The 72089-nt window shown below is 43.4% G+C and overlaps 2 protein-coding genes across 2 annotated transcripts in view; one reads left to right on the forward strand and one right to left on the reverse strand.

Annotated features, from left to right (window-relative positions):
• Window positions 1-7575: 7575 nt before the first annotated feature.
• LOC115130842 (palmitoyltransferase ZDHHC9-like) lies at window positions 7576-54578 on the forward strand. The gene is made up of 9 exons (XM_065019798.1): window positions 7576-8428; window positions 27580-27740; window positions 43687-43845; window positions 45271-45408; window positions 46070-46116; window positions 46590-46694; window positions 51014-51117; window positions 52720-52816; window positions 53310-54578. Exons 1-9 carry the CDS (start codon window positions 8265-8267, stop codon window positions 53532-53534), a joined length of 1200 nt encoding a protein of 399 aa, XP_064875870.1. The 5' UTR covers window positions 7576-8264; the 3' UTR covers window positions 53535-54578.
• A 15583-nt stretch (window positions 54579-70161) lies between these two features.
• The window catches only part of LOC115130843 (SAM and SH3 domain-containing protein 3-like), a 14997-nt gene continuing 13069 nt past the window's right edge, over window positions 70162-72089 (reverse strand). The window contains exons 6-8 of the mRNA XM_029662361.2: window positions 71711-71929; window positions 71295-71439; window positions 70162-70501 (exon numbers count right to left, since the gene is read on the reverse strand). Of these exons, the coding sequence (XP_029518221.1) occupies window positions 70257-70501; window positions 71295-71439; window positions 71711-71929 (609 nt within the window). The 3' untranslated portion in view covers window positions 70162-70256. The remainder of the gene's footprint in view (window positions 70502-71294; window positions 71440-71710; window positions 71930-72089) is intronic.

Consider the following 72089-nt stretch of genomic DNA (forward strand, 5'->3'; position numbering starts at 1 on the left):
GGTGGGATTTGAAATGGTCGGTGTTCTGTTTATTAACTTGGCTTTCGAAGAGTGTCTCCCCCTTTGAAGAGGGGGGATGACCGCAGCAGCTTTCCAATCTTTGGGGATCTCAGACGATACAAAAGAGAGGATGAATAGGCTAGTAAGAGGGGAGGCCCTCTGCAATCTTCCTCTGCTTTTCAGAAATGCATTTAATCAAAATAAGATCATTCTGAGTCACTCTGACTCCACTTTTCCAAACGCATACTTCACCATTTTCAACACCTCAAGCGGGTGTCCCACATTTGCATCCTTACTCAACAAACGAATCCCAACAAGAAGCGATTCAGTATCATTCACACACTTATCCTCCACTCCAATTTTAGTGGAGGATACGTCCTCTGCCCTCTATCTCTCCCCTGTCCTCCGTGACCCAGAAATCTGTAGGTGGTCGAGTGGTCGAGGAGAGTATGGCCTTTTCTCAACTGGATTTGCTCAACTCCTGCGTACTCTCCCCTCCGTTATCTCCTAACCAACTTTTTGAAAAAGGTCAAAAGTAATCGATGAGAGAAGATGAGGAGAGGGGAAGTGGATTAAAATGTGCTTGTCTGAAATTAGGCCTTTTCTCATCTGGGCAAAAGCATGTCCTCCGTCCTCTCTCCTCTGTCCTCCATGACCCGGAAACTGGTGGTCGAGTGGTCGAGGAGTGTGTCAATTCGTTAATAGGTAAACGAAAGACGGTCTCCCCTCTGCCACACCCCCTTTGAATCAGATGTTGTATTGTCAGTTAAGAAAAGCACGCACACATTTAAAAACAATATGCTACTTATCCTTTCATCGATAAAATGTCTTGCACAACTAACTTAATTAAAAAAATATATATATTTTACACATTTATTTTGGGATCCACCCCTGTAAAGGTTACCATATGCTTCCCGGTCGAAACAGTTTGCACATATATTTATGACAAAAATGTGTGAAGTTTTGGTTTGTCTTGTGTTTGGCAACGTTCTGCAGTTTTTATTCCGGCTGTTTGCGCACAGGACATCATTTTATTGAGACTTGTCGAAGTTCAGTAGCCGAAGTCTACGCCCCTTCATTGTGATTGGTCAACAGTAGGGATTCTTCAATTAAGTGTTTGTTGTCATTCAACAACAGACAACTAGTTTTCATGCACAGCTAGATGTAAAATAAGGCCTCCTCTGCAAAAACTTCACAAATAATTACACATTTCTTGAGTTGTCTGAGATTAATATAGACTATTTTGAGGAAGTGTACTTATCATGGCGCCTTATCATGTTAGTTTTTTTGCTTTGTTTGTAACTTGTTTGTAACTTATTCTGTACATAATGTTGCTGCTACCGTCTCTAATGACCGAAAATTGCTTCTGGGCATCAGAACAGCGATTACTCACCACAAACTGGCAGAAGCTTTTGTTTCCTTTAACAAATCTTACGAGCCCGACATGAAGGACATACTGCTTTCCCAGGAACAGGCCCAAATCCCCGTCATTTGCGTGAAGAGAAGACGGAGAAAAAGAGGACGGAGGTCGGGCTGCATTCTGAGAATTCGAAGGCGATCCCCACCCACTGCCTTCCGTTATACTATCTAACATGCAATCATTGGACAATAAAATCAACGAGCAACGAGGAAGATTAAACTACCAACTGGACATTAAAAACGGCAATATCTTATGCTTCACGGAGTCGTGGCTGAACGACAACATTAACCAACATACATCTGACTTATATGCTGCATCGGCAGGATAGAACAGTGGCGTCTGATAAGACAAGGGGGGTGGAATATGTATATTTGTAAACAACAGCTGGTGCACGATATCTAAGGAAGTCTCGAGATTTTCTCCCCTGAGGTAGAGTATCTCATGATAAGCTGTAGACCACACTAACTACCTAGAGAGTTTTCATCTGCATTTTTTTGTAGCTGTCTACATACCACCACAGACCGATGCTGGCACTAAGACCGCACTCAATGAGCTGTATTCCGCCATAAGCAAACAGGAAAATGTTCATCCAGAGGCGGCACTCCTAGTGGCCAGGGACTTTAATGCAAGGAAACTTAAATCTGTTTTACTACATTTCTATCAGCATGTTAAATGTGCAACCGGAGGGAAAAAAACTCTAGACCATCTTTACTCCACACACAGAGACGCCTACAAAGTTCTCCCTTGCCGGAAGCACAGTGACTCGGTCAATGAAAAAGTGCATCGATGATGTCGTCCCCACAGTGACCGTACGTACATACCTCAACCAGAGGCCATGGATTACAGGCAACATCCTGACTGAGCTATAGGCTAGAGCTGCCACTTTCAAGGAGCGGGACTCTAACCTGGAAGCTTATAAGAAATCCCGATATGCCCTCCGATGAACCATCAAACAGGCAAAGCGTCAATACAGGACTAAGATCGAATCCGAATCGTACTACACCGGCTTCGACACTCGTCGGATGTGGCAAGGCTTGCAAACCATTACAGACGACAAAGGGAAGCACAGCCGAGAGCTGCCCAGTGACACAAGCCTACCAGATGAGCTAAAGTACCTCTATGCTCGCTTTGAGGCAAATAACACTGAAACATGCATGAGAGCACCATCTGTTCCGGAAGACTGTGTGATCACGCTCTCCGCAGACTATGTGAGTAAGACCTTTAAATAGGTCAACATTCCCAAGGTCGCAGGGCCAGACGGATTACTAGGACGTGTACTGCAAGTATGCGATGACTAACTGGCTAGTGCCTTCACTGACATTTTCAACCTCTCCCTGTCCGAGTCTGTAACACCATCACATTTTAAGCAGACCACCATAGTCCCTGTGCCCAAGATCACTAAGGTAACCTGCCTAAATGACTACCGACCCGTAGCACTCATGTCTGTAACCATGACGTGCTTTGGAAGGCTTCCGTTATACTATCTAACATGCATGGTCATGGCTCACATCAACACCATTATCCCAGAAAACCTAGACCCACTCCAATTTGCATTCCGCCCAAACAGATCAACAGATGATGCAAACTCTATTGCACTCCACACGGCCCTTTCCCGCCTGGACATTAGGAACACCTACATGAGAATGCTATTCATTGACTACAGCTCAAAATTCAACACCATAGTGCCTTCAAAGCTCATCAATTAGCTAAGGACCCTGGGACTAAACACCTCCCTCTGCAACCGGATACTGGACTTCCTGATGCCCCGCCCCCAGGGGGTAAGGGTAGGCAACAACACATCCACCACACTGATCCTCAACACAGGGACACCTCAGGGGTGCGTGCTCCCTGTTCACTCATGACTGCACGGCCAGGCACGACTCCATCACCATCATTAAGTTTGCCACAACAGTGGTAGACCTGATCACCGACAATGACGAGAAAGCCTATAGAGAGGAGGTCAGAGACCTGGTCGTGTGGTCCTGGACAACAACCTCTCCCTCAACGTGATCAAGACAAAGGAGATGATTGTGGACTACAGGAAAAGGAGGATCTAGTACACCCCCATTCTCATCGACAGGGCTATAGTGGAGCAGGTTGAGAGCTTCAAGTTCCTTGGTGTCCACATCACCAACAAACTAACATGGTCCAAGCACACCAAGACAGTCGTGAAGAGGGCATGACAAAACCTATTCCCCCGCAGGATACTAAAAATATTTGACATGGGTCCTCAGATCCTCAAAAGGTTCTACAGCTGCACCATCGAGAGCATCCTGGCTGGTTGCATCACTGCCTGGTATGCCAACTGCTCGGCCTCCGACCGCAAGGCACTACAGGGGGTTGTGCGTACGGCCCAGTACATCACTGGGGCCAAGCTTCCTGCCATCCAGGACCTCTATTCCAGGCGGTGTCAGAGGAAGGCCCTAGAAATTGTCAAAGACTCCAGCCACCTTAGTCATTGACTGTGCTCTCTGCTACCGCACGGCAAGCGATACCGGAGCCCCAAGTCTAGGTCCAAGAGGCTTCTAAACAGCTTCTACCCCAAAGCCATAAGACTCTTGAACATCTAATCAAATGGCTACCCAGATTATTTGCATTGCCCCCACCCCCTCTTTTACACCGCTGCTACTCTCTCTTGTTATCATCTATGCATAGTCACTCTAATAACTCTACCTACATGTGCATATTACCTCAATTACCTCAACGAACCGGTGCCCCCGCACATTGACTCTGTACCGTTACCCGCTGTATATAGTCTCACTATTGTTATTTTATTGCTGCTCTTTAATTACTTGTTCCTTTTATTTCTTATTCTTAATCAGATTTTTTAAACTGCATTGTTGGTTATAGGGGCTTGTAAGTTAACATTTCACTGTAAGGTCTACACCTTTTGTATTTGGCGCATGTGACTAATACAATTTGAATAGATTTGATTTGTTGCTATGCCGTTTCAAGAGGCACAAACAGTTATATTGCTGTATTTTGGAGAAGAAGCTTCTCATTTCATTTGAGCGCATTTTCTGCCACAATCACTCTTCTCGCTGCCTCTCTTCGATTACCTTTGACCTTTTTCAAAAGGAGGCAAGAGAGGAGGGAGGAGAGGATGCAGTTAAGCAAAACTTATTGAGAAAAGAACTGAGTTGTTTGTTTTCTGAATTGTCATGATTATATCTAACCACTAGGTGGAGGCACCTGACACAGCCACACAATACTCGACGCTTTTAGACAAATTACCACCACTCAGAGTTCGAAACGGGAAAGGGTGAAAGGTTCTACCTGGAACTTAAAAGGGCTCTCCTACAGGGACAGTCGAATAACCTGTTGGTTCTAGGTAGTCTAAAGTGTAGCCTTTGATGACATCATTGTTGTTACAAGGCTCTACCCAATTAAGCATTATTACAGCCTGCTGTATCTGGTCTCAGCTATTAACTGATTAGAAACTCAGAAATTATGTAAGTCTATAAATGGTTATCAACCCCTGTCCCTGGGACTCTTTATTAGAGACATAGAGATAACAGATGATCAAACAATGAGACAATTCTTATATTTCCAGTTAAATAAAAGAACATTGGAACATCAAACATTTGCCGAGGATGTCAGGGACATGAATGCTATCAGTTGTTGACAGTCGTTATGAATTCACGAGACTTTGTTAATGGCTACATCCTGCTCTGCATCTCTTCTGTGTGTGGGCAATAACTTACGTAAGTGTCATTGATGTGGAAAAGTGAGCAAACAGGGGAACAAACATGGGCAATTGAATGTCTGTCTTTAGAACATCTGGTTTTATGATGGAGGTTTATATAACTGGAAGGATATCTTGGCATTCTATGTGATTCTGCATGTTCAAATTACAGGTTAAGGGATTCACCATGAAAATCATGTGCAACGCTATCAATAATCAACATTTATCATTGATATAGTTTTTTTTGGTGCGAATTGTCATTCAGTTATCAGAAATACAATTATTTAACATACAAAGAACCTACATGGCATAACCTACAGTATTCCAGAGTATGTTTTATATAAATCAAATTGTTTCGTTTTTCAATGAATATTCATCCCTGATTTTACCTCACTGTTTAGAGAGGGTAAAGCATTCTAAAAGCCTACATCCTGACATCCCAAGTGACATTATGATTCAGAAAACAACTGTGAATTATGATATCGAATTAAACAATAAACTCAAGTTTAAAACTACTCATCGATGGTAGCCTCTGACAAGTCATAAATTGTCTGATTGAAATCGACAGAATTCCTGGTGGTGATGATGTAGACAGAATGGTTCCCGCTCTGCTTGTTTACTACCTCCTGTCCAGCCCTTCCAGAGGATCTGCCAAACCCCCTCCCTTCTCTGACTCCTCTAGTTCCTTTACGACCCTCTCCTCCTCACTGGAGGTCCTGCTGATGCTCTTTAAGCATGGGTTATGCCCTGCACAGTGGATCTCCTTATGTTCTGATAGAATTTGCTAATTTGCCTAAATTGTGAAAATGGGTACTTTAAACCAATACTGGTCGATACTAATTTCCCCCTATTTGATGACATGTAATACGATTTTTCCATAGACTAATTCTATTATGAAGGATATAGATTTTCTACCGATGCTTTTCTGTTCAGGAGTAGGCTAACATCTGTGTGCTTTGTTCTCTATGGAGAATGCATATTACAGACACAATTATGTTCTTTGTTGTTTTTTTTATTGACAATGATAATAGAGACTCTAGCCTAGAGTAGAACACAATAGAATAGAACACAACAGAATAGAACACGGTCAACTAAAACACAATAGAATAGATCACAGTAGAGTAGAACACAATAGAATAGAACATAGTAAAATAAAACACAGAATATAACACAATAGAATAGAACACAACAGAATAGAACACAGTCAACTAAAACACAATAGAATAGATCACAGTAGAATAGAACACAATAGAATAGAACACAGTAAAATAAAACACAGAATATAACACAATAGAATAGAACACAACAGAATAGAACACAGTCAACTAAAACACAATAGAATAGATCACAGTAGAATAGAACACAATAGAATAGAACACAGTAAAATAAAACACAGAATATAACACAATAGAATAGAACACAACAGAATAGAACGCGGTCAACTAAAACACAATAGAATAGATCACAGTAGAATAGAACACAGTAAAATAAAACACAGAATATAACATAATAGAATAGAACACAACAGAATAGAACACGGTCAACTAAAACACAATAGAATAGATCACAGTAGAATAGAACACAGTAGAACAGAACACACTCTAAAAGGCCACTCTAAAATGTGCAGTTTTGTCACAACACACAATGTTACAGATGTCTCAAGTTTTGAAGGAGCGTGCAATTGGCATGCTGACTGCAGGAATGTCCACCATAGCTGTTGCCAGAGAATGTAATGTTCATTTCTCTATCATAAGTCGACTCCAACATTGTTTTAGAGAATTTGGCAGTATATCCAACTGGCCTTACAACCGCAGACCACGTGTACGGCATAGCGTCAGCGACGGTTTTGCTGATGTCAACGTTGTGAACAGAGTGCCCCATGGTGGCGGTGGGATTATGGTATGGGCAGGCATAAACTACGGACAACGAATCCAATTGCATTTTATCATGACAATTTGATTGCACAGAGATACTGTGACAAGATCCTGAGGCCCATTGTTGTGCCAATCATCCGCCGCCATCACCTCATGTTTCAGCATTATAATGCACGGCCCCATGTCGCAAGGATCGGTACACATTTCCTGGAAGCTAAAAATGTCCCAGTTCTTCCATGGCCTGCATACTCTCCAGACATGTCACCCATTGAGCATGTATGGGATGGTCTGGATCGACGCGTACAACCTTTTTTTAAGGTATCTGTGACAAACAGATGCATATCTGTATTCCCAGCCATGTGAAATCCATAGATTACGGACTCATTTATTTATTTAAATTGACTGATTTCCTTATATGAACTGTAACTCAGTCAAATCTTTGAAATGATTGTGTTAATATTTTTGATTGGTAGCGTAATATCCCAATGTTTCAAATAGAGAACTCCATCTCCTTTGTTCCTTGCTTTCTGTACTGCCCCTTTAAAATAAGACATTTTAATCTAGGCGTGTTTCCTGCACCCATTGATTAGAAACGAGACAAACTCGCATCGCGTCTTGCGGGAAATCAAAACCAACACACCTTATTTAGGCAACGATTATTTATGATATAGAACTATTGTTTTTTAAAAATGTGTTATTATGTCTTACTGAATAGACTAATATCAACATAAACCAAGCGATGACTGTCATGTGCGCGCATGTATTATCAGTTTTATGGATGTCACTCGGTCAAGGTCCACGCTCCTGATGCGAGTAGCAAGACTGGATTTCTTTCCTTTGGGCCAAAAAGATCTGACTCAAACAAATTCCGTTATTAAAGGGGAGAATTTAAGATACTGATTACTGTTCTACTCTAGAATGGAAGCCCTCTGGCACTGGAAGGAGGTGGACGCACTGAAACGAGGAGAACTTTGATTGCCGAAAATATGGATAGATGCATGGATTTGTTAAAATGAATGACACGAACGACATGTGCTTCACAATCATGTCATTTCAGAACAACTAACGTGGAGTGTTCACAGGAATACGCATATTTGTGAGCTGAATCGCCCGTATAAACGGTGAAGGGAAAAAAAAACATCTCACGGATATTTCCTGTCACAGGAAATGTACTTTACCGTATAATTTTCGTTTTGAAAGTCAAGTAAATATTGTAATTTACATACAGTGGCCTATAAACATTATATGTCACTATAGCTTACTGAGTCGATCGAAAACTGTCAGTATGTCGGCGGTAATGATGACACGGAAGGTACGAAAATGGGAAAAGCTCCCAGGGAAAAACACGTTCTGCTGTGATGGACGCGTAATGATGGCCCGGCAGAAAGGCGTCTTCTATCTAACCTTATTTCTCATCGTTGGCACCTGCTCCTTGTTCTTCGCATTCGAGTAAGTAGATCTGTTTATCCATTGTTTATTTGGGCGATGATCAAACAACCAAGCAAGCTGTCGAAATAATTCGGCCGTGTTTTCTCAATAAATTCTGAACAAATCAATGTCCCATGACGTTTCCTTAGGTGTGTAAAATGTTTTCTAGAATGAGGTACTTTTAGGGCCGCAAGTCCGATGAAACTAATAACATGTAGTAGGCCTACAAATAGCCTTTATTTACCCTGTACTAAGCTATATGCATTAAGTGATGAGGCATATAAAATATTGGAGAAAAAAAATTCTCCCCACAAAAATCGTTGGCTGAGTGGTATCAGACAGAAACCATTATTGATTAATATCTAGTCTTGCATATTTAATTCCCTTACTGTCCGGTGAAAGGGGCCCTTGCTAAACATTAAGCATTGCCTTTCAGAACATAATAATAAAACATCAACCTAGCTTTACAGCCTGGTCTCAGACGATGCAACATAGAAAGTGTAAATCCGTAACACTCAAATTAGTATTATATGTTTAGGAGGGCTACATATGACAGAAGTTGATTGTGGTGGATGAAAATCTAGGTAACAAAGGTTGCGTGTTTGAATCTCATCATGGACAACTTTAGCATTTTAGCTAAATAGCAATTTTTCAACTACTTGCTACTTTGCAACTACTAGCATGTTAGCTAACCCTTCCCCTAACTGTAACCATTTTAACCTGCACCTGTATTGGACTTGGCAGGTGGAGCTAGCTGGCCAGGTGTTTTACAACTGAGGTTTCAGAGTGAAACTGTAGCCCCCCAGAAACAGACTGGCCAAAGAGCAGTTCGGGCAATGCCTTGTCAGTGTGCCTGTCTAAATATTTTTTTGTTTGTTGCAGATTTATCATTAATTAATTTTAAAAAATGGGGGCCTCAAGGAAAAGTGTTCCAGTGTCCAGGCTGATGACTAGTTTTGCCCTATAAATACAAAATGTTTCCCTCCATGAAATGTAATGCATGATATTCTAACAGCTGGAATCAAGTTTTACCAAATTCTACTGGACAGGGACCGTCACTGCTAGGCTTCTTGGCCTAATGTAATCATCCAGTGGACTGCTGAGGAGCTACAGCAGTGGCTGCAGACTGTAGCTCCCTGGGGCCTCTGGCCTTACAGTAAATGTGCAGCCCTTTCCATCTCTGTGTGCGCTCAATGGGAGTCTGGGTCATGTTCATTAGGCACCAAATGTAAGAAAATGGACCGAAACATGGGGGGGCTATATCTGGACTCGTCCAATCAATAACGCTCAATTTTATTTTATGTTATTGAAACATTTTGGCATAATGAACAGAACATGTTCTCTGAATCTCCACAGAGGGAACTGTTGTCTCGCCCCGGGGCCAGAGTGGAGACTGCTATTGCTGATCCCAGTAGTTTAGCGCCTGAGGTTGGACCAGGCCCAACAGTAACTAATGGCCAGATCGCGGTTAGCACACTACGTTCGTATTACAGTTGCCCCATAATTATCTCTCATGGGGAGGCCTGAATATTAACGTAGAGATTGAGCTGGGGAACAGGGGCTGTAATTCAAAACTCTCCATTACGGAGCAATTTGAGCCATATCAGATCTAGCCCCTTGACAGGCTAATGACAATTTGCTGAAGAAAGAGGCACAGTGGTTTTCATGCTTTTCAGGAGGCATGTTTGAGAGAGTAGCTCACTACCACTAACCAACATCTAGTCACTCCTCTATCGGAAACTGAAGTGAGATCTGGAATCTTTCACTTCCACTATACTATATCTCAAAAAATATTAAATGTCCCAACACAGTGGTTCCCAAACTTTTTATAGTCCCGTACCCCTACAAACATTTAACCTCCAGCTGCATACCCCCTCTGGCACCAGGGTCAGCACACTCTCAAATGTCGTTTTTTGCATCATTGTTCGCCTGCCACACACACACTATACAATACATTTATTAAACTTAAGAACGAGTGTAAGTTCGTCACATCCCGGCTCGTGGGAAGGAAGTGAGAAGGAGCTCTTATACGTAGGAACAGGGCACAATTAATAATAATCAATAATTTTACTCTTTATTTAACCATCTTACATCTTATAAAACCTTATTTGTTCATTGACAATTGTGAATAACTCACCACAGGTTAATGAAGGGAGTGCTGGAAAGGATACACATAACTCTGCAATGTTGGGTTGTATTGGAGAGAGTCTCAGTCTTAAATCATTTGCCCCACACAGTCTGTGCCTCTTTAGTTTTCATGGTAGTGAGGGCCGATAATCTGCTCTCACATAGGTATGTGGTTGCAAAGGTCATCAGTGTCTTAACAGTGCAATTTGCCAAGGCAGGATACTGAGCGCAGCCCAATCCAGAAATCTGGCAGTGGCTTCTGATTAAATAAAAATTTCACAGAACCGCTTGTTGCAATTTCGATGAGGCTCTCTTGTTCAGATATCGGTAAGTGGACTGGCATGAAAGGGATAATGAATCCAGTTGTTTGTCATCTGTTATATCACATTTGACATTGTCTGTAAGCTTGAGTTCATTTGCACACAAAAAAATCATACAATGATGGAAACACCTGTGTGTTGTCCTTGTTGATGCGGACAGAGAAGAGCTCCAACTTCTTAATCATAGCCTCAATTTTGTCCTGCATATTGATTATAATTGCGAAGACTCCATGTAATCCTGGATGCAGATCATTCAGGCGAGAAAAAGCATCACCCAGATAGGCCAGTTGTGTGAGAAACATCATGCAAGCAGTCAGACAAGTGAAAATTATGGCCAGTAAAGAACTTTAAGCTCGTCTCTCAATTAAAAAAAAAAAAAACTGTGTCAATACTTTGCCCCTTGATAACCAGCACAATTCAGTATGTTGTAAAAGCATTACATGGTCGCTGTCTATATCATTGCATAATGAAGAAAATACACGAGTTCAGGGGCCTTGCTTTAACAAAGTTAACCATGTTCACTATAGTGTCCAAAACCTATTTCAAGTTGTCAGGCATTTCCTTTGCAGCAAGAGACTTGGTGGATGCTGCAGTTTACCCAAGTGGTGTCGGGAGCAACTGTTTGCACGCGCGTTACCACTCCACAATGTCTCCCTGTCATGGCTTTTGTGCCATCAGTACAGATACCAACACATCTTAACCACCAAAGTCCATTTTAATGTCACAAAGTTGTCCTGTACTTTAAAAATATCCTCTCATGTTGTCCTGGTTTGCAGAAGAGGATGTCTTCCTTAATTGACCCCCCATAAAAGTAACGGACATATACCAGGAGCTGTGCCAGGCCCGCCACGTCTGTTGACTCATCCAGCTGTAATGAAAATAATTCACTGGCTTTTATGCGAAGCAGTGATTGTTTCAAAACATCTTCTGCCATGTCACTGATGTGTCGTGAAACAGTGCTGTTTGGTGAAGATATTGTCTGTATAGTTTTTTGGGCCTTTTCCCCCGCGTTGACCCAGCCATATCCGCAGCAGCAGGAAGAATTAAGTCCTCCACAATAGTATGGGGCTTGCCTGGCCTAGCCACACGGTAGCTCACCATATAAGACACTTCTAGCCCCTTATTAATGGTATCTGTTGCTTTTATACATGTCTTACTACTCAAAAGTCGTCTTAATTCTCGCTCAAACTCCTTCGGCTTATTTTTCAAAATGGCATTTTCTAAATTTCTACGCAATTGTGAAGGTTTCATCGAGTTGTGAGTTTCTTTTTTTGCTGAGCAAAAAGTACTTTCTTTCAAAAATAATTCGTAAAAATCCAAATAACTTCACAGATCTTCAATGTAAAGGGTTTAAACACTGTTTCCCATGCCTGTGCAACTGGGTACTGGACTTCCTGACGGGCCGCCCCCAGGTGGTGAGGGTAGGCAACAACATCTCCTCCCCGCTGATCCGCAACACTGGGGCCCCACATGGGTGCGTTCTGAGCCCTCTCCTGTACTCCCTGTTCACCCACGACTGCGTGGCCACGCACGCCTCCAACTCAATCATCAAGTTTGCGGAAGACACAACAGTGGTAGGCTTGATTACCAACAACGACGAGACGGCCTACAGGGAGGAGGTGAGGGCCCTCGGAGTGTGGTGTCAGGAAAATAACCTCACACTCAACGTCAACAAAACTAAGGAGATGATTGTGGACTTCAGGAAACAGCAGAGGGAACACCCCCCTATCCACATCGATGGAACAGTAGTGGAGAGGGTAGTAAGTTTTAAGTTCCTCGGCATACACATCACAGACAAACTGAATTGGTCCACTCACACAGACAGCATCGTGAAGAAGGCGCAGCAGCGCCTCTTCAACCTCAGGAGGCTGAAGAAATTCGGCTTGTCACCAAAAGCACTCACAAACTCCTACAGATGCACAATCGAGAGCATCCTGGCGGGCTGTATCACCGCCTGGTACGGCAACTGCTCCGCCTCAACCGTAAGGCTCTCCAGAGGGTAGTGAGGTCTGCACAACGCATCACCGGGGCAAACTACCTGCCCTCCAGGACACCTACACCACCCGATGTTACAGGAAGGCCATAAAGATCATCAAGGACATCAACCACCCGAGCCACTGCCTGTTCACCCCGCTATCATCCAGAAGGCGAGGTCAGTACAGGTGCATCAAAGCTGGGACCGAGAGACTGAAAAACAGCTTCTATCTCAAGGCCATCAGACTGTTAAACAGCCACCACTAACATTGAGTGGCTGCTGCCAACACACTGACACTGACTCAACTCCAGCCACTTTAATAATGGGAATTGATGGGAAATGATGTAAATATATCACTAGCCACTTTAAAAAATGCTACCTTATATAATGTTACTTACCCTACATTATTCATCTCATATGCATACGTATATACTGTACTCTATCATCGACTGCATCCTTATGTAATACATGTATCACTAGCCACTTTAACTATGCCACTTTGTTTACATACTCATCTCATATGTATATACTGTACTCGATACCATCTACTGTATCTTGCCTATGCTGCTCTGTACCATCACTCATTCATATATCCTTATGTGCATATTCTTTATCCCCTTACACTGTGTATAAGACAGTAGTTTTGGAATTGTTAGTTAGATTACTTGTTGGTTATTACTGCATTGTCGGAACTAGAAGCACAAGCATTTCGCTACACTCGCATTAACATCTGCTAAGCATGTGTATGTGACAAATAAAATTTGATTTGATTTGAATGAATGAACATGCACCTGTGGAACGGTCGTTAAGACACTAACAGCTTACAGACGGAAGGCAATTAAGGTTACAGTTATGAAAACCTAGGACACCTGGGTGATGGTTGGATTCGTGTTTATTGTCGAAAGAATGAGCATTATACCGAGGCCTGTACTCTGGAGCGGGATCGATTTTGGAGGTGGAGGGTCTGTCATGGTCTGGGGTGGTGTCACAGCATCATCGGACTGAGCTTGTTGTCATTGCAGGCAATATCAACACTGTGCGTAACAAGGAGACATCCTCCTCCGTCGTGTGGTACCCTTCCTGCAGGCTCATCCTGACATGTCCCTCCAGCATGACAATGCCATCAGCTATACTGCTCATTCTGTGAGTGATTCCCTGCAAGACAGGAATGTCAGTGGTCTGCCATGGCCAGCGAAGAGCCCGGCTCTCAGTCCCATTGTGCTCGTCTGGGACCTGTTGGATCGGCGGGTGAGAGCTAGGGCCATTCCCCCCAGAAATGTCCGGGAACTTGCAGGTGCCTTGGTGGAAGAGTGGGGGAACACCCACAGCAAGAACTGGCTAATCTGGTGCAGTCCACGAGGAGGGGATGCACTGCAGTACTTAAATGCAGCTGGTGGCTACACCAGATACTGACTGTTACTTTTGATTTTGACCCCCCCCCCCCCCCGTTGTTCAGGGACACATTATTCAATTTCTGTTAGTCACATGTCTGGAACTTGTTAAATTAGTCTTTGTAGAATATTGTTATGTTCATACAAATATTTACACATGTAAATTTATACAGTTGACAGTGAGAGGATGTTTATTTTTTTGCTGAGTTTATAACACACTGAGGCTGAGTAAAGGCTCTACTCCCAAATATAAGTGAACCCCAAATCAATGTATTTCTCATCATATTTGCTCCTCTTCGATGGTCCATGTCCCTGTCTGTTCGGAGCTTTCTCGGGTAAGGGGGCAGTAAGCTCTTTGGCTGCATCAGCTTCACAACTGTGTGTCCATGCTAGCTGGGCTAACAACAAATGTAGAATTACTGATGCTAGCATTGGATGTGATCGTTGACACAGAACATCTTGTTTCGTCAACAGGTGCAGGTGTACTGTTGGTAGTAGCAGTACTACCAATAGAGATGGTATGTGTCTCTGTGGATGCGGGGCTAAATTTTATTTAACCATTTATACATTTTCGAGCAAATGGAATAAGCAGCATACGGACCGTTAGTGGAATTCCCATACATACGGACCGTTAGTGGAATTCCCATACATACGGACCGTTAGTGGAATTCCCATACATACGGACCGTTAGTGGAATTCCCATACATACGGACCGTTAGTGGAATTCCCATACATACGGACCGTTAGTGGAATTCCCATACATACGGACCGTTAGTGGGATTCCCATACATACGGACCGTTAGTGGGATTCCCATACATACGGACCGTTAGTGGGATTCCCATACATACGGACCGTTAGTGGGATTCCCATACATACGGACCGTTAGTGGCATTCCCATACATACGGACCGTTAGTGGCATTCCCATACATACGGACCGTTAGTGGGATTCCCATACATACGGACGGTTAGTGGGATTATTTGACTAGGCTACCTGTATTTGACATTGTTATTTCGCCGAACACTAGATGGTTTAATTTTATTTTTGGCAGTGAAACATGGCTACTCACGTTGGAAAATATAAATGTATTGATTGAAAATGTGGAGGTGAATCACATTTTTACTTGGCGGTACGCGCAATGGGAATACCTGTCCTAACACATAGATGTCTGCACATAAAATCTGCACCTAAAAAGAGAGACATCTATATAGACAGGACTTCTCCAATTCCCATGGATCTGGCCTTGTCCGATGAGCTCTTTGGACTGTATGTACAGTACCAGTCAAAAGTTTGGACACCTACTCATTCAAGGGTTTTTCTCTATTTAAAAAATATATATTTTTGACATTGTAGAATAATGAAGACATCAACTGTGAAATAACACTCACGGAATCATGTAGTAAACCAAAAAGTGTTAAACTATATTTGTTTATATTTGAAATTCTTCAAAGTAGCCACCCTTTGTCTTGATTATAGCTTTGCACACTCTTAACATTCTCTCACCCAGCTTCATGAGGTAGTCAACTGGAATGCATTTAAATTAATAGGTGTGCATTGTTAAAAGTTAATTTGTTGAATTTCTTTCCTTAATGCGTTTGAGACAATCAGTTGTGCTGTGACAAGGTAGGGGTGGTATAAAGAAGATAGCCCTATTGGTAAATGACCAAGTCCATATTATGACAAGAACAGCTCAAATAAGCAAACTGACACGATAGTCCATCATTACTTTAAGACACGAAGGTCAGTCAATCTTGAACATTTCAAGAACTTCAAGAAGTTTCTTCAAGTGCGGTCGCAAAAAACATCAAGCACTATGACGAAACTAGCTCTCATGAGGATCGCCACAGTAAAGGAATACCTAGAGTTACCTCTGCTGCAGAGGACAAGTTCATTAGAGTTAACTGCACCTCAGATTGCAGCCCAAATAAATGTGTCATAGGGTTCAAGTAACAGAAGCATCTCAACCTCAACTGTTCAGAGGAGACTGCGTGAATCAGGCCTTCATGGTCGAATTGCTGCAAATAAACCACTACTAAAGGACACCAACGAGAAGAAGAGACTTGCTTAGGCCTAGAAACACGAGCAATGGACATTAGACTGGTGGAAATCTGTCCTTTTGATCTGATCAATTGAGTCCAATTTGGAGATTTTTGTTCCAACCGCCATGTCTTTGTGAGACGCAGAGTAGGTGAACGGATGATCTCCGCATGTGTGGTTCCTACCGTGAAGGAGGTGGGGTGCTTTGCTGGTGACACTGTTGGTGATATATTTAGAATTCAAGGCACACTTAACCAGCATGGCTACCACAGCATTCTGCAGCAATACACCATCCCATCTGGTTTGTGCTTAGTGGGACTATCATTTGTTTTTCAACAGGACAATGACCCAACACGAATCCAGACGGTAAAGGCTAAAGGAGGAGAGTGATGGAGTGCTGCATCAGATGACCTGGCCTCCACAATCACTTGACTTCAACCCAATTGAGATGGTTTAGGATGAGTTGGACTGCAGAGTGAAGAAAAAGCAGCGAACACGTGCTCCAAATATGTGGGAACTCCTTCAAGACCGTTGGAAAAGCATTCCAGGTGAAGCTGGTTGAGATATTGCTAAGTGTGCAAAGCTGTCATCAAGGCAAAGGGCGGCTACTTTGAAGAATCTCAAATATAAAATACATTTTGATTTGTGTAACACTTTTTATTACTTACTACATGATTCCATAAGTGTTATTTTATAGTTTTGATGTCTTCACTATTCTACTATGTAGAAAATAGTAAAAAATAAAGATAAAGCCTTGAATGAGTAGGTGTGTCCAAACTTTTGACTGGTACTGTATGTCCATTATGGACTGTATGGCATGACAATAGGAGTTGGCGACAGCACATGGAGTTATGGAATGAGGTTGCCATGGATCATCTATGGGACAGATTCTGCAGCTGGACACGGAGGGTCTGTGATTATCTGTTGTATCTGGCTACAGTTTGACATTTAGCAAGAATGTTACTAATATTGTAGACTAAACTACTAGTCTTATGTGAGTAAGGAAACAATGATGGAAACTACTTTTGATGGCTGTGCTTTCATGGTTTACACCAATAGGATACTGGTCAGGATAATCATCGCTGGTGTAGCCTCCTCTTTACTAGATTATGATTTTTCAACGCCGATACCGATTTATTGGAGGACCATTTTATAAAATATATTTTTTAAATATATTTAAATATATTTATTAATTTGTAACAATGACAGTTACAACAATACTTAATGAACACTTATTTTAACTTAATATAATACATCAATCAAATCAATTTAGCCTCAAATAAATAATGAAATGTGTTCAATTTGGTTTAAATAATGCAAAAACAAAGCGTTGGAGAAGAAAGTAAAAGTTCCTTGCTCAGAACATGAGAACATATGAAAGCTGGTGGTTCCTTTTAACATGAGTCTTCAATATTCCCAGGTAAGAAGTTTTTTAGGTTGTACTTATAGGAATTATAGGACTATTTCTCTCTATACCATTTGTATTTCATTAACCTTTGACTATTGGATGTTCTGCCATTGCAGAGCAAGGGGAATAACCACTCCAAGTCTCAGAGCGAGTGACGTTTGAAATGCTATTAGCTCGCACCCCGCTAACTAGCTAGCCAGTTCACATCGGTTACACGAGCCTAATTTCGGGAGGTGATAGGCTTGAAGTCATAAACAGCAGAGCTGCTGGCAAAACGCACTAAAGTGCTGTTTGAATGAATGCTTACGAGCCTGCTGCTGCCTACCATTGCTCAGTCAGACTGCTCTATCAAATCATAGACTTAGTTATAACATGAAAACACACAGAAATATGAGCCTTAGGTCATTAATATGGTCAAATCCGGAAACTATTTTTTATTTATTTTACCTTTATTTAACTAGGTGTAACGGATGTGAAACGGCTAGCTTAGTTAGCGGTGGTGCGCGCTAAATAGCGGTTCAATCGGTGACATCACTTGCTCTGAGACTTTGAAGTAGTGGTTCCCCTTGCTCTGCAAGGGCTGCGGCTTTTGTGGAGCGATGGGTAACGATGCTTCGTGGGTGACTGTTGATGTGTGCAGAGGGTCCCTGGTTCCCGCCCGGGTATGGGCGAGGGGACGGTTTAAAGTTATACTGTTACATTGATGCTGTTGACCCTGATCACTGGTTGCTGCGGAAAAGGAGGAGGTCAAAAGGGGGGTGAGTGTAACGGCTAGCTTAGTTAGCGGTGGTGCGCGCTAAATAGCGTTTCAATCGGTGACGTCACTTGCTCTGAGACCTTGAAGTAGTGGTTCCCCTTGCTCTGCAAGGGCCGCGGCTTTTGTGGAGCGATGGGTAACGATGCTTCGAGGGTGACTGTTGTTGATGTGTGCAGAGGGTCCCTGGTTCGCGCCCGGGTATGGGCTAGGTCTAAAGTTATACTGTTACATAGGCAAGTCAGTTAAGAACAAATTCTTATTTTCAATGACAGCCTAGGAACAGTGGGTTAACTGCCTGTTCAGGGGCAGAACGACAGATTTGTACCTTGTCAGCTCAGGGGTTTGAACTTGCAACCTTCCGGTTACTAGTCCAACGCTCTAACCATTTGGCTACCCTGCCACCCCAACTATCATCTCGAAAACAAGATGTTTATTCTTTCAATGAAATACGTTCCGTATTTTATCTAACGGGTGGCATCTATAAGTCAAAATATTCCTGTTACATTGCACAACCTTCAATGTTATGTCATAATTACATAAAATTCTGGCAAATTAGGCAGCCCAAACTGTTGCATATACACTGACTGCGTGCAATGAACGCAGGAGAAGTGACACAATTTCACCTGGTTAATATTGCCTGCTAACCTGGATTTCTTTTGGCTAAATATGCAGGTTTAAAACTTCTGTGTATTGATTTTAAGAAAAGCATTGATGTTTATGGTTAGGTACACATTGGAGCAACGATACGCACCGCATCGATTATATGCAACGCAGGACACGCTAGATAAACTAGTAATATCATCAACCATGTGTAGTTAACTAGTGATTATGATTGATTGTTTTTTATAAGATCAGTTTAATGCTAGCTAACAACTTACCTTGAATTACTGCATTTGTGTAACAGGCAGTCTCCTCGTGGAGTGCAATGAGAGGCAGGTGGTTAGAGCGTTGGACTAGTTAACTGTAAGGTTGCAAGATTGAATCCCCCGAGCTGACAAGGTGAAAATCTGTCGTTCTGCCCCTGAACAAAGCAGTTAACCCACCGTTCCTAGGCCGTCATTGAAAATAAGAATGTGTTCTTAACTGACTTGCCTAGTTAAATAAAAGTGTTAAATATATTTTTTAAATCGGCCAAATCTGTGTCCAAAAATACCGATTTATGAGAACTTGAAATCAGCCCTAATGAATCAGCCATTACGTTTAATCGGTCGACCTCTACTCTTTACACTGAATATATGTAGTTGTTTTCAGAGGGGAGACAGATCTAACCATGGGGTCGTTCTTTAGGCACCAAACTAAAGAAAACCGTCAATCTGAGTGCAACTGAGCGGTCCTATCTGAGCTTGGCCAAGAACAAAGGCTCGTGTTCATTTTCCATTTTCGTTTGCACACTGTTCTGCTTTATGTACCCTAACAAATCACAGCCCAGTTCTGACAGCTCAAGGTCAACAACTTTAGAGGAATCCTATGATTACATTACTCTAGAAGATCCAGCTTAGTTCTCCTCCCACTAATTATATTGATGTTTGTCTGTGAAGATCCAACACACACATCTTCTTTGGGAATCAATTCACTGCATTAGGGCCAGGTTCCTTTCATGTTACTTTTTGGATTAAAAAGTAGCAACAGGGCATAGATTGGAGGATAGAGAGGCAGTGTCCTCCTGAGCAGGCTGGACCCAGTCCAAGAACAACCAACCAACTGGGTTAACCTCTACTTATCACCAACCATCAGCAGTCTAGTGAGGGAGGCTCCCCCTGAAGAGTAGCTCCCCTACAAATGAGCAACACCTACACAGAACAGATGAGCCAAATTGGTAGAAACAAATTGTAGCATGAAGCGATCTCCATGCTTTTGTTCCTTGTTCCAGCATTGATTCGTACAATAGGATTGTGTGGTCTTTGTATGTTTTGCAACAAACAGAAATGAGCATTTCTTATTGGTCCAGGTTCCTAATTTTCTGTGTTTTTTTCTTCCGTTTGATGCTAAATGAACAGGCTCAGGCTTTGATAGTAATTTGGCTCTGAACTGAAGGCCTGGCTGCTGCTGTACAAGTCCTCATGGGGGTGGCTAGTCTAGCAGAGGCCCTTGGCTTCTCCCGGTCAGATCCCTCAAATATTGTGTGTGTGTGTGGCTCGGGAGGGGGAGAGATTGCACTGCCAAGTGCTGACCTTAGTGTGACTCTGGCCAGAGGATATCTAGTAACAGACCCGAGGTCCCCCCGGGTATCCATCTTCCCCTGTGTGTGTGTGTGTGTGTCTAAATCAGCAAATTAAATGAGTGTTTTATGATTGAACAGGTAAAGGTAGTCACTCCCTGGTTGTCTGTTTTCTTCTTAATTTTGGTGTCTAATGAACACAACCCAGTCAGTGCCCTGATTTCATATTCAGAACAACTGTATCTATTTCCAATTATCATAAAGTAGTCTTTCTTCCCTAAAAATATTTAAGGTTTTGTTTATAGGGAGAGTGAATTTCAGTGAAATGATCCTGTTCATAGTCCAGGAGGTGAGCTAGGGGGAGAGACTTTACATGTTTTTCACCTCCATCCAAGTGCTTTGAAATGGAAGACACATGCCACCATTCTCCCAAGAGATGTCTGTTGTCATCTCTATAAAGGACTCGGTGTGTGGTACTGCCTCATAGGCACTCTGGCAGCTTTTTGGGTCTTACGGTTTCGGTCCCTTCTCAATTAGTAGATATTGATCTACTGGGCCCTGGTCAGAAGTAGTGCACTATAGGGGAAAGGGTGCCATTTGGAACACAGCTGTTGTATTGCAGTGGCTTGTTGGGTCCTTATTGATTCTCCACACTACTATGTTCCTCTCTGTCAGAGGTCACTGGTGTGGTATTTCATGTAATCACATCGTTGTGATCTGATTTATTAATGAATCTCTTTGTTCTGCTCCACTGTTACAACTTTTTGTTGCTGATGCAACTTGTTTCTGAACATTAATATCAGACAGTTTTCAATTCCAACTGGTTTATTTGATTGTCCTTAAGTTGAGTAACCAATTGTAGTGTTATTTTTTTTAGAGTTCATTATTATATATTGATGTCACTAAACTGCACCCTTACTGTAGGTTAGGGTTTCTTTCTTATTGTTCAAAGGGCAATGTCCAGACTGCACTTTTAGTCTTGTGGCCATTCTTGGTCTCAAGCCAATATGTCATGAAGACAACCGGGCACAAACCTTGGTAAGTTCAGATAGGAGATTTATTTTTTTATTTTACTAGGCAAGTCAGTTAAGAACAAATTCTTATTTTCAATGACGGCCTAGGAACAGTGGGTTAACTGCCTGTTCAGGGGCAGAACGACAGATTTGTACCTTGTCAGCTCAGGGATTCGAACTTGCAACCTTTCGGTTACTAGTCCAACGCTCTCACCACTAGGCTACCCACTAGGCTACCCTTATGTCTAGAACAAACATGACATGTAGAATAAGGAATCACATACTACCTGCAGAACATGCCCCAGTTGTTGCTGAGATGACTGTGGCTTAGGGATCACTAGGGACTCTGGTCAGAATATACAGCGGTGAATATTATGGAACTCTTTCCTGGGTCAGAACTGTTTACTGTGTGGGTGTGAGAGAGAAGGCTTACAAAAGAGAGAGGTTACACAGCAGGCCTACTGCAGATCTGCTAGCGCAGCAGTATAGTACATAATTCACTTCTGCTTTCCAACAGACAGCTAGCGCCGGTGTTATGTATTCATAAAGGCTTGGTATGAGATACTCAGTGAAGGCAAATGTCAGGAGTGGCAAAGCTAAGGCATGACATATTCCTTGGTTCGACTTTTTTTAAGGCTGCAACGTCTCCACCTTAGAGGCCTCTCCTCATCTCCACTCTTGAAATACATGATCGGCCGGTTTCCCAGACACAGATTAAGCCTAGTCCTGGGCTAAAAAGCAGGAAATTGGGCAGATAAGTCTCAAACTGAGAATTGCTCCCAATTTCATGGACAACTAAAGTTGAGGGGAACCAAAAAAATATTATTTCTTAGTTCTTGTTACTTAACAAGTCCTGTACCTATCCTCTTATCAGTGTTGAGTGTGATGGTTTAAAGTCTAGATTAGAGAGCCCTCAATCAAATGTCCCTCCCCCTCCAGTGGTTAAAATTTAACAGTAAAGTGTTTACTCTGCATCTGTTACCTATTATAATTCATACCAGGTAGAGCCAGTGGTTGATATGTTAGCTCTGCTTTCAATGTATTCAAAGAACTGGCTGTTACAAGCCTCATGTGTTAGGAAAGTGTGTGACAAATTGTACAGGTTCTATGGCATGCAGGTTGGGCTCAAGGCCCAATTATAAAGGGATAGTTAAGAGAAATGACATATTTAGATTTCTTGAAGGAATTTTGTTGCTCAATGACTTGGTTTGATGTTATTTTGAGATGACTTGAGGGCATAAACATAGGCTCCCCAAAGTAGGCTTTCTCACCGACGACAACGGGGGAGAGAAAGAACAAACAAGGGAATATATGACAACATATTAAAGGCCCAGTGCAGTCAAAAATGAGATTTCCTGTTTTTTCTATACACTTCCACACTGAGGTTGGAATAGTATTGCTAAATTGTGAAAATTAGGATAATGCTGATTTTTAAGTGTAAGATCTGTTTGAAAAGACTGCCTGTTTTGGAGGGATGTAGTTGTGGCCTGCCTTGTGATATCACCAGGTGGTAAATTAGGTTGTGTCTACAGTTACATGCAACTTCGGCTATCAGAACACAAAGCTTGCAATGAAAAGACTGGTCTAGACCCACAAGTTGCTTTGTGGTCTGATTGTGTTCAGATCTGTCTGACCACTTCAGGAGGTGGTCAGGGATGCATTGTGTGAAGATTTCTCCTCAATCTGGATTCTACCAGAACTCCATTATCAGAATACTAAAGCTGCATGAACTGTCAGGTCCAGAGACATCCTTAGTTAATAGACCAATAATAGTTCCAAACCCCTCGGCCAATAACAGCTAGTTTTCAGTTTTCCCCTCCCCACCTAGACCACTCCCAGACAGTCCTAGCAAAAATCTTGCTTGAGAAATTGCTATTTTTGTTTCTTTTTCACCACTTTTTCAATTTAAAAAATCACAGTAAGGTGCTTAATTATAATCCAGCAAGGATTTGATGTTGAGACAAAAATGGCTACATTGATCATATTGAGAGATTTTCAAAGGCAAATAATACTGAACACAGAATCTGACAATGAGTGTTGAGTCTGAATGTGATTAATTACGCTGTTGATGAAAACTGAAACAGCAAAATGAAAAGAGCCATGCTTAAATTTGACTGGTTTATCGCATTGTTTTATATATTTTTTAAATATAGCTCAGTCCATCTGCCTCAGGGCTTAATCTAGTGGAAATGTATATTGATTGGATGGATCTCTGCTCCTTTTAATTTTTCCATTAGTGTTGAAAAGGTAGCCTGTTCCCAGATCTGTTTGTGCCATCTTTCCAACTCCTATGGTCATTGTCAAGCAAAGGAGTTGGACACAGCGCAGATGTGGAACCAGACTATTAAATAGGTACTGGGTGGAAACGTATGGCACCTGTATGCAGACTTACCTGTCTAATCTACATAGTGCCTTTTGCCCCACTAAATTCAAAGTAATAAATCCTGAAGTCAAGTCAATCTCCATAATTTGAAAGGAACAGGTAGACTTTGTCACCCTGTGTTTTGTTGACTCACTCTTGTACACTGTAGCTACACCCCTCCCTCTTACCGAACATTTTCACTATGAGTGTTTGAGTCAGCATAAAATGGCACCCAAACAAAAAGAGGAAATTAAACATTTTTAAATGGGAACTGAATATGACAGAACCAGCCTAACCAGTCAGTGTCTGGGGCTTCCATCATAAACGTGCCTTGTGCATGGGTACCAGACTGAGTTGGGAGAAAGTTTGTTTTTCAACTAGAACACATTTTCTTGAATTTATTATGTTTGGGATTTTGTAGGAAGATCCACCATCTTTATACATCAGGATCCACAAAAAATCTGGTGTTTTTAAAAATAATTTCCGTTTGCATAAACCCATATCCTGTTACACTGTGAAATACACTCAAGACTCATCAACCTGTCCAACATGGCCATTGGCCTGTACTGTATGACCAGATGTGGTAATACCTTCCCATTTGGTCTTCATATGCGTCATGTATAGCTCATAAGGCGTAATACAGGTGCTTATGCATTATGAAGAGGGTGTTCATAGGACATGTTATCATAATACATCTCTCCACATGGGGAGCAGTACATTATAATGCATCATGCACAGCTTATATGGCATTACAAATGTGATTATTATGAAGAGGGAAGTGTTATATATTAGTACCAGTCAAGATTGGACACACTTACTCATTCAAGGGTTTTTCTTTATTTTCACTACTTTCTACATTGTAGATGAATAGTGAAGACATCAAAACTATGAAATAACACATGGAATCATGTAGTGATGAAACAATTGTTCAATCAAAATATATTTGAGGTTATTCAAAGTAGCCACCCTTTGCCTTGACAGCTTTGCACACTCTTGGCATTCTCTCAACCAGCTTCACCTGGAATACTTTTCCAAAAGTCTTGAAGTAGTTCCCACATGCTGAGCACTTGTTGGCAGCTTTTCCTTCACTCTGTGGTCCAACTCATCCTAAACTATCTCAATTTGGTTGAGTTCAGGTGATTATGGAGGCCAGGTCATCTGATGCAGCACTCCATCATTCTCCTTCTTGGTCAAATTGCCCTTACACAGCCTGGAGGGGTGTTGGGTCATTGTCTTGTTGAAAAACAAATGATGGGATGGTGTATGGTAGCCATGCTGGTTAAGTGTGCCTTGAGTTCTACATAACTGACAGTGTCACCAAGAAAGCACCATCACAACACCACCTCCATGCTTCACTGTGGAAACCACACATACGTAGATCATCTTTTCACCTACTCTGCGTCTCACAAAGACATGGCGGTTGGAACCAAAAATCTAATTTGGACTCATCAGTCCAAAAGGACAGATTTCCACCGGTCTAATGTCCATTGCTTGTGTTTCTTGGCCCAATCAAGTCTCTCTTATTCTTATTGTTGTCCTCTAGTGATGGTTTCTTTGCAGCAATTTGACCATGAAGGCCTGATTCATGCAGTCTCCTCTGAACTGTTGATGTGTCTGTTACTTGAACTCTGTGAAGCATTTATTTCGTCTGCAATTTCTGAGGCTATTATCCTCTGCAGCAGAGGTAACTCTGGTAACTCTTCCTTTCCTGTGGCGCTCCTCATGAGAGCCAGTTTTTCATTATAGCACATGATGGTTTTTGCAACTGCACTTGAAGAAACTTTAAAAGTGCTTGAAATTTTCAGAATTGACTGACCTTCATGTCTTGAAGTAATGATGCTGCTGTTTCTCTTTGCTTATTTGAGATGTTCTTGCCATAATATGGAGTTTGTCTTTCACCAAATAGGGGTGGTATACAGAAGATAGGGCTATCTTGTCACAACACAACTGATGTACAATGTAGAATATAGTAACAATAAAGACAAACCCTTAAATGAGTAATTGTCAACTTTTGACTGGTACTATAGATATATATTCTTACATTGTGGATGTGTGATCTCTCCACATGGGGAAGAAGGAGAGCAGCTTCTCTATTAATAGCTCAATGCAGTGGCCTGTGGTGCTTGCCAATCTGCCGCAGCACTTTACAGAATGCCTTTGCCACCATGACAGGAAAAGGGGCTTTTTTTTGTGGGGCGTCCTGGCTGCAGAGTGGCGTCCTGAGTCTATTGGCAGTTTTACAGTTTAGGCGTGCCAATTGGACTCGTGTTAATACTGCTCCTCCCCCCTCTGGAGGGTGAGAACGTTTAGAAGTGTAAACATGGTCTCCGGCTGTTGTTGATTCTTGGGCCATGGCTGCAGTGTGTGTGAAGCCCTAGGGAAGGGTTGCAGACCAAACTGTTTTAACTGCATGCTGCGTCAGTAAACAACTTCTGAACACCGTTCTACAAGGACGTGTAGAGGCTTGTTTCTCAGTGCCGACTGTTTGTGCAGCGCTTTCGTTGACAATTAGGGGATTCTAATAGTCTCATGTGTAAGACGAGGGCTTCTTCAGCCTCTGGTGTAGTTATCTTCTCAGCCGTATTATTGTGCTGCCACAGATTTGCTCCTGGGCCATGTAAATACATATTTTTAAAAAATCAGATATTGAGTGTGTTTTGATGTGAAATTGAAGACAAGAAATTCAAATGTTCCACTCACAATTCACGAGGATTTGTATCATAACTAAACAGAATAATCACATGGTACTGTAACTACCCTGCTTTAGCTTAATGTTTCACGAGTCAATCACATTATCAAATCAAATTTATTTATATACCCCTTCTTACATCAGCTGATATCTCAGTGCTGTACAGAAACCCAGCCTAAAACCCCAAACAGCAAGCAATGCAGATGTAGAAGCACGGTGGCTAGGAAAAACTCCCTAGAAATGCCTAAATCTAGGAAGAAACCTAGAGAGGAACCAGGCTATGAGTGGTGGCCAGTCTGCTTCTGGCTGTACCGGGTGGAGAATATAACAGAACATGGCCAAGATGTTCAAATGTTCATAAATGTCCAGCATGGTCAAATAATAATAATCACAGTAGTTGTCGAGGGTGCAGCAAGTCAGCACCTCAGGAGTAAATGTCAGTTGGCTTTTCATAGCCGATCATTAAGAGTACCTCTACCGCTCCTGCTGTCTCTAGAGAGTTGAAAACAGCAGTTCTGGGACAGGTAGCGCGTCCGGTGAACAGGTCAGGGTTCCATAGCCGCAGGCAGAACAGTTGAAACTGGAGCAGCAGCACGGCCAAGTGGACTGGGGACACCAAGGAGTCATCAGGCCAAGTAGTCAATCCTGAGGCATGGTCCTAGGGCTCAGGTCCTCCGAGAGAAAGAAAGAGAGAATTAGAGAGAGCATACTTAAATTCACACAGGACACCGGATAAGACAGGATAAGTACTACAGATATAACAGACTGACCATAGCCCCCCGACACATAAACTACTGCAGCATAAATACTGGAGGCTGAGACAGGAGGGGTCAGGAGACATTATAATCACTCACTATGGAGTATTCAGTCAACATTGAGAGAGTTGTGTGGTGCTGGAATATTATTAATCTATGGTCCTCTTGTCACATCTGCAGGTGCCCATACCTGGCAATCCACCTGTCCCCTGCCATCCCGGTCTTCGCTATCCTCCTCTTCTTTTTCGTCATGGCCATGCTGCTGAGGACCAGCTTTAGTGACCCGGGCGTGTTGCCGCGCGCACTCCCCGAGGAGGCCACCTTCATCGAGATGGAGATCGGTGAGAATGTTTACCCTACCTGTGTTATCATCCTTCCATTAGCCCAGTATAGAAACAACCCCTAGGCCATATCCCATATATACACTGAACAAAAATATAAAGGTGACATGTGAAATGTTGATCCCATGTTTCATGAGCTGAAATAAACAATCCCAGAAGTGTTCCATACACACACACACACACACACACACACACACACACACACACACACACACACACACAGCTTAATTATCAACAACAACAAAAAGTTTGTGGCATATCAAGAAGCTAATAAAACAGCATAATAATTGAACAGGTGCACCTTGTGCTGGGGATAATAAAAGGCTATTCTAAAATGGGCAGTTTTGTCACACAACACAATGCTACTGATGTCTCAAGTTTTGAGAAAGCATGATATTGGCATGCTGACTGCAGGAATGTCCACCAGAGCTGTTGCCAGATCATTTAATTCCCATTTCTCTACCATAAGCTGCCGCCAACGTCATTTTAGAGAATTTAGCAGAACGTCCAACCGGCCTCACAACCGCAGACCATGTGTAACCACGCCAGCCCAGGAACACCACATCTGGCTTCTTCACCTGCGGGATGGTCTGAGACTAGCCACCGGAAAGCTGATGAAACTGTGGGTTTGCACAACCGAATAATTTCTGCACAAACTGCAAGAAACCGTCTCCGCGAAGCTTATCTATGTGCTCATCGTCCTCACCAGGGTCTTGACCTGACCACAGCAAATGCTCACCTTTGATGCCCACTGGCACGCTGCTGTGAGTCCCGGTTTCAACTGTACCGTGCAGATGGCAGACGGCATGTATGTCGTTGTGTGGGTGAGCAGTGTCAATGTTGTGAACAGAGTGCACCATGGTATGGGCAGGCATAAGCTACAATTGCATTTTATCAATGGCAATTTGAATGACAATGATCCTGGGGCCCATTGTCGTGCCATTCATCTGCCACCATCACATCATGTTTCAGCATGATAATGCACATCCCCATCTCGCAAGGATCTGTACAGATTTACTGGAATCTGATTGGTTTTCTGATCCATGTCCCTACCTTTAAAATAAAATGCATGCATGCATGCATACATGCATACATGCATTCATTCATTCATTCATTCATTCATTCATTCATTTCATTCATTACCAGTCAAAGTTTGGACACCTACAGATTCAATTCTGTATACATCTGGCCCTTTAGATACTGTGTTAACAAACCACTGCCGTGACGTTGTATTAGTTAATGTGACGACTGTTGCTCATCGAATGATTACAAGTTTCTAATTACATGATTAACTGAATCAAGCAATTATTAACCTGGGGCATCATGGGAAAACTAGTTTTTTATTGAGTTTCTATTTCCCAAATTAACTCATAGAATATCAGAATATCGATTTTACAACAGCCGCTAATTAACCAGTTGCCTCTGAACAATCTCGTTCTGAACGTCTTATAGCCCGTGAATCTGCACAGACCCGGGTCCCACTAATGAATTCGTACCACACAAATCTCAATTTAATATTTATTTACTAAAAAGCTAAAATGATGATAAAAGATACACATAGACAAAACACATTATAGGGTATTGATTAGAACTTAGTATAACGGGCCAACACACCATGGCGCGTGTTACCCACAATGGGAATTTCAAAAGAGAGCGAAAGAAAGTACACAAGAATTTACATTTGGGTGAATTTGTCAGCTATGCTATTCTAACCCTAGCCTTGCCCAAACTGCCCCTCTTATGGGTCAGAATATAATGATGTATTTACGTGGGGACGATCTCCGGGGATTCTCTGCGTGGACCATTCCGTTGTTCGATGACTCACTTCTCCTGCGCACCTCCCTGCTTGTCCTCCTGGTGTCCTTTTTGGCATAGGAATCTGTTCCCTCACCCCTTTCTCTGGAAGGGGTCTTCTGAGGACAGATAGCTCTGTAGCTCAGAGCTCACAGCATAGGAATGAAACCCTTTAGATACCACGATTCGATGGGCGATGGAGGCTAGGTGGTTCGACTTGAATTCACCCGCTTAGACACAGCTACTCATCCGTAGCTTGGGTAGAAAAGGATTTCTTTGTCCTCAAACTTGCGTTCTGGGTTGGTTGACTTTTTCAGACCCTGCTGCAGCTGGGGTCACGTAGTCCTGTTGTAAATTCTATACTCACAGGTTTTATACCCTTGGGTCAGAAGTGGGCGTAGCCGCCTTTAGGGCAATTCTCTGGGCGTACCAAGTTAATGAGGCAAGGCCTAGGTTATTCTCAAATCCAATTTTAGACAACTAACTTCACCTTTCATCTTCCCCAAAACATTCTCTTTGATTTGGATATTTTCCATACAACGTAGAATGTATAAACATCAAACATATACTAGGAAAACCCTTCACATTACAATATTTTCGTAATAATGTCATCTATTAACCTTTAATAACAGAACAAAAATGACATACATTTTCATAGTCCATCTATCGTCATGACCACCATTGTGGCTGACGGAAACCATTGTTCCAAAGTCCCTTTATTTCATGTTTAATGTTCTGAAGCTGGTTCTCCGTAGAAACAGGACAAAGGAATTTGTCTGGCCTGAGATTTACCAGGGCCGTAAGGGGCCATAAACCCCCCCGCATCTTCAGACCCCTAGATCCCTCCTCCTCTGTTGGGGTTGAGAGATAATCTGTAGGGTTGTGGTCTCCTGTAACCTGACCTGATCAAGACAGTCATGACACCACCAAACGAGCTTCAACGCCATACAACACTCCCTCCTTGGCCTCCAACTGCTCTTAAATGCTAGTAAAATGAAATGCATGCTCTTCAACCGATCACTACCCGCCCGCCTGACTAGCATCACTACTCTGGGTGGTTCAGACTTATGTGGACAACTATAAATACCTAGCTGTCTGCGTTAGACTGTAAACTCTCCTTCCAGACTCACATTAAGCATCTCCAATCCAAATATAAATCTATTTCGCAACCAAGCCTCCTTCACCCATGCTGCCAAACACCCTCGTAAAACTGACTATCCTACCGATCCTTGACTTCCTTGACTTATTTACAAAATAGCCTCCAACACTCTACTCAGCAAACTGGATGCAGTCTATCACAGTGCCATCCGTTTTGTCACCAATGCCCCATTAACTACCCACCGCTGCGACATGTCTGCTCTCGTTGGCTGGTCCTCGCTACATATTCGTTGCCAAACCCACTGGCTCCAGATCATCTATAAGTCTTTGCTAGGTAAAGCGCCACCTTATCTCAGCTTACTGGACACCATAGCAACACCCACCCGTAGGACGTGCTCCAGCAGGTATATTTCACTGGTCATTTCCAAACCCTACCTTGGCCGCCTTTCCTTCCAGTTCTCTGCTGCTAATGTCTGAAACCAATTGCAAAAATCACTGAAGTTGGAGACTTATATCTTTCTCACAGAGCAGCTTACCGATTGCTGTAGCTGTACACAGCCCATCTGTAAATAGCCCATCCAACTACCTACCTCATCCCCATATTTGTTTTTGTTTTTCTGCTCTTTTGCACACCAGTATTTCTACTTGCATATCCTCATCTGCACATGTATCACTCCAGTGTAAATTGCTAAATTGTAATTACTTCAACAATATTGGCCTATTTATTGCCTTACCTCATTTCTTTTGCTCACACTGAATACAGATTTTTCTATTGTGTTTTGACTGTACATCTGTTTATCCCATCTGTTTTTGTCGCACTGCTTTGCTTTATCTTGTTGCAGTTGTAAATGAGAACCTGTTCTCAACTGGCCTACCTGGTTAAATAAAGGTGAAAAGAGGGGGTTTCTTTATTTGTACTATTTTCTACATTGTATAATAATAGTGAAGACATCAAAACTATGAAATAATACATGCAATCAAGTATTTAACAAATATTCTATATTTGAGTTTTCAAAGTAGCCACCCTTTGCCTTGATGACAGCTTTGCACACTCTTGGCTTTCTCTCAACCATCTTCATGAGGTAGTCATCTGGAATGCGTTTAAATTAGCAGGTGTGCCTTTTTTAATTTGTGGAATTTCTTTCCTTAATGCGTTTGAGCCAATCACTTGTGTTGTGACAAGGTCGGGCTAACTCCATATTATGGCAAGAACAGCTCAAATAAGCAAAGAGAAACAACAGTACAATACTTCAAGAAAAGTTCAGTCAATCTGGAAAATTTCAAGAACTTTGAAAGTTTCTTCAAGTGCTGTCGCAAAAACCATCAAGCGCTATGATGAAACTGGCTCTGAGGACCGCCACAGGAAAGGAAGACCCAGAGTTACCACTGCTGCAGAGGATAAGTTAATTAGTTACTAGACTCAGAAATTGCAGACCAAATAAATGCTTCACAGAGTTCAAGTAACTGACACATCTCAACATCAACTGTGTAAAGGCCTTCATGGTTGAATTGCTGCAAAGAAACCACTACTAAAGGACACCAATAAGAAGAAGAAACTTGCTTGGGCCAAGAAACACAAGCAATGGACATTCAAGTGGAAATCTTTCCTTTTGGTCTAATGAGTCCTAATTGACAGATTTTTTTTTTTTGTTCCAACCACTGACTTTGTGATGCAAAGTAGGTTGTGGTTCCCACCATGAAGCATGGAGGAGATGTGATGGTGTAGGGGTGCTTTGCTTGTGACACTGCTGGTGATTTATTTAGAATTCAAGGCACACTTAAGCAGCCATACCACAGCATTCTGCAGCGATATACCATCTCATCTGGTTTGCTCTTAGTGGGATCATTTTGTTTTTTAACAGGACAATGACCCAAAACACACCTCCAGACTGTGGAGAGTGATTGTGCTGCATCAGATGACCTGGCCTCCACAATGACCAGACCTCAACCCCCATTTGCATAGTTTGGAATGAGTTGGACCGCAGAGTGAAGGAAAAGCAGCCAATAAGTGCTCAGCATATGTGGGAACTTTTTCAAGCCTGTTGGAATAGCATTCCTCATGATGCTGGTTGAGAGGATGCCAAACCAAGTGTGTGCAAAGCTGTCACCAAGGCAAAGGTGGCTACTTTGAAGAACCTCAAATCTCAAAAATACATTTGGGTTACTACATGATTCCATATGTGTTATTTAATAGTTTTGATGTCTTCACTATTCTACAATGTTGAAAAAATAAAGAAAAACCTTGAATGAGTTGGTGTCCCAACTTTTGACTAGTACTGTATATCTATGACCAACAGATGCATATCTGTATTCCCAGTCATGTGAAATGCATAGAATTAGGGCCTAATGAATTGTTTTCAATTGACTGATTTCCTTATATGAACTAACTCAGTAAAATCTTAGAAATTGGTTGCATTTTTTTGTTCAGTGTATTTGTAGATTTGAAACCCAAACTGAATCAATGTAATGTGACATTTTCTGTAGCTCTGAAAGAATTTTAGAGTTTAAGGTAAGCAATATTGTGAGCGTTCCATCTAGCCTATCAGAGGGCAAGGTAGAGCTACTGTCATGCTGCTCAGGCCTATCTAATCCTCTCCGATGTACATGAAGTGCCTAAGGGGTAGGGGCAAGCGAAGTCTCTTCCGGATGTGGGGCCTAGGAGGACTGTGGCCCACCACCCGAGGCGATTTAAGAAGCAAGTGAAGTGTAAAGCATTTTAGAGTCATGAATACTGCAGCAGACGTGTGTGTCAAGCAGCAGTGTGGAGACCAGAGCCCCCTGCCTGTTGGTTAATTCATGTTTGTTATGCTTTATGCCACTAAAGGTTAGCTAATCATCCATGTTGTTCAGAGCTTATCCCCTAGTCAAACCCCCCTGCATTGTTACCAACTTTTTCTGCCATTTGAGGTGTACTGTTTCGAGCCTTGATGACGTCTGAATTTATCAGTTTGGCCCTCCATGCCGTTCTCATTACCTAGACAACATTAGTATGCATTCATTATTATGACGGCACAACCAAATAGGAGGGTTTTGCAGACGTGTCCTTCCTATGTTCCCATGTATAAGCTTGCCAGATGTGGCTCTTAATGTACATGTACATTGCTGCACTTATAATGGCCTTTGTTTTTGATAACCTGACCACTCCCTAGTGGACTGTCCACTCTTTTAGCCAGACTCTCTTTCCTGTCCATCTCTTGAGGGAAAAGCCTGTCTGCTCTGCAGTAGCCCTGCCACAGCCCAACCCTTTCTCCCTCTCTCTCTAGCTGTTCAATGTGCAGGGAAGATTCACAGTGCCCTTCATGCATCCCCCATATGGTCGAGAGGCTTGGGTGGGGGACTCGTCAGAGTTCCTCTACAGATGAGCGGTCTGGAAATGATTTGCCTATCCTGCAGGTGGTCCACTGAGAGTGCCTTTGCTGGCAGTGCTCCTTTTTTGTCACGGCTCTGACTCAAGCCTTCCAGTCAGAATGCATAGAGATGCTAATGGATATTGCTTGTTGGACTGATTTGCTTCCTTTGTGATGGCTCTGACTCAGGCCTTCCAGTGAGACAACAGTGAACCATACTAAAGGCTATTGCCTATTAGGATAACATGTGAATTGTTATTGCCTGTTCGGCTAATGGCTATTTAGCTAACATGCTATTGGGCTAACATATTAATGGATGTAGGGATTTTGTCGAACAATGGCCGTAATGGCATTACTTAGAACAGCAAGGCCGTTCAGTTTGTGTGACATGACCTTGTTTAGTATTTTGAGTCACAGATTGCATTTGGTATTCTGCAGCAGGATCCTGCCCTCAACCTATTTTGCTCTCAAACTCGTCTTCCTCATTGTACACTAGTCTCAAAAAATCTGACCCTAGGCAACAGTGACTTGGGTCTGTGTTCAATTATATACTTTTTTGGAGGAAATACGTCACTGCCTACAGTACGTCACTAGTTTATCCGCTTGAATAAAATACAAAATAGTATCTAGCAAGTTGGAGATCAGAGGTTATTTTTAATGAGTGCATTTCGCAAGTGACTCATTTGCATCAACTACCTTAACTAAAACCACTGCAAAGGTTTTGCCTGCAAACTGATTGATTTTGAATCGTGACGTTCTAGCATGCCTGCCTCGTTTTATTGGTAGAGTCGCCAGAATAGTTTTCATCTTGCCTTTACATCCCCAAAATGTCTTGAATGTGCCATCATTGGCCAGCGTGGCAATCGGTGGGGTCTGTGATGGTGTGTTAATGGGAGACAGGCAGGTGCAGATGTGTAGGCTCTAGAACCCAGGCTGCCCGGCATATTGATGAAGGCTCAGCTGTGGTGCTCTGTCACTTAGACCCGTTAGTAGCTGGCTCCTGGAGGACACCTTATCGGATGAGAGCCTATCCTCCTGGAATATATAATGGGCCGAACCAGGACCAGCTCTTCACAAAGGACCGCATGTATGGTCTCATTCACCTCTGGAGTGCTACCTTAATTAATTAACAAAGCATTGGTTTGAAATGGAAAGTGGTTTGATATAACTTACTGTGATTCGACATTGTGATTTGTTAAAAAGCCTGGTGTTTCTTTAAACATGTTTTGCAGCATTTGATGAAGCCATTTGACCACCGTCTTGTGTCCTGTACAGTACACTGTGCTGATTTGTCCTGTACAGTACACTGTGCTGATTTGTCCTGTACAGTACACTGTGCTGATTTGCCCTGTACAGTACACTGTGCTGATTTGTCCTGTACAGTACACTGTGCTGATTTGCCCTGTACAGTACACTGTGCTGATTTGTCCTGTACAGTACACTGTGCTGATTTGCCCTGTACAGTACACTGTGCTGATTTGCCCTGTACAGTACACTGTGCTGATTTGCCCTGTACAGTACACTGTGCTGATTTGCCCTGTACAGTACACTGTGCTGATTTGCCCTGTACAGTACACTGTGCTGATTTGTCCTGTACAGTACACTGTGCTGATTTGTCCTGTACAGTACACTGTGCTGATTTGTCCTGTACAGTACACTGTGCTGATTTGCCCTGTACAGTACACTGTGCTGATTTGTCCTGTACAGTACACTGTGCTGATTTGCCCTGTACAGTACACTGTGCTGATTTGTCCTGTACAGTACACTGTGCTGATTTGCCCTGTACAGTACACTGTGCTGATTTGCCCTGTACAGTACACTGTGCTGATTTGCCCTGTACAGTACACTGTGCTGATTTGCCCTGTACAGTACACTGTGCTGATTTGCCCTGTACAGTACACTGTGCTGATTTGTCCTGTACAGTACACTGTGCTGATTTGCCCTGTACATGGTGTTGATTTGTACATTTTTCATCAAAGGTGGTAGCAAGATCCTTTTAAAAAATGTATTCTGCTTTCTTGCAGAGCCTCTTGTTCAATCATACAAAGACTTTGGGGGTGGTATGGCCTCTATGCTTTTAGAGCAAACTGTGTAAATGTTTGATTTGGTTCCAGTTGTGATGTCTCTCCACCTATCCTAGTATTCATTCCCCCTGGCAGTATTCAGTAATGTTATTTGAATAATTAAAATATAAGTGATTTACACTACATACAGTTGAAGTCGGAAGTTTACATACACCTTAGCCAAGTACATTTAAACTCAGTTTTTCACAATTCCTGACATTTAATCCTAGTAAAAATGTCCTGTCTTAGGTCAGTTAGGATCACCACTTTATTTTAAGAATGTGAAATGTCAGAATAACAGTAGAGAATGGTTTTTCAGCTTTTATTTATTTCATCACATTCCCAGTTGGTCAGAAGTTTACATACAATCAATTAGTATTTGGTAGCATTGCCTTTTAAATGGTTTAACTTGGGTCAAATGTTTCAGATAGCTTCCCACAATAGGTTAGGTGAATTTTGGCCCATTCCTCCTGACAGAGCTGGTGTAACTGAGTCAGGTTTGTAGGCCGTTTTGCTCGCACACGCTTTTTCAGTTCTGCCCATGATTTTTCTATGGGATTGAGGTCAGGGCTTTGTGATGGCCACTCCATTACCTTGACTTTGTTGTCCTTAAGCCATTTTGCCACAACTTTGGAAGTATGTTTTGAGTCATTGCAAACCGTAGTCTGTTTTTTTTATGGCTGTTTTGGAGCAGTGACTTCTTCCTTGCTGAGCGGCCTTTCAGGGTATGTCGATATAGGACTCATTTTTACTGTGGATATAAATACTTTTGTACCTGTTTCCTCCAGCATCTTCACAAGGTTGTTGTTCTGTGATTGATTTGCACTTTTTCGCACCACAGTACGTTCATCTCTAGGAGACAGAAGGCTTCTCCTTCCTGAGCGGTATGACTGCTGCGTGGTACCATGGTGTTTAATACTTGCGTACTATTGTTTGTACAGAACGTGGTACCTTCAGGCTTTTGGAAATTGCTCCCAAGAATGAACCAGACTTGTGTATGTCTACAATTATTGGATTTCTTTTGAATTTTCCATGATGTCGAGCAAAGAGCCACTGAGTTTGAAGGTAGTCCTTGAAATACATCCACAGGTGCACCTCCAATTGACTCAAATGATATCAATTAGCCTATCTATTTGTCAGTTTTTTCTGAAACTCGTCAGCCTTAATTTCTTAGAACAAGAATAGACTATTACATGGCTTTTTTCTGGCCACTCTTCTGTAAAACCCAGCTCTGTGGAGTGTACGGCTTAGTGGTCCTATGGACAGATACTCCAATCTCCGCTGTGGAGCTTTGCAGCTCCTTCAGGGTTATCTTTGTTGTGCCTCTGATTAATGCCCACCTTGCCTGGTCTGTGAGTTTTGGTGAGCGGCCCTCTCTTGGCAGGTTTGTTGTGGTGCCATATTCTTTCAAAATAATGTATAAGGGATTTAACGGTGCTCTGTGGGATGTTCAAAGTTTTGTATATATTTTTATAACCCAACCCTGATCTGTACTTCCCAACAACTTTAACTTTGTCCCTGACCGGTTTGAAGAGTGCCTTGGTCTTCATGGTGCTGCTTGCTTAGTGGTGCCCCTTGCTTAGTGGTATTGCAGACTCTGGGGCCTTTCAGAACAGGTGTACGGTCGTGGCCAAAAGTTTTGAATGACACAAATATACATTTTTGTTTGTATGATTGCAATTTGCATATACTCCAGAATGTTATGAAGAGTGATCAGATGAATTGCAATTAATTTCAAAGTCCCTCTTTGAAATGCAAATGAACTGAATCCCCCAAAAACATTTCCACTGCATTTCAGCACTGCCACAAAAGATCAGCTGACATGTCAGTGATTCTCTCGTTAACACAGGTGTGAGTGTTGACAAAGACAAGGCTGGAGATCACTCTCATGCTGATTGAGTTTGAATAACAGACTGGAAGCTTCAGAAGGAGGGTGGTGCTTGGAATCATTGTTCTTTCTCTGTCAACCATGGTTACCTGCAAAGAAACATGTGCCGTCATCATTGCTTTGCAGGAAAAGGGCTTCACAGGCAAGGATATTGCTGCCAGTAAGATTGCACCTAAATCAACCATTTATCAGATCATCAAGAACTTCAAGGAGAGCGGTTCAATTGTTGTGAAGAAGGCTTCAAGGCGCCCAAGAAAGTCCAGCAACCCCCAGGACCGTCTCCTAAAGTTGATTCAGCTGCGGGATCAGGGCACCAACAGTACAGAGCTTGCTCAGGAATAGCAGCAGGCAGGTGTGAGTGCATCTGCATGCACAGTGAGGTGAAGACTTTTGGAGGATGGCCTGGTGTCAAGAAGGGCAGAAAAGAAGCCACTTCTCTCCAGGAAAAACATCAGGGACAGACTGATATTCTGCAAAAGGTACAGGGATTGGACTGCTGAGGACAGGGGTAAAGTCATTTTCTCTGAATCCCCTTTCCGATTGTTTGGGGCATCCGGAGAAGACGAGGTGCGTGCTACCATCAATTCTGTGTCATGCCAACAGTAAAGCATCCTCAGACCATTCATGTATGGGGTTGCTTCTCAGCCAAGGGAGTGGGCTCACTCACAATTCTTCCTAAGAACACAACCATGAATAAAGAATGGTACCAACACATCCTCCGAGAGCAACTTCTCCCAACCATCCAGGAACAGTTTGGTGACGAACAATGCCTTTTCCAGCATGATGGAGCACCTTGCCATAAGGCAAAAGTGATAACTAAGTGGCTCAGGGAACAAACATCTATATTTTGGGTCCATGGCCAGGAAACTCCCCAGACCTTAATCCCATTGAGAACTTGTGGTCAATCCTTAAGAGGCGGGTGGACAAACAAAAACCCACAAATTCTGACAAACTCCAAGCATTGATTATGCAAGAATGGGCTGCTATCAGTGAGGATGTGGCCCAGAAGTTAATTGACAGCATGCCAGGGTGGATTGCAGAGGTCTTGAAAAAGAAGGGTCAACACTGCAAATATTGACTCTTTGCATCAACTTCATGTAATTGTCAATTAAAGCCTTTGACACAAGCCTTTGACACATGAAATGCTTATAATTATACTTCAGTATTCCATAGTAACATCTGACAAAAATATCTAAAGACACTGAAGCAGCAAACTTTGTGGAAATTAATGTTTGTGTCATTCTCTAAACTTTTGGCCACGACTGTGTGTATATACTGAGATCATGTGACACTTAGATTGCACACAGGTGGACATTATTTAACTAATTATGTGACTTCTGAAGGTAATTGGTTGCACCAGATCTTATTTAGGGGCTTCATAGCAAAGGGGGTGAATACATATGCACGCACCACTTTTCCGTTAATTTTTTTAGAATATTTTGACACAAGTTTTTTTAAATCACTTCACCTATGTGGACTATTTGTATGTCCATTACGTCATATCCAAATAAAAATCAGTTGAAATGCAACAAAATAGGCATTGGCATTGTAGCACGTGAAAATCATCTATCATCGGTTGCAACACTCACTACCAAGTTCCAAACTGCCTCTGGCAGCAATGTCAGCACAAGAACCGTTTGCCGGGAAACTCATGAAATGGGTTTCTGTGGCCGAGTAGCCACACACAAGCTTAAAAGATCACCATGCGCAATTTGCTGGTGTGGTGTAATGCTCGCCGCCAGTGGACTCTGGAGCAGTGGACACGTGTTCTCTGGAATGATGAATCCCGCTTCATCATCTTGCAGTCAGACGGCCGAATCTGGGTTTGGCGGATGCCAGGATAATGCTACCTGCCCCAAAGCGTAGTGCCAACTACAAAGTTTGGAGGAGGAATAATGGTCTGGGGCTGTTTTTCATGGTCCTGGATAGTCCCCTTAGTTCCAGTGAAGGGTAATCTTAACGCTGACTATGACATTCTAGACAATTCTGTGTTTCCAACTTTGTGGCAACAGTTGGGGAAGGCCCTTTTCCTGTTTCATTATGACAATGCCCCCGTGCATATGCAAGGTCCATACAGAAATGCTTTGTCGATCGGTGTGGAAGAACTTGACTGGCCTGCACAGAGCCCTGACCTCAAACACACCAAACACCTTATGGATGAATTGGAACGCCGACTGCGAGCCAGGCCTAATCGCCCAACATCAGTACTTGACCTCACTAATGCTCTTGTGGCTGAATGGAAGCAAGGCCCCACAGCAATTTTTCCAACATCTAATGGAAAGCCTTCCCAGAAGAGTGGAGGCTGTTATAGCAGCAAAGGGGGGACCAACACCATATTAATGCCAATGATTTTGAAATGAGATGGTCGACGAGCAGGTGTCCACATACTTTTGTACATCTAGTGTTTGTAAAACAGGACTATATACTAGAGGTCGACCGATTTTAATTGGAATGGACGATTTTAATTAGGGCCGATTTTTTTTTTTCTTCTTTTTTTTTCCCCCCCAAATTATCATAACAATCGGTAATCAGCATTTTTGGACACCGATTATGGCCGATTACATTGCACTCCACGAGGAGACTGCGTGGCAGGCTGACTACCTTTTTACGCTAGTGCAGCAAGGAGCCAAGGTACATTGCTAGCTAGCATTAATTTGATCTTATTAAAAAACTAATCTTAACATAATCAGTAGTTAACTACACATGGTTGATATTACTAGGTTAACTAGCTTGTCCTGAGTTGCATATAATCAATGCGGTACCTGTTAATTTCTCATCGAATCACTGCCAAACGGGTGATGATTTAACAAGCGCATTCGCGAAAAAAGCACTGTCGTTGCACCAATGTGTACCTAACCATAAATATCAATGCCTTTCTTAATCAATACACATGTATATATTTTTTAAACCTGCATATTTAGTTAATATTGCCTGCTAACATGAATTTATTTTAATGATGGAAATTGTTTCACTTCTCTTGCGTTCTGTGCAAGCAGAGTCAGGGTATATGCAGCAGTTTGGGCTGCCTGGCTCGTAGCAAACGTAAAGACCATTTCTTCCTAACAAAGACCGTAATTAATTTGTCGGATTGTACATAATTATGACATAACGTTGAAGGTTGTGCAATGTAACCCCAATATTTAGACTTGGATGCCACCCGTTCGGTAAAATAGGGAACGGTTCCGTATTTCACTGAAAGAATAAACGTTTTGTTTTCGAAATGATAGTTTCTGGATTTTACCATATTAATGACCTAAGGCTTGTATTTCTGTGTGTTATAATTAAGTCTATGATTTGACAGAGTAGTCTGACTGAGCGGTGGTAGGCATGCTCATAAGCATTCATTCAAACAGCACTTTCCTGCATTTGCCAGCAGCTCTTTGCTGTTTATGACTTCAAACCTATCAACTCCAGAGATTAGGCTGGCAATGCTAAAGTACCTATTAGAACATCCAGTAGTCAAAGGTATATGAAGTACACAGAGAGAGATAGTCCTACAATAACTACAACCTAACACTTATCTGGGAATATTGATGACTCATGTTAAAAGGAACCACCAGCTTTCATATGTTCTCATGTTCTGAGCAAGGAACTTAAATGTTAGCTTTTTGCATGGCAAATATTGCACTTTTACTTTCTTCGCCAACACTTTGTTTTTGCATTATTTAAACCAAATTGAACATGTTTCATTATTTATTTGAGACTAAATAGATTTTATTGATGTATTGTATTAAGTTAAAATAAGTGTTCATTCAGTAGTTGAAATTGTCATTATTATAAATATATATAAAAATCGGGCGATTTTATTTTTAAATCGGTATCAGCTTTTTTTGGTCCTCCAATAATTGGTATCAACGTTGAAAAAAAATCTTAATCGGTCGACCTCTACTATATACACTGACACAGCACGACACATCGTCCCAGGTCCAGGCTAATAAATAACAATAACATCATGATTTAAAAAATATTTTTAATAAATGTAATTCACTGACATTCTTAAGGTTAAACTTTTCTGGTGTGTGTACTTCCAAAGCCCTTCATCTTTATCAGCCGGTGTGGCTCAACTCACAGCTTTACTGTGTAGATATTCAACACAATAGGAACCTTGATTTCCACCAGCTTTGAATACAATTCTTTGAAGTGGAGCTGGCAACAGGCAGTGGAGCTGGCAACAGGCAGTGGAGCTGGCAACAGGCAGTGGAGCTGGCAACAGGCAGTGCAAGATTCTCATTACATACACTCTGCTATATATTTGTCTAGTAGAGGCACTGTGGGTCAATTTAAAAGAAAAATGTATCCTTTGGTTTAGTCTGGTATATTTAGTCGACTGAAAATGTGTACTGTACAAAAATATAAACACAACATGTAAAGTGTTGGTCCATGTTTTATGAGCTGAAATAAAATATCCCAGAAATGTTCTATATGCACAAAAGCTAATTTCTCTCTAATTTTGTTCACAAATCTGTTTACATCCCTGTTCGTGAGCATTTCTCCTTTGCCAAGATAATTAATCCACCTGACCGGTGTGGCATATCAAGAAGCTGATTAAACTGCATGATCATTACACAGGTGCAACTTGTGCTGGGGACAATAAAAGGCCACTCTAAAATGTGCAGTATTGTCACACAACACAATGCCACAGATGTCTGTGTGTAATTGGCGTGCTGACTGCAGGAATGTCCACCAGAGCTTTTGCCTGAGAATTGAATGCTCCCTTCTCTACCATAAGCCGCCTCAAGATGTTTGGCAGTATGCCTAACCGGCCTCACTACCACAGACCACGTGTAACCATGCCAGCCCAGGACCTCCACATCTGGCTTCTTCACCTACGGGATAGTCTGAGACCAGCCAATGAAACTGTGGTTTTGCATGACTTAAGACTTAAGAATTTCTGCACAAACTGTCTCCGTGAAGCTCATCTGCATGCTCGTCGTCCTCACCAGGGTCTTGACCTGACTGCAGTTCGGCGTCGTAACCGTCTTCTTCAGTGGGCAAATATTCCCCTTCGATGGCCACTGGTATGCTGGAGAAGTGTGCTCTTCACGGATTAATCCTGGTTTCAACTCTACCTAACCTCCATGTTTCAGCATGATAATAATGCACAGCCCCATGTCTCAAGGATCTGTACACAATTCCTGGAAGCTGAAAATTTTATAGTTCTTCTATGGCCTGCATACTCAAAAGACGTCACCCATTGAGCACGTTTGGGATGCTCTGGATCGACGTGTACGACAGCGTGTTCCAATATCCAGCAACTTCGCATAGCCATTGAAGAGGAGTGGGACAACATTCCACAGGCCACAATCAACAGTCTGATCAACTTGATGCGAAGGAGATGTTGCGCTGCATGAGGAAATGTTGGTCACACCAGATACTGACTGGTTTTCAAATCCATGGTGACCAAAATATGCATGTCTGTATTCCAAAATCCATAGGGTCTAATGAATTTATTTCAATTGACTGATTTCCTTTTGAACTGTAACTCAGTAAAATATTTTGAAATTGTTGCATTTGTTTTTGTTCAGTGTAATTTCCCTGTGGTCTGTGACTCCTAAATGTGACCAACCTTGTTTAAAACATGACTGAATAAAAATGATCATTATTCCTGGTTAAAATACAATTTATACCAAGAGTAGGCTAAACCTGTATTTGTGAAACTTGCATTACACAGTATGATAATGACTAGATTGTTAACTGAGTATAAACCAAAATGGGCACCTTTTTGTTGATGTCTCCTTTCCCTCTGTTTTTCACAGAGGCGACCAATGGGAACGTCCCGGCTGGGCAGCGGCCTCCACCTCGGATCCGCAACGTCCAAATCAATGGGCAGATTGTCAAACTGAAGTACTGCTACACCTGCAAGATCTTCCGACCACCTCGTGCCTCACACTGCAGTATATGTGACAACTGTGTGGGTAAGGGAGAGCACTCTTCTCCTCCTCCTCTCTTCAGGTTTTTAATTCATTTTGTTATCATAGAAGAATTCACTCTGACACTGGGCATTGTGTTGGGGACTAGCTTTTCCTTTATCAGTGGGTGAAGGACACATTCTACAGAAGTTTTTAAATGTTTGCTCAAGACTTGACCTTGCCTACATTGATTTGTCAATGTTGTTAAAACCACACACAGGGCAGTTCCATGTAAAACGCCTTCCTTCCAGATAATAACCACGCCCACTAGTTTTATTCAAAATGTGATTTGATTCTTTTTTTACAAAAGGAATTCAGTGAAATACAACACAGACTTGATTGCATTGAGGAAGAAGTAGTGTATTTTTGTTTCGTCTTGCTCCTGGGCAAAGCTGTATGTACATCAAACCCTCTCCCTTCCTTGATTGTATAGAGCCCTTAGTGCAGAGTATCCTGTAAGGAGACAGGCTGCTGTGTCATGATGGGGGGTGTGACCCAGACAGACTGTAGCAGGTGCACTGGCCCCACACAGACGGCCCTGTGTTCTAACCATGACTGTGCATAGAGGCACACACTGATCCTCCACAGTCTTCTCTATCCTCACTCTGTACTTGCGGGCGTGTGTGCCATATATGATTTAGTAGTCTATTATCTACACGAGGCTCATATACCGTACATCAACAGACCATGCGTATATCTGATGGTTCTTCCTCATTGTTATTATGCTCCAATGCAGAAGTCTTCCCACCTGCATGCTGTCATAATTTATTTAAATAATGTTGTGAAACTATCCAAGGTGTGCTTGTTATCTGCCACAGGGAGAACCGTTTAAAGCCAGATGTTTTGCCTCGGAAGCTATCTGACCCAGCATTGACTCTGGTAATAATGAGATGGGGGTCACTATATTCAGACCAGAGGGAATTATAAGGAAACGGCTCCTATTGCTTGTAATAACCGTGCACTCGTCTTTGAGGGTTAGTGACCTTTTGTAGCAGAGGACATTTGGATAATGGCTGCTTTACCTTTGTTGAACAGGTTGTTGTCAGAATTAGTTGTCAATGTCTACCTAGCTAAAAGCGTGGAAGGCAATGTGATGCCAATATGTTGGTCTGCCAAATTCATTACTGGTCTATGTGTGTGTGTGTGTGTCTCTCTCTTTGTTATAGCCTGCAGTTTACTCTTTGTTAGTCAAATGTCTTTTACTATCTTTGATACATTAAACCAGCAGAACTTTGGGGAAGGGTCTTTCCTATGCACTCATTGGCATCTCCAAGTTAAATTGAACTAAGTTAGTTTTTTTGTGTCTATGATGGAGTGGCATTTGATCCCATGGTCCCAGAACCTCAGAACCTCTTCCCATCGGTCTTTAACCTCATTGGTCTTTAACCTCATCCACCTCGGTCTTTAACCTCATCCCCCTCTTCTCTACAGATCGCTTTGACCATCACTGCCCATGGGTGGGCAACTGTGTGGGCAAGAGGAACTACCGTTACTTCTACCTTTTCACCCTGTCCCTGTCTCTGCTCACCATCTACATCTTCACCTTCAATATCGTACACGTGGTGATGCGTGAGTATTCTCCTGGAGCTACAGGGAGGGTGTGTGTGTGTGTGTGTGGCTTGGCACGCCGGAATGTTACTGTTGTGTCACAGCCAAGACCAGAGCAGCTTTTGATATTATATTCTAAGGTAGGTCCAGGTCAGTTTCGGACCATGACAGATTTCAAGACATGGTGTTTACAGATTGATGGATAGGAAATGCACAGGTTTGCAGGAAGCTGTCACTATTGATAGTTGAGGGAATGTAACCAAACTGGATGGGGCTTGTCAAGTGAGTGATGTGGGCTAAATATGGTGATGAAACCGAGACCTAGTTCAGCTGAGGCTTGACTAAAGGGTGAAGTGACATGCAACGCTAACTGCCTGGATGACACACACTCTCTTGTGTTCCTATATGGGCCTTTACAGACAGCAAGAGGCAGGGAAAAGCATAGAGCATTTAAAGTCAGAATAATTAGCTCCAGGCTTCTGAGCTTAATTCAAGCCTCAGTCAGCGTGCTGTCAATGTTGTCCCTAATTTGTATTAATCATTTCTTTTTTTAATGGTGTAGTGGAGTGAGTGAGAGGGGAATATTTAAGTGCATGTCTTAGAGCGTATTAGATGTGTGTGGTGTGTTTGAGAGCTTGAGTGTATCACAGAAACCCTCTTAACTATGTACACGTCTCTACAGGCTCGGTGAACTCCGGGTTTGTGAAGACACTACAGGACACACCTGGGACATATCCTTTCAGTTCCACAAAGTTTGGGGTCACTTAGAAATGTCCTTGTTTTTGAAAGAAAAGCAAAAAAAAATGTCCATTTAAAATAACATCAAATTGACCAGAAATACAGTGTAGACATTGTTAATGTTGTAAATGACTATTGTAACTGAAAACAGCCTCAATACCATCTGTTTATTGACCTTTAGGGCCACCGTAGCTTCCTCCTTAGGGCCACCGTAGCTTCCTCCTTAGGGCCACTGTAGCTTCCCCCTTAGGACACTAAAAGAAACGAAGATAGTTATTAATAATACAGAATTTAGTTTGAGTCAAATTGAGTTATAAGCTGAATCGTCACTGGGACATGGAATGTCAAAAGACCTAATACATCATTAGTGATTGCAGTAATGTCATGAAATACCTATCCTTGACCTGTGGACTTTGAGAGCTTGTAGTACAGTATCTGTGCTGTTGTTTCCTTAACCTGATCCCACTGTGCTGGAAGTGCTGGTGTGCTTCTTCACCTTGTGGTCAGTGGTGGGACTGACAGGCTTCCATACTTACCTGATCTCCCTCAACCAGACCACCAATGAGGACGTGAGTATCTATATTCTCTACCATTCTCTATATTATGTCTCAATAGTTTAAACTAGCGTCCTCTATCTATCACTGGTGATTTAAAGAATGGAGATATGGAAAGGGAGGACATTTTAGATTGACACAGCTGGTCATCTTGAAAATATTAGACCTAGGGCAGCAGCACTAGAATCATGCAACACACTAGCAACACAGAATCATGATGGATTATCTTGGTCAATTAGATTTAACAATAATAATAATTATTCTGTGGAGTGTCCTTTTCAGACAGACAACTCTTCCAACAAATCACAAGTTTGGGTAGACGGGGCTTGAAATTGTGCTCATTAAAAACTCTTACCATAGCCAGTAGGCAGACCTGCCCAGAATGTTGCGATATAAAACCAAAGTTTGCAGGCAAAACCTTTGCAGTGGTTTTAGTGAAGGTGATTGATACAAACTAGCCACGTGTGAAACTCACTCTCTTGCTAGTTACTATTTTGTGTCCGGGGGATGTTTACGCTAGGGCAACAAGTGGATAAGGCAATGTTGTAAGAAAGCCGGATGTCTCCACTCTGCCCTTTCCTCTCTGCCAAACCACGTTTAAGTACAGGCGGGTATGCTGGAACATTGGTGCATTGTGGGAGGCAAGCCGTCTCTCTAGAGACACTACACAGCTGGACACATGAGTAAAACGTTTTTACATGACCACAGATCTGGGTTCAGATTAACCCTTCCCCTAGTACATAACCATAAGGAGCTGTAATAAGATCGAACCCTGTGTCAGTTGTTAGGATCTTCTTCACTCCAGGGTACGGTTAATGCTAAAATGGGAGTGCTAACACGGCGGGGCTTCATGTGGCTGGAAAGATACACACTTAGGGTGGGTAGTGTAAACATTAGTTATACCACCTGTCACCTAGGCAACCACACACCCTTTTTGTGCTTTGCAGTCTTATTTGGCACTAAAAGGCTGGAATCAATCAAATCCGTCATAGCAATGTTTACTTTATATGACCATTGCGTATGAACGGCAATGCAGGAGTGACTGAAGTTTGATACCTGGCACTCTTAGATACTCAAATCTGTGGGTATTACATAAACAAAACCATTAAAAAAATAATAATAATTAAAAAACCTTTTGAATATTGAAGCGTTTGTCAGTGTCGCTACCGCCTCCCCTTGCCCTCACTCCCAACTGACCTTGTGTTGGTGTGGCGGGAGGATTCTGCTCTGCAGTAGTGTCCTGTGTATGCAGCCGTACAGTGCCTTCGGAAAGTATTCAGACCCCTTGACTTTTTCCACATTTTTGTTACAAAATAGTTTCCCCCCTCATCAATCTAGACACAGTAGCCTATAATGACAAAGCAAAAACAGGTTATTAGACATTTTTGCAAATTTATAATAAAAAAAATAAAAAACTGATCACATTTACATGAGTATTCAGACCCTCTCATCATGTGTGCTTGGGTATGACACTACAAGCTTGGCACACCTGTATTTGAGTTTATTCCAATCTTCTCTGCAGAACCTCTCAAGCTCTGTCAGGTTGGATGGGGAATGTTGCTGCAAAACAATTTTCAGGTCTTTCCAGAGATGTACGATTGGGTTCAAGTCCGGGCTCTGGCTGGGTCATTCAAGGACATTCAGAGACTTTTCCCCGAAGCACGTCCTGAGCGCTCTGGAGCAGGTTTTCATCAAGGATCTCTCTGTACTTCGCTTCATTAATCGTTGCCTCGATCCTGACTGTCTCCCAGTCCCTGCCGATGAAAAACATCCCCACAGCATGATGCTGCCACCACCATGCTTCACCTTAGGGATGGTGTCAGGTTTCCTCCAGATGTGATGCTTGGCATTCAAGCCAAAGAGCGCAATCTTGGTTTCATCATACCAGAGAATCTTGTTTCTCATGGTCTGAGAGTCTTTGGGTGCCTTTTTGGCAAACTCCAAGCGGGCTGTCGTGCCTTTTACTGAGGAGTGGCTTCTGTCTGGCCACTCTACCATAAAGGCTTGACTGGTGGAGTGTTGCAGAGATGGTTGTCCTTCTGGAAGGTTCTCCCATCTCCACAGAGCAACTCTCAAGCTCTGTCAGAGTGACCATCGGGTTCTTGCTCACCTCCCTGACCAAGGCCCTTCTCCCCCGATTGCTCAGTTTGGCCATGCGGTCAGCTCTTGGAATATTCTTGGTGGTTCCAAACTTCTTCCATTTAAGAATGATGGAGGCCACTGTGTTCTTGAGGGCCTTCAAAGTTGCAGACATTTTTTGGTACCCTTCCCCAGATCTGTGCCTCGACACAATCCTGTCTCGGAGCTCTATGGACAATTATTTTGGCGTCATGGCTTGGCTTTTGCTTTGACATGCACTGTCAACTGTGGGACCTTTTCTATAGAGAGGTGTGCCTTTCCAAATCATGTCCAATCAATTGCATTTACAGCAGGTGGACTCCAAGTTAGAAACATCTCAAGGATGATCAATGGAAACAGGGCACACCCGAGCTCAATTTTTTTGTCTCATAGCAAAGGGTCTGAATACTTATGTAAATAAGATATTTCCGTTTTTATTTTTAATACATTTGCAAACATCTGTCTAAAAACCTGTTTTTGCTTTGACATTATGGGCTATTGTGTGTATATTGCTGAGGATTTTTATTTAATACATTTTAGAATATGGCTGTAACAACAAAATGTGGAAAAGTCAAATGGTCTGAATATTTTCCGAAGGCACTGTATGTCTGTATCCAAGTCTCTCCCAGATGTGCTGGCAAGAAGCAGAGATGGCAGCAGTACATTTACATTACATTTAAGTCATTTAGCAGACGCTCTTATCCAGAGCGACTTACAAATTGGTGAGGACATCCAGTGGAACATCCAGTGGAACAGCCACTTTACAATAGTGCATCTAAATCTTTTAAGGGGGGGGGGTGAGAAGGATTACTTTATCCTATCCTAGGTATTCCTGAAAGAGGTGGGGTTTCAGGTGTCTCCGGAAGGTGGTGATTGACTCCGCTGTCCTGGCGTCGTGAGGGAGTTTGTTCCACCATTGGGGGGCCAGAGCAGCGAACAGTTTTGACTGGGCTGCGCAGGAACTGTACTTCCTCAGTGGTAGGGAGGCGAGCAGGCCAGAGGTGGATGAACGCAGTGCCCTTGTTTGGGTGTAGGGCCTGATCAGAGCCTGGAGGTACTGAGGTGCCGTTCCCCTCACAGCTCCGTAGGCAAGCACCATGGTCTTGTAGCGGATGCGAGCTTCAACTGGAAGCCAGTGGAGAGAGCGGAGGAGCGGGGTGACGTGAGAGAACTTGGGAAGGTTGAACACCAGACGGGCTGCGGCGTTCTGGATGAGTTGTAGGGGTTTAATGGCACAGGCAGGGAGCCCAGCCAACAGCGAGTTGCAGTAATCCAGACGGGAGATGACAAGTGCCTGGATTAGGACCTGCGCTGCTTCCTGTGTGAGGCAGGGTCGTACTCTGCGGATGTTGTAGAGCATGAACCTACAAGAACGGGCCACCGCCTTGATGTTAGTTGAGAACGACAGGGTGTTGTCCAGGATCACGCCAGTAGTAGCTGTTGAGAGCTGCAGAGCTCTTTCTCTCCTTTAATGTTTGTATTATTCCTCTTCTTTCTCCCCCTGCGCGCTGCCAGCCATATTTTTACTGGTATTGAGCAGTGTGAGCAAAATGGTTGGTTTCGCCTGTAGCATTAGTTCTGGGGCACTCAAAGATAATATCTGTGCAGTTTTGGAAACGTCAGAGTTTTTTCTTTCCAAAGCTGTCAATTACATGCATAGTCGAGCATCTTTTCGTGACAAAATATCTTGTTTAAAACGGGAACGTTTTTTTTTCAAAAATTAAAAGAGCGCCCCCTATCTCGAAGAAGTTAAACCATCTTTAATGACATCACAAATGATACGACATAATCATTGTTTGCATCCCCACCGACAATTTCCCATTTTCTTTATGTTAGGAATAATGTTTCATTATCCACTTTTGGATGTTGACGTTCTTTTGGCAAGAGTCTATACAAGAGTCTATACAACTCAGACATTCCATTATTGGAGAGGCAGAGGGAGAAAGTTAGAAATCATAAAACCGACCCAACTTCATGTCTCTCTCGGTAAGAGTGTTTGCATCTGGCTGAAGCAGGGTTGGGCTAGATTCCATTCCAATTCAGTAGATTCCTGAACTGAAATTCCAATTTCCTCATTTAAAAAGAAAGATTTGGACTTGGATTGAAATGGAATTGACCCTAGGTGGAATAGATGACACAATAAATGTGTACCTTGCTATATGTGTTTCTACTGTATTTTTGTTTTTAAATGGGGGACTGTATTTTGTGTTAAACAGATCAAAGGCTCGTGGTCTGGAAAGAACCGGGTGCAGAACCCCTACAGCCACAAGAACATCATCAATAACTGCTGTGAAGTGCTGTGTGGGCCTGCATACCCCAGGTACTGTACTGTGCTGTAGGACCACTAGTGCTGTGTGGGCCTGCATATCCCAGGTACTGCATTGTAGGACCACTAGTGCTGTGTGCGCCTGCATACCCCAGGTGCTGTGCTGTCGGACCACTAGTGCTGTGTGGGCCTGCATATGTCAGTTACTGTGCTGTTGGACCACTAGTGCTGTGTGGGCCTGCATATGTCAGTTACTGTGCTGTTGGACCACTAGTGCTGTGTGGGCCTGCATATGTCAGTTACTGTGCTGTAGGACCACTAGTGCTGTGTGGGCCTGCATATGTCAGTTACTGTGCTGTTGGACCACTAGTGCTGTGTGGGCCTGCATATGTCAGTTACTGTACTGTAGGACCACTAGTGCTGTGTGGGCCTGCATATGTCAGTTACTGTGCTGTAGGACCACTAGTGCTGTGTGGGCCTGCATATGTCAGTTACTGTGCTGTAGGACCACTAGTGCTGTGTGGGCCTGCATATGTCAGTTACTGTGCTGTAGGACCACTAGTGCTGTGTGGGCCTGCATATGTCAGTTACTGTGCTGTAGGACCACTAGTGCTGTGTGGGCCTGCATATGTCAGTTACTGTGCTGTAGGACCACTAGTGCTGTGTGGGCCTGTCAGTTAGTGTGCTGTTGGACCACTAGTGCTGTGTGGGCCTGCATATGTCAGTTACTGTACTGTAGGACCACTAGTGCTGTGTGGGCCTGCATATGTCAGTTACTGTGCTGTTGGACCACTAGTGCTGTGTGGGCCTGCATATGTCAGTTACTGTGCTGTTGGACCACTAGTGCTGTGTGGGCCTGCATATGTCAGTTACTGTGCTGTAGGACCACTAGTGCTGTGTGGGCCTGCATATGTCAGTTACTGTGCTGTAGGACCACTAGTGCTGTGTGGGCCTGCATATGTCAGTTACTGTGCTGTAGGACCTCTAGTGCTGTGTGGGCCTGCATATGTCAGTTACTGTGCTGCAGGACCTCTAGTGCTGTGTGGGCCTGCATATGTCAGTTACTGTGCTGCAGGACCTCTAGTGCTGTGTGGGCCTGCATATGTCAGTTACTGTGCTGCAGGACCACTAGTGCTGTGTGGGCCTGCGCTGTAGGACCACTAGTGCTGTGTGGGCCTGCATATGTCAGTTACTGTGCTGCTGGACCACTAGTGCTGTGTGGGCCTGCATATGTCAGTTACTGTGCTGCAGGACCACTAGTGCTGTGTGGGCCTGCATATGTCAGTTACTGTGCTGCAGGACCTCTAGTGCTGTGTGGGCCTGCGCTGTAGGACGTCTAGCTGCCTTGTCTCTGCTCAGAGGATGAACTAGTGTGGAAAATACTCTGCTTCTGTGTTCTTCTCATGGTCTCTCTTTTTTCTCTCTTGCTAACTTGTCTCTGTAATATTCTTATTCTCTGTAGCCACCCTCTGTCGTCCTCTTCCGACCCTCACCCATCCCTCCTTAGTTTCTCTTTTTATTCCCCTCATACCATAGCCTCTCTTCATCCTCCTCCCTCCCTCCCTTGTCTATCTCGTTCTCTCTCTCCCTCTCATCTCTGTTTCGGTAGTGAATAGGGTGGTGTTGATGACTGATTTGTCTGTCTTCCCTTGGCAGTGTCTTGGACAGAAGAGGGCTGATGCGGGATGATTTGTCTGTTCCCACATCCGCTGCCGAGCCTGCCACCAACAGCAATCCAGTGCCACAGACCACAGTAAGCACACACACACACTAACTTACTGTGTCTGGCACTAAAATCGTTCCAGCTTGCCAGACACAAAGCATAGTACAGTGAGCGTGCATAAAATATAGCCTAAATCAATAGAGCGAGAGGGAAGAGAGAAGGAAAGCAAAGGTGTACAGGGAGAACAATGTACTGTAGAGCAGAAACTGTTTTCCTTTTTTATAGAGATAGTATTAAAGTACTCAGCGGCTCATTGTTCTGTAGCCATTTTCTGCCTCTGTACAGATGCCATTTTGCACCTTGCAATGTCTGCTGTTGCCATTCCGTGCCTATGTATAGCTTATCTACTGTTGCACCTCACTATGTCTAGCTATTTTGTGCCTCGCTTTGTGTCTGTATATTTCTACTGGTGCAATGTTTTGCCTTTTCACTTGCCCTGAATTCTAATACAGGCCAGCTATCAATAGTTCCTGGTCTTTGGTTACTATTAGAATCTTCTTATGTTGCCATGTTCCCTCTGCAGAAAACTACAGCTCCACTCATCCCCAACGAGCACACCCCTGACGACGCCAAGCCCAGCATGGCAGACTCTGCCATCGCTCATGCAGAGAAAAGAAGCCCCTCCCCCAGGGAGGAGAAGCTGCCCACTCTACCCAAATCCTCACCGACTCCCACCAAAGTCCCGCCCTTGGCCTCACCTGAAACTGACGCGGAGGCCTCAATTATTGCCAAGGATAAGGCACTCTAGCTGCATGGCGGGGTTTTTTCCTTGCCCCTCCCACAGTCAGTCACAACCTTTCCCTAAAGCGCTCTGTCTGGACCTGTGAGGGAGACACTTTAATCAGCTGCTATATGAGTGAGAAGCATCTGCCTGTAATGAGTGGAGAATAACTGCAAGGCTCTGACTCCCTGCTCATTCCACCAGATATGTAGAGTTGGTGCCCCCACCAAACCTGCATCCCCCCTAAGTTAGTGACTGCAGGACTGCTTGATTGACATTTACACTCCAGAAGGATGGTAGCTCGGCACCTTTCTCCTCCCCCTGAACATTGCATGGAAAAACACAGATAATGGGGGAAACTAGGAACTGTGAACCCACTGGATGCAGATGACTGTATATCCTGGGTAGTGTTCGGCTGAAGGGGTCCTAAAATACCCAGGCGCCTCTGGATCGTGGCTACCAGTGGACTCTGATTGTTAATGCTACTGTTTCTCTGTCTTTTGTTTTATAGCTGTGATGATTTTTTTTTAATGTGAAGAAGCCAGTTCTAAAATACTTAGCATTGCAAAATATCTGACAAGTACACTTATTGTAAAGCCTCTAACACATCCACACTATTAGTCTGTTCAGGCCCCTATGCAATCCATGGGAAGCTGGGCAGTTGGCACAACATTAGGATGATGAGGAAATAAGGACTGACAGCTAGTTTAGGGTGTTGAACAGTAAAACATGGCAGAGAAAGGAAACACTAACCATTGTTTATGGTTGAGGTATAGAGGCAAACATTTTGTCTCTCTTCAGTAAGTGATTCTAATGAACATCTCTAGAAATGTTGAGATTAAGGTGCCACCGTGGCTACTATCCTTCCATTTGTCAGACACACACACACACACACACACACACCAGGGTTGGGGCCGTCATTATAAATTCAGTCAATTCAGAGGATAAACTGAAAGGGGAAAAAAAGGTTGAATGATCTTCTGAAATAGCAGGCTGTTTCCAGGGGTACCATCAGAGTTCCTGTATCTAGCATTCGAAGCAGCCACTTTAGTATGTCCCAGAGGGGGGGGGGGGGGGGTCATTGTTGGGGACATTTTCATTTCAATTCAGTCCATTCAGAAAGTAAACTAAAATTCCTTTTCCAAGTTTTTTTTAAATCTGAGGAATTTCCGTTGACCCTCTGAATTGACTTTATTTATAATTACGGCCCCAACTTGTGTGTGTGTGTGAGAGACAAGGCCTGATTGCTGTTGACACTAGTTACAGTGCCTTATCAAAAAGCTGCGCTGTCACATGCACCTATAACTAAGATGGTCTAGCTACAGAGACCCTTAGACTCCAGGTCGAACTACAGAGACCCTTAGACTCCAGTTCATGACTCAGCACTCCAAATCGTACATGCCAACTGTAAATAACGTCCCTTTTTATACAGTTACAAATGAGACCTAGAGACAGCAGAGAATGAAGTAAAGCCATTGTTTAAATGTAAATAATATATGTAGGTGTTGAAAAAACTATTTGGTCTATTGCTGATGAGAAGGGAAGATTGAGAGAAGAGAACCAGGTCGTCTCTGTTTTTGAGTGTATGTGGCCAGTGAATGAACATCCACCCTGCTTCTTGCAAGTCATGCAACTTTTTAATTTTTCCTCTTAGCTTCCACTGTCAACTTGGTGCCCTTGCTCCTTAACATCCACCTATAGCTGAGGGACAGCTTTCATTATCTCCATTCCTCTTCCTCTCTGTGTTTCCCAGGGAAGATATTCAGTACACCAGCCATCTGTGGCGGGCTCATTATCAAACTGGAAAAGTGAGGCGGCAGCTGCTTTCTCTCTTCTCTTTCTCATCTGTTCATTTCACACCAAACGGAGCAGAGGATTGAGGGTTTGTGGGAGTCGGGAGTAGGTGTGTGAGAATTTCAGCTGCTTTTCAACTAGGCTAGGATTCACAAATGACAGTCAGTGACAATTGGGGGATATGTTAAACTGCTATTGGTTGACAATGGAGAGAGTTTGTATTACTCATTGTGTTGTATGTAAGGCAGAGTAATTGTGCTGTATACTTATATAGAAACTCTAGTTAACAATGTTGAGTCTTTCAGCCATCTGATAGGCCCAAGATGATCATTTATACATCAATAGAATAATACTTTAGTCATCTGATTTAATTCATATAAAGGATTGCAGCGCTACTGTATATGGCCAAGCAGTATGTTTAAACTTCTGTTAATTTGATTTGATTTCACAAATCTTATCCGTTCCAGTGTATTTGAATTAGGAATGTGAGTAGGGGAGTTACTAGTTGTTACAATTTACACTCAATAACATTACAACAGTAACCCAGACTCTATCCTGATTTGAACTATAAGTAAACACAACCATCTAGGCCCTTGCAGTGTTTTTATCACTATTTTAATTGTGCTCAGAAGGTGTAGGTTGAGGTTTCCCTAGATGCAGATCTTGATTCAGAATTTTACTTACTAATGGTTAAGGTTAGGATTGGGGGACGGTAAGCTGATCCTAAATCTGTACCTAGGGGAGATTTCACCCCAGAGCTGCCGATAATGTAAGCTGCCTTTTTGAAACAGACAAAGGGATGTTTTAATCAAAAAGTGGTAAAGATTATTTTCTGAATTTCTATGTATGCAATTGTGAGAAGGCCTTTCGGGAAATGTCTTCTATTGTAATCATTTTTTTCCCCCAAAACCTTTTTTTCATCTTTCGGAGCAGTTCTTAGGCTTTACCCTCAAACCAATCTTCCTATCAATTGAAGTTGAAAGAGTTTTTGTCCCTGAATAGTTTTCGGGTTCTGGACAGTTGTAAAGATTCGCTCTCGATAGATAATTCCCTGCTGTATTGCTTCAATGGAGAGTGTGACTGTACTTGTGATTAACTAATGACAAGAGGAATGTTCATGTGAAAGTTTAAGCCGGTTGAAGGCTAATTGAATGGATCGGACTCTTTTACTATATGCTCTATATATCTCTATGGGTATATAGTAATATTACATCAAATGACCTGAGACGTTTGGAATTGTTTATCTCAATGTTGAGTAAACGTTTGGATGTATGATTTGGATTTATGTTACATGTGCACTACGAGGGTCTCCGATCAGAAGGCTCCGATCTAGATATGACAGTACATAATGCATACAGTACAGATACAATCCCACTGATGGAATTATATTTATGTTCACTTTGTTTAGTAATAGCACTGTGATTATTTATATTTCATGATATTTCCCTCACTTTTTACATGATTGATTGGCGTATCTGGTAATTAAATTATATTGTCTTATTAATAATGTTGTCTCTGAATAATTGCATGGAAAGGATGTTTCAAGCAGACAAAAATCTGTCAAATAATTTGCATACAGGGAGGGGCCAGGAAATCTGTTCACAATCCAGACTCAGTGGAAGGGACACATTTAAACACCATGTTTAGAAGCAGAAAACGTAGAACAGCTAGTAATTGTGTCATCTTAATCAGATCATGAAAACCACGTTAATGCAAAGTGTAAATGGGGCTATAAATATACTTTTTTGAGAAAGAGAATCTGCAACAATAGAACATATGTGACCTTCTGATCCCTATCTCAGTGACTACTTTTTAAACATGTGTATTTGTGCGTATCAACTTTCTTTTTCAGGACCCTGTCTTTCAAAGATAATTTGTAAGAATCCAAATAACTTCAGATCTTCATTGTAAAGGATTTAAACACTGTTTTCCATGCTTGTTCAATGAACCATAAACAATAAATTAACATGCACCTGTGGAACAGTCGTTAAGACACTAACAGCTTACAGATGGTAGGCAATTAAGGTCACAGTTATGAAAATGTAGGACACTAAATAGGCCTTTCTACTGACTCTGAAAAACACCAAAAGAAAGATGCCCAGGGACCCTGCTCATCTGCGTAAATGTGCCTTAGGCATGCTGCAAGCAGGGATGAGGACTGCAGATGTGGCCAGGGAAATAAATTGCAATGTCCGTACTGTGAGATGCCTAAGACAGGGAGACAGGACGGACAGCTGATGGTACTCGCAGTGGCAGACCACGTGTAACAACACCTACACAGGATTGGTACATCTGGACATCACACCTGTGGGACAGGTACAGGATGGCAACAACTGGATTTAAAATGGCGCTGGAAGAAATGGCAGTAGTTTTACGGGCACCCAACCAATTGTGCTATTACAGTGCCTTGCGAAAGAATTCGGCCCCCTTGAACTTTGCGACCTTTTGCCACATTTCAGGCTTCAAACATTAAGATATAAAACTGTATTTTTTTGTGAAGAATCAACAAGTGGGACACAATCATGAAGTGGAACGACATTTATTGGATATTTCAAACTTTTTTAACAAATCAAAAACTGAAAAATTGGGCGTGCAAAATTATTCAGCTCCCTTAAGTTAATACTTTGTAGCGCCACCTTTTGCTGTGATTACAGCTGTAAGTCGCTTGGGGTATGTCTATCAGTTTTGCACATCGAGAGACTGAAATTTTTTCCCATTCCTCCTTGCAAAACAGCTCGAGCTCAGTGAGGTTGGATGGAGAGCATTTGTGAACAGCAGTTTTCAGTTCTTTCCACAGATTCTCGATTGGATTCAGGTCTGACTTTGACTTTGACATTTGGCCATTCTAACACCTATGACCTCCAGTATGTTTATTTTTGAACCATTCCATTGTAGATTTTGCTTTATGTTTTGGATCATTGTCTTGTTGGAAGAGGCCAAGGTGGATCAGTCCGTCAGAGCCCAGTCTCAGGTCATGGTCTTTGCAGACTCCATCAGATTTTCTTCCAGAATGGTCCTGTAGGGGTTTAATTGCAGTAATCCAGACGGGAGATGACAAGTGCCATCCATCTTCCCATCAATTTGAACCATCTTGTTGGAAGACAAATCTCCGTCCCAGTCTCAGGTCTTTTGCAGACTCCATCAGATTTTCTTCCAGAATGGTCCTGTATTTGGCTCCATCCATCTTCCCATCAATTTGAACCATCTTCCCTGTCCCTGCTGAAGAAAAGCAGGCCCAAACCATGATGATGCCACCACCATGTTTGACAGTGGGGATGGTGTGTTCATGGTGATGAGCTGTGTTGCTTTTATGCCAAACATAACGTTTTGCATTGTTGCCAAAAAGTTCAATTTTGGTTTCATCTGACCAGAGCACCTTCTTCCACATGTTTGGTGTGTCTCCCAGGTGGCTTGTGGCAAACTTTAAACAACACTTTTTATGGATATCTTTAAAAATGGCTTTCTTCTTGCCACTCTTCCATAAAGGCCAGATTTGTGCAATATACGACTGATTGTTGTCCTATGGACAGAGTCTCCCACCTCAGCAGTTCATCCAGAGTGATCATGGGCCTCTTGACTGCATCTCTGATCAGTCTTCTCCTTGTATGAGCTGAAAGTTTAGAGGGACGGCCAGGTCTTGGTAGATTTGCAGGGGTCTGATACTCCTTCCATTTCAATATTATCGCTTGCACAGTGCTCCTTGGGATGTTTAAAGCTTGGGAAATCTGTTTGTATCCAAATCCGGCTTTAAACTTCTTCACAACAGTATCTCGGACCTGCCTGGTGTGTTTTGTTCTTCATGATGCTCTCTGCGCTTTTAACGGACCTCTGAGACTATCACAGTGCAGGTGCATTTATACGGAGACTTGATTACACACAGGTGGATTGTATTTATCATCATTAGTCATTTAGGTCAACATTGGATCATTCAGAGATCCTCACTGAACTTCTGGAGAGAGTTTGCTGCACTGAAAGTAAAGGGGCTGAATAATTTTGCACGCCCAATTTTTGATTTGTTAAAAAAGTTTGAAATATCCAATAAATGTCGTTCCACTTCATGATTGTGTCCCACTTGTTGTTGATTCTTCACAAAAAAATACAGTTTTATATCTTTGTTTGAAGCCTGAAATGTGGCAAAAGGTCGCAAAGTTCAAGGGGGCCGAATACTTTCGCAAGGCACTGTATGTGTTTTTTTTTGTACATAATGTTTCTGCAACCGTATCTTACGGCAAAAAAAGAGCTTCTGGATATCAGGACAGCAGTCACTCACCTCTTTTTTTTCTTCAAGCAGGAGGCATTGGACATTACTCGAGCATATTTGTAAACAACAGCTGTTGCACGAAATCTAAGGAAGTCTCTAGATTTGCTCGTCTGAAGTAGAGTATCTTGTGATAAAATGCAGAGCACACTATTTGCCTAGAGAGTTTTCAGCTATACTTTCGTGGCTCTTTATTTACCACCACAGACGGATGCTGGCACTAAGACCGCAGTCAGTCAGCTGTATAAGAAAACGGGAAACCGTTCACCCAGAGTCTGTGCGCCTAGTGGCCAGAGACTTTAATGCAGGGAAACTTAAATCAGTTCTACCTAACTTCTATCAACATGTTAAATGTGCAACCAGAGGGGATAAAATTCTAGATCACCTGTACTCCACACACAGAAACGCGTACAAAGCTCTCCCTCGCCCTCCATTTGGTAAATCCGACCACAATTCTATCATCCTGATTCCTGCTTACAAGCAAAAATTAAAGCAGGAAGCATCAGTGACTTGGTCTATAAAAAAGTGGTCAAATGAAGCAGATGCTAAACTACAGGACTGTTTTGCTATCACAGACTGGAACATGTTCCGGGATTCCTCTGATGACATTGAGTACACCACATCAGTCACTGGCTTTATCAATAAGTGCATTGAAGACGTCGTCCCCACAGTGACTGCACGTACATACCCCAACCAGAAGCCATGGATTACAGGCAACAGTCACACTGAGCTAAAGGGTAGAGCTGCCGCTTTCAAGGTGCGGGACTTTAACCCGGAAGCTTATAAGAAAACCTGCTATGCCCTCCGATGAACCATCAAATAGGCAAAGCGTCAATACAGGGCTAAGATTGATTCGTACAACACCGGCTCTGACGCTCTTCTTATGTGGCAGGGCTTGCAAACTATTACAGACTACAAAGGGAAGCACAGCCGTGAGCTGCCCAGTGACACAAGCCTACCAGACAAGCTAAATCACTTCTATACTTGCTTCTAGGCAAGCAACACTGAGGCATGCATGAGCACATCAGATGTTCCAGACGACTGTGTGATCATGCTCTCCGTAGGCGAAGTGAGTAAAATCTTTAAACAGGTCAGCATTCACAAGGCTGCGGGGCCAGCCGGATTACCAGGACATGTGCTCCGGGCATGTGCTGACCAACTGGCAGGTGTCTTCACTGACATTTTCAACATGTCCCTGATTGAGTCTGTCATAACAACATGTATCAAGCAGACCACCATAGTCCCTGTGCCCAAGAACACAAAGGCAATCTGCCTACAGACCCGTAGCATTCACGTCTGTAGCCATGAAGTGCTTTGAAAGGCTGGTAATGGCTGACATCAACAACAGTATCCCAGAAACCCTAGACCCACTCCAATTTGCATACGGCCCAAACAGATCCACAGATGATGCAATCTCTATTGCACTCCACACTGCCCTTTCCCACCTGGACGAAAGGAACACCTATGTGAGGATGCTATTCATTGACTATAGCTCAGTGTTCAACACCATAGTACCCTCAAAGCTCATCACTAAGCTAAGGATCCTGGGACTAAACACCTCCCCCTGCAACTGGATCCTGGACTTCATGACGGGCCACCCCCAGGTGGTAAGGGTAGGTAGCAACACATCCTCGGTCCCCTCCTGTACTCCCTTTTCACCCACGACTCCATGGCCAGGCACGACTCCAACAAGATCAATAAGTTTGCAGATATCACAACAGTGGTAGGCCTAATCACTGACAACGAAGAGACAGCCCATAGGGAGGAGGTCCGAGACCTGGCCGGGTAACAACCTATCCCTCAATGTAACCAAGACTATGGAGATGATTGTGGACTACAGGAAAAGGAGGACCGAGCACGCCCCCATTCTCATCGACAGGGCTGTAGTGGAGCAGGTTGAGAGCTTCAAGTTCCTTGGTGTCCACATCAACAACAAACTAGAATGGTCCAAACACACCAAGACAGTCGTCAAGAGGGCACGACAAAGCCTATTCCCCCTCAGGAAACTAAAAAGACTTGGCATGGATCCTCAAAAGGTTCTACAGCTGCAACATCGAGAGCATCCTGACTGGTTGCATCACAGCCTCTGATCGCAAAGCCCTACAAAGTGGTCTTCACTGACGAGTCGTGGTTTTGTCTCACCAGAGGTGATGGTCGGATTCACGTTTAACGTCGAAGGAATGAGTGCTACACCGAGGCCTGTACTCTGGAGCGGGATCGATTCGGAGATGGAGGGTCCGTCATGGTCTGGGGCGGTGTGTCACAGCGTCATCAGACTGAGCTTGTTGTCATTGCAGGAAATCTCAACGTTATGCATTACAGGGAAGACATCCTCCTCCCTCATGTGGTACCCTTCCTGCAGGGTCATCCTGACATGACCCTCCAGCATGACAATGCCACCAGCTCGTTCTGTGCGTGATTTCCGGCAAGACAGGAATGTCAGTTTTCTGCCATGGCCAGCGAAGAGTTCGGATTTCAATCCCATTGTGCACGTCTGGGATCTGTTGGATCGGAGGGTGAGGGCGAGGGCCATTCCCCCAGAAATGTCCGGGAACTTGCAGGTGCCTTGGTGGAAGAGTGGGGTAACATCTCACAGCAAGAACTGGCACATCTGGTGAAGTCCATGAGGAGGAGATGCACTGCAGTACTTAACGCAGCTGGTGGCCACACCATATACTGACTGTTACTTTTGATTTTGACCCTCCCCCCATTGTTCTGGGACACATTATTCCATTTCTGTTCGTCACATGTCTGTGGAATTTGTTCAGTTTATATCTCCGTTGTTGAATCTTGTTAAGTTACACATGTTAAGTTTGCTGAAAATAAACGCAGTTGACAGTGAGAGGACGTGTCTTTTTTTGCTGGGTATATATGTACAGTACCAGTCAAATGTTTGGACACACCTTCTCAACGGTTATTCTTTATTTTCTACATTTTAGAATAATAGTGAAGACATCAAACTATGAAATAACACATGGAATCATGTAGTAACCAAAAATGTGTTAAAGAAATCAAAATATATTTGAGATTCTTTAAATAGCCACCATTTGTCTTGATGACAGCTTTGCGCACACTTGGCATTCTCTCAACCAGCTTCATGAGGTAGTCACCTGGAATGCATTTCACCCTCACCCCAGGTGGTGAGGGTAGGCAACAACATCTCCACCCCGCTGATCCTCAACACTGGGGCCCCACAAGGGTGCATTCTGAGCCCTCTCCTGTACTCCCTGTTCACCCACGACTGCGTGGCCACGCACGCCTCCAACTCAATCATCAAGTTTGCGGACGACACACAGTGGTAGGCTTGATTACCAACAACGACGAGACGGCCTACAGGGAGGAGGTGAGGGCCCTCGGAGTGTGGTGTCAGGAAAATGACCTCACACTCAACGTCAACAAAACTAAGGAGATGATTGTGGACTTCAGGAAACAGCAGAGGGAACACCCCCCTATCCACATCGATGGAACAGCAGTGGAGAGGGTAGTAAGTTTTAAGTTCCTCGGCATACACATCACAGACAAACTGAATTGGTCCACCCACACAGACAGCATCGTGAAGAAGGCACGCCCACAACCGTAAGGCTCCCCAGAGGGTAGTGAGGTCTGCACAACGCATCACCGGGGGCAAACTACCTGCCCTCCAGGACACCTACACCAGCCGATGTCACAGGAAGGCCATAAAGATCATCAAGGACCACAACCACCCGAGCCACTGCCTGTTCACCCCGCTATCATCCAGAAGGCGAGGTCAGTACAGGTGCATCAAAGCTGGGACCGAGAGACTGAAAAACAGCTTCTATCTCAAGGCCATCAGACTGTTGAACAGCCACCACTAACATTGAGTGGCTGCTGCCAACACACTGACTCAACTCCAGCCACTTTAATAATGGGAATTGATGGGAAATGATATAAAATATATCACTAGCCTTTTTAACAATGCTACCCAATATAATGTTTACATACCCTACATTATTCATCTCATATGTATATGTATATACTGTACTCTATATCATCTACTGCATCTTTATGTAATACATGTATCACTAGCCACTTTAACTATGCCACTTTGTTTACATACTCATCTCATATGTATATACTGTACTCAATACCATCTACTGTATCTTGCCTATGCTGCTCTGTACCATCACTCATTCATACATCTTTATGTACATATTCTTTATCCCCTTACACTTGTGTCTATAAGGTAGTAGTTTTGGAATTGTTAGCTAGATTACTTGTTGGTTATTACTGCATTGTCGGAACTAGAAGAACAAGCATTTCGCTACGCTCGCATGTGACAAATAAAATTGGATTTGATTTGGAATAACAGGTGTGCCTTAAGTTAATTTGTTGAATTTCTTTCCAACTTAATGCATTTGAGCCAATCAGTTGTGTTGTGACAAGGTAGGGTTGGTATACAGAAGATAGGATAGGCGACCCGTCAACGGGACAGCTGTAAATCATGCTGCGCCTTGTCATGATCGCAGATTTTAGAGAAACAACAAATGTTACATATAGGTGTCTTATATCATCTGGAAGCTTAAATTCTTAATATAACTGCACTGTCCAGTTTACAGTAGCTATTACTGCAGAAAAATGCAATGCTATTGTTTGAGGTAAGCTCCTAACAACAAAACACTTTTTTCACCACGATAGGTTTGATAAATTCACCTCTGAAGGTGAAATGTGTACTTACATTATGAAATCTTGCTCTGATTTATCATCCAAAGGGTCCCAGAGATAACATGAAGTGTCGTTTTGTTCCTTAAAATCATTTTTCGTAACCTAAAAAGGTCCATATAGCATGCACGGTCGATTTTTGTATTTCCACTCGTTCAATTTGCAAAGAAAGGAAACTGTGAAAATGTAACCCTAAATGTTTCAACCAGCCAAATCACGTTCGTATGTATTCCTCAGAGATCCTAGAACGTTACCAGACTTCTATATCATTAGGGGTGTAGTATATCCCATAGGACACCATATTTGGTCAGAGAGCTACACCTTCAAGGCACGCCGACTTTGTCAAATAAGCACCAATCGGGGCCAAACAAAGCTAGCTAGAGAGCCAATGAGGAATGAGGCAACCCTGTATATGTTGTAAAATGTAGCTACTAACCTTGTACGACAGCATGCATTTTCCTTTTGGACAAAACTTATAGGGCTACTAATACTGGAAAAGCTAAATCAAAGTCCAAGTATAAAGATTTGACGATATTCTTGCAGAAAAATTTAATATGAATGCAAATGTACCTTTCAGGATTTGCACATATCTACCTGGGTGACTGCACACTAAATGTCATGTAGCTTGCTCATACTTCAAGTTATCTGTCTGAAACGTTGCACATACACTGCTGCCATCTTGTGGACACCATCAGAACTACAACCGGAGTGATGGCTGGAACTGGGACCTTTCTCTTGCATTTCAAAGATGGTAGAAAAAAACGGTTTGTGTTATATTCTCCTGCATCCAATTCACATTTCCACAACCTTCAAAGTGTTTCCTTTCAAATGGTACCAAGAATATGCATATCCTTGCTTCAGGGTCTGAGCTACAGGCAGTTAGATTTGGGTATGTCATTTAGGCGAAAATTGAAAAAAAGGGGGCTATCCTTAAGAAGTTTTAACAAAAGAGCAATGACCACTTCAATAGAATGTCACTGCCACAACTGTTGATAGATGTAGCTGGTAAATTCACTCTGGCCATCTTCTCCAATTTCAGAGCACTCTCCTCTGTCTGTCAGAGTACAGAGGAACTGACAAATTTACAAACGCTCAACACCTGTTGAATATGGCCAGTGTCAGTAAATGTTGGCAAAAAAGTGTCAATTGTTGCCAGCAGTACAGTTGCAGTCACCATCGATCTGCATAACATCAAAAACAGCCTAACCAGCTCTGCTAGGGCGAATAAAATGGTCAGTGAGCTGTTCTCTCATTTGTGTCTGGAAGTAGCTAGCAAGCTAGCTAAAGTTATCCAGTTAGCTTCGGTGCTTGATTGTTGTTAGGACAGAAGGCTCGGCTCAAACCTTAAAGAGATGGGTGGGGCTAAAGTTTAAGAGGTTGTGAATGATGCTGAATGGGTGGAGACAAAGAAGAGCTCTCCAGTACGTACCAAAACATTCAAAAGTGAGGTTACAAGCTTATCAAAATTAGCAGAATTACTTTGCCATTGTTCCTCAAATGCAGTGTATGATATACATTTTGTAGCCCTGCGTCTCTACTTTTATCCAATGTAAAAAACACAATTTCAATTTTTGCTACCTAAGATCAGATCAAGGCGTCGATCACAGATAGCCATATTTGGTAAAAGACTATCTTCTGTATACCAACCATACCTTGTCACAACACAACTGATTGGCTCAAACACATTAAGACATGTAGCTAGGTAAACGATTAACCATAATCCCAACTCCTGACGTTACCAACCTGCATGAATCTGCAGGTGACTAACCCACCAGGTTCAATGTTAGCTAGCTAACATTAAGCTATAACTAGCAAAGCAAATGGCTCTGAGATACAAATAATAAGATTTGACCTGGTGACATATGCTGCGTTTAGACAGGCAGACTGATTCTGATATTTTACCACTAATTGGTCTTTTGACCAATCAGATCAGCTCTGAAAAAGATCTGTGATTGGTCAAAAATATACATTTAGTGTAAAACAATAATTAGTCTGGCTGTCTAAACGCAGCCCTTGTGTGTCACAAATGGCGTTTAACACCCTCAACCCTACCTCCAACCTTCTTCCCTGACCCCCCACACTACCTCACTTACCCTCCAACCTTCCTCCCTGACCCTCCACACTACCTCCAATCTACACCCATGACGCTCTAACCAACATTCCTCCACACTACCTCCCTCCCTACTACTACATCCCTCCAACCTTCCTCCCTGACCCTCCACACTACCTCCAACCTACATCCCTCCTACCTCCCTCCCTACTACATCCCTCCAACCTTCCTCCTGACCCTGACCCTCCCCACTACCTCCAACCTACATCCCTCCTACCTCCCTCCCTACTACATCCCTCCAACCTTCCTCCCTGACCCTCCCCACTACCTCCAACCTACATCCCTCCAACCTTCCTCCCTGACCCTCCACACTACCTCCAACCTACATCCCTCCTACCTCCCTCCCTACTACATCCCTCCTACCTTCCTCCCTGACCCTCCACACTACCTTCCTCCCTGACCCTCCACACTACCTCCAACCTACATCCCTCCTACCTCTTTCCCTACTACATCCCTCCAACCTTCCTCCCTGACCCTCCCCACTACCTCCAACCTACATCCCTCCTACCTCCCTCCCTACTACATCCCTCCAACCTTCCTCCCTGACCCTCCCCACCACCTCCAACCCTCCTACCTCTTTCCCTACTACATCCCTCCTACCTCCCTCCCTACTACATCCCTCCTACCTCTTTCCCTACTACATCCCTCCGACCCTACCCACTACCTCCAACCTACATCCCTCCTACCTCTTTCCCTACTACATCCCTCCGACCCTCCCCACTACCTCCAACCTACATCCCTCCAACCTTCCTCCCTGACCCTCCACACTACCTCCAACCTACATCCCTCCTACCTCCCTCCCTACTACATCCCTCCTACCTTCCTCCCTGACCCTCCACACTACCTTCCTCCCTGACCCTCCACACTACCTCCAACCTACATCCCTCCTACCTCTTTCCCTACTACATCCCTCCAACCTTCCTCCCTGACCCTCCCCACTACCTCCAACCTACATCCCTCCTACCTCCCTCCCTACTACATCCCTCCAACCTTCCTCCCTGACCCTCCCCACTACCTCCAACCTACATCCCTCCTACCTCTTTCCCTACTACATCCCTCCTACCTCCCTCCCTACTACATCCCTCCTACCTCTTTCCCTACTACATCCCTCCGACCCTACCCACTACCTCCAACCTACATCCCTCCTACCTCTTTCCCTACTACATCCCTCCGATCCCTTCCTGACCCTCCCCACTACCTCCAACCTACATCCCTCCAACCTTCCTCCCTGACCCTCCACACTACCTCCAACCTACATCCCTCCTACCTCCCTCCCTACTACATCCCCTCCTACCTTCCTCCCTGACCCTCCACACTACCTTCCTCCCTGATCCCTCCACCACTACCTCCAACCTACATCCCTCCAACCTTCCTCCCTGACCCTCCCCACTACCTCCAACCTACATCCCTCCTACCTCCCCTCCCTACTACATCCCTCCAACCTTCCTCCCTGACCCTCCCCACTACCTCCAACCTACATCCCTCCTACCTCTTTCCCTACTACATCCCTCCTACCTCCCTCCCTACTACATCCCTCCTACCTCTTTCCCTACTACATCCCTCCGACCCTACCCACTACCTCCAACCTACATCCCTCCTACCTCTTTCCCTACTACATCCCTCCGACCCTCCCCCCACTACCTCCAACCTACATCCCTCCTACCTCCCTCCCTACTACATCCCTCCTACCTTCCTCCCTGACCCTCCACACTACCTTCCTCCCTGACCCTCCACACTACCTCCAACCTACATCCCTCCTACCTCTTTCCCTACTACATCCCTCCTACCTCCCTCCCTACTACATCCCTCCTACCTCTTTCCCTACTACATCCCTCCGACCCTACCCACTACCTCCAACCTACATCCCTCCTACCTCTTTCCCTACTACATCCCTCCGACCCTCCCCACTACCTCCAACCTACATCCCTCCAACCTTCCTCCCTGACCCTCCACACTACCTCCAACCTACATCCCTCCTACCTCCCTCCCTACTACATCCCTCCTACCTTCCTCCCTGACCCTCCACACTACCTTCCTCCCTGACCCTCCACACTACCTCCAACCTACATCCCTTCTACCTCTTTCCCTACTACATCCCTCCAACCTTCCTCCCTGACCCTCCCCACTACCTCCAACCTACATCCCTCCTACCTCCCTCCCTACTACATCCCTCCAACCTTCCTCCCTGACCCTCCCCACTACCTCCAACCTACATCCCTCCTACCTCTTTCCCTACTACATCCCTCCTACCTCCCTCCCTACTACATCCCTCCTACCTCTTTCCCTACTACATCCCTCCGACCCTACCCACTACCTCCAACCTACATCCCTCCTACCTCTTTCCCTACTACATCCCTCCGACCCTCCCCACTACCTCCAACCTACATCCCTCCAACCTTCCTCCCTGACCCTCCACACTACCTCCAACCTACATCCCTCCTACCTCCCTCCCTACTACATCCCTCCTACCTTCCTCCCTGACCCTCCACACTACCTTCCTCCCTGACCCTCCACACTACCTCCAACCTACATCCCTCCTACCTCACTCCCTACTACTACATCCCTCCAACCTTCCTCCCTGACCCTCCCCACTACATCCCTCCAACCTTCCTCCCTGACCCTCCCCACTACCTCCCAGTGAACCTTGTCTTTACTGGACTCAACCCATTGACCTGACACTAAGCTCTGCCCACTAAGCTTTTATCCAACTCCGGACTATTTTCGAAGGTTGTCAAAGAAGATCTGCTCACAATCAATTATTTGAATCGTCTTCACTGGTCAAAAAATTTGAGCACAATCAGAACGTGGATAAAATCAGGACACATGTTGGCACCAGGTATAAACGGCACTATTAACAGTGCTCTCTGTGTGCAGTGGTAGGGTTCTGTCCTATAGTGTCTCTTGTGTAATGCCCAGGTTAATTGACTATAAACTGTTTCATTTCAAATTGAATACAGAAAAGTCTACCTAACAACTATGACAGACAATACAGATGTTAACACAAGATTTTTAACTAGGCAAGTCAATTAAGAACAAATTCTTATTTACAATGATGACCTACGCTGGGCCAGTTGTGCGCCGCCCTATGGGACTCCCAATCATGGCTGGTTGTGATACAGCCTGGATTCGAACCAGGGTGTCTGTAGTGACGCCTCTAGCACTGAGATGTGGTGTCTTAGACCGCTTTGCCACTCGGTAGCCCTTTAGCTTTGGTGGTGTCAAATGTGTAAAAGTCCACATATTCATGGTTTTATTTCAGTTTATTTCCCAAATAACGGATGAAAAAACATGAATGCAAAAAAACATTACACATCAACACAATTAAAATGTTAAAAATGAACAGAGCTTGACAGAATAAAGGATTTTTTAAAAAGTTACAGAAAATGTATATTTCCTACCTATCCGTTGATGGGAACATGAAATACGTGACCATATCAGGTCAGAAACACATTGAAGAATATTACAATTTGTATGTCCTCACTAAGGTCTTTAATATCCATGTCAGAACTAATAGTAGCCTGGAAAGATGACAAGAAGGCTCTGAGTTGATACAAAATCCACTCAGGCCTGCTCAAATGACATGGTATCAGTGAAAAGGATGACACTTGCGCAATCAATTCATATTTACAGTTTGACCACACCAAGCTTTCAAAAGTCTTGTATTCTTCCAAAACATTTCCAATAGTTACTGGTGAAGCTCCGGCTGCTGCCTTGTGACCTTTGTTTTAAAAGTGTGCAGGCCACAAATGAAAAGACACTCCCTCTCAATATACATGGCTTAATCCTGACTATCACTCTATCCTGATAGTTTGAATCAATCAACCAATTGTCGTTGGCTTTTGATAAAATGTCCATCAGTACAGTCAACCAACCAAGGCTCATCAATTCCAGAGCCTCTCTTCAGTATTCAGGTGACCACCACGTCCACTGTAAGCTCCTGCAGTTGCTCCTCAACAGAACTCAGCTGACCCTCTTCAACCTGGTGCTGCTCTGGCTCCCGGTTAGACTTCTGCTCTGTACCTGGCTCTCCCTCTGGTTCATGGCGCCCGTTCTCCAGGTTTTCTGTGCTCTCGAAACAGCCCGAGTCCCTGGGTACATCACCCTTCTCCTCAACACTACTTACCTCCTCCTCTGGCTCAGACTCATCATCCGCTGAGGGACAAAGACAGACAACCATCACCTCAAGTGTTGGTGCAAATGCTGGTGTTGGTACAAATTATTTCAGTATGTGCCTCTAACGTTTTGACTTGACTTTTAAATTGCCTTTAAAAGTCAAGTGCAGAGCGGTCAGTGCAGTGTGGTTCGTTTGAATCCTGGCCATAGTGTATGTAATTAGAACAGGGAAGCATGTCGGAGCTGCTAGCCCCTCAGGCTAAGGGCCAACCGAGTGGTTATGTTCCAAGCAGAGGAAACAGCTAGAGAAAGGTGTTTAAATGAGGGCTAATGATCTGGCTGGAGGAAAGAGAGCTTCCATATCAAAAGTGTTTCTGAGGGCCAAATGGGGTTTCCTACAGGCTAATGAGCACAACGAGAAAATGTGAGCGGAATGTTGTACCATTACTGTACAATGAGCCTCATAATATTAAGCTAATTAGCGAACAGTTTTCCCAGAAAGGAGAGAAAGCTGGTGATAGCACTGTACAGAGAAAAGAGTACACTTCTAGGCCTTGCTGAACATGTCCTGCATTACATTACATCTTGAAGTACCACATAAGAGGCTATGAGGGAGGCTCCCAAGTAGAAGGTAAAATTGACTGTATATACAAATAAATATATACAATTTGCTGATTGATTTCAAGTACATTATTGCATCGACTAGCTGCAGTAAATAATGGTATCTGTGTGTGGTGGGCCTCCTGTAGGTGTGTTTATGTGTGATCATAATGTGATCATTGGCCTCCTATAGTGCGAGTACGTTGTTATATGGAATGGATAGTGGACCTACATTCACGCAGCAGCTCAGTAGCAGTCAGGATCTTTGTACGTTGTTCAGCATCTGTGATGTTGAGCTCATTGAGGTGGGACTCCTTCAGTCCGCTAAAGTCCTCCAGGCTCTGGAAGCCATGCATAGACAGCAAAGAGCCCAGCTCCTGAACGACAGGAAGAAGCATCACATTAGCATTAGCATTACACAAAATCCAAAAAGAAAGGTTAATTGACAGGGAATTATGAGTGCTTCGAATTAATTGCAATTATATGAGATACGTGGTCAGGTATTTATCCAATTTCACTAAGGTCTTTATACAGCTCTCAGTGTTTAAACTCTTCCCAACTCAACTGATCCAAATTAGTAATGATTGCGTTCTCTAAGCCACCTGTCTATTTTTAATCTCTGAGATTAAGAGGATATGATTGTCTTACGATGAGACCGATCCTCTCCAGAACTTCCTCCAGGGTCTGGGGCTTGTCTTTGGCCATGGAGCGGCGGTTCTTGCCGGAGCACCTCTTCCTCATGGGTGGTGTGGTCTCGTCCGGTAGGATGTTGACGTAGATGAACTTAAAGGTGCCCACCTTGTTGTTGAGCTTCCCCGTCCATGTGCCCACCGGGTCTTTCTCAATTATCTGGATGATGTCACCTTTCTGCAGGAGAAACAGTGAATGATGACTACCTCCATCCAAACACGATCTGCAGTTACATAAACAGTGAATGATGACTACCTCCATCCAAACACGATCTGCAGTTACATAAACAGTGAATGATGACTACCTCCATCCAAACACGATCTGCAGTTACATAAAC

The sequence above is a fragment of the Oncorhynchus nerka genome, linkage group LG6, assembly GCF_034236695.1.
Source record: "Oncorhynchus nerka isolate Pitt River linkage group LG6, Oner_Uvic_2.0, whole genome shotgun sequence".
In the NCBI taxonomy this organism is placed as follows: domain Eukaryota; kingdom Metazoa; phylum Chordata; class Actinopteri; order Salmoniformes; family Salmonidae; genus Oncorhynchus; species Oncorhynchus nerka.

What these genes read in the sequence shown, in the direction of transcription:
- LOC115130842 (XM_065019798.1), top strand. Translation starts at nt 8,265, where the DNA reads ATGTCGGCGGTAATGATGACACGGAAGGTACGAAAATGGGAAAAGCTC. An exon ending in CACTACAGGACACACCTGGG is followed by an intron (nt 46,117 to 46,589) that starts ACATATCCTTTC and finishes TAACCTGATCCC; the next exon opens with ACTGTGCTGGAAGTGCTGGT. An exon ending in ATCCAGTGCCACAGACCACA is followed by an intron (nt 52,817 to 53,309) that starts GTAAGCACACAC and finishes TTCCCTCTGCAG; the next exon opens with AAAACTACAGCTCCACTCAT.